The sequence below is a fragment of the Eriocheir sinensis genome, unplaced genomic scaffold (genome assembly GCF_024679095.1).
Source record: "Eriocheir sinensis breed Jianghai 21 unplaced genomic scaffold, ASM2467909v1 Scaffold953, whole genome shotgun sequence".
Classification (NCBI taxonomy): Eukaryota; Metazoa; Arthropoda; class Malacostraca; order Decapoda; family Varunidae; genus Eriocheir; species Eriocheir sinensis.
Genome location: NW_026112334.1, coordinates 63265 through 135353, shown reverse-complemented (window position 1 = coordinate 135353; position 72089 = coordinate 63265). Strand labels below are relative to the sequence as shown.

Sequence of the window (72089 nt, the reverse complement as noted above, 5' to 3'; positions counted from 1 at the left end):
TATAACATCATAAAGGGAACTAGGCGTAATGACCTATAACATCATAAAGGGAACTAGGCGTAATGACCTATAACATCATAAAGGGAACTAGGCGTAATGACCTATAACATCATAAAGGGAACTAGGCGTAATGACCCATAACATCATAAAGGGAACTAGGCGTAATGACCTATAACATCATAAAGGGAACTAGGCGTAATGACCTATAACATCATAAAGGGAACTAGGCGTAATGACCTATAACATCATAAAGGGAACTAGGCGTAATGACCTATAACATCATAAAGGGAACTAGGCGTAATGACCTATAACATCATAAAGGGAACTAGGCGTAATGACCTATAACATCATAAAGGGAACTAGGCGTAATGACCTATAACATCATAAAGGGAACTAGGCGTAATGACCTATAACATCATAAAGGGAACTAGGCGTAATGACCTATAACATCATAAAGTGAACTAGGCGTAATGACCCATAACATCATAAAGGGAACTAGGCGTAATGACCTATAACATCATAAAGGGAACTAGGCGTAATGACCTATAACATCATAAAGGGAACTAGGCGTAATGACCCATAACATCATAAAGGGAACTAGGCGTAATGACCCATAACATCATAAAGGGAACTAGGCGTAATGACCTATAACATCATAAAGGGAACTAGACGTAATGACCTATAACATCATAAAGGGAACTAGGCGTAATGACCCATAACATCATAAAGGGAACTAGGCGTAATGACCTATAACATCATAAAGGGAACTAGGCGTAATGACCTATAACATCATAAAGGGAAACGTACCGAGCTATTTGTTTTATTTGCCATATGTGAGTGACTGGAGCACTGTTCCTACCAGACACGTCCCCAAAGCACGCACCAGTACAGGGCAAGATCCATGCTTGTGGCTGCACCAACACTCTGGAACAGCCTCCCTCTCTCGATAAGGAATGCACAATCTTTACCATCTTTTAAGAAGCAATTGCACCAATATCTTTTTAGTGACCAGTTCAATATGTAGTCTTTTATTAATGTATTTTAATATATTCTATTTCTCTGTTAATTTTAATATTTTTATTGCACATCTATTTTAAAATTAGACTCCTTGCTGTAGATAGAGGCAGGACAGGATGTAGCTACTATGTACTTATATACTCATGTGCTTTATTGTACAAATGTCAAGAATAACCATAATGGAAAATATGGAATAAACTTATCAATTCTGAATCTCTCTCTCTCTCTCTCTCTCTCTCTCTCTCTCTCTCTCTCTCTCTCTCTCTCTCTCTCTCTCTCTCTCTCTTATAATATACTGATCTTTTTTTTCTCCTGTATTAATTCGCTGTCTTGAGGAGGAGGAGGAGGAAGAAGAAGAGGAGGAGGAGGAGGAGGAAGAAGAAGAGGAAGAGGAGGAGGAAGAAGAAGAGGAGGAGGAGGAGGATGAAGTAGAGAACCGAATGTGTATTTTAAATCTATTCCAGAGAGAGAGAGAGAGAGATTAGTTGCAGGTTCTTTTTTCCCCTTCAGTAAGATGTGCGTGTGTGTGTGTGTGTGTGTTTCAGAGAGAGAGAGAGAGAGAGAGATTCACCACTCATTCATATACTCATCTTTTTTCCTCTCTCTCTCTCTCTCTCTCTCTCTCTCTCTCTCTCTCTCTCTTCCTTCCTATTATTATCATCATCATCATTATTCTCACCCTTGCAGGTCTCCACTGTGAGGGCATCTACAGGCTGAGTGGCGTCAAGAGCAAAGTACATCAACTGCGTCGCCTCTACAACACTGGGGAGGGTGTGAGGCTGTGTGACCAGGAGCCGCACGTCATCGCATCCCTCCTCAAGCAGTACCTCAGGTGGGGGGGTGCTAGCCAGTGCAATATAAATGAGTGATTTTGTTTCTTCTATTTTTCTGTCTATCTTTTGCTGTTTCTGTGTGTGTGTGTGTGTGTGTGTGTGTGTGTGTGTGTGTGTAAGGTTAGATTAGGCTGGGCAAGGTTAGATTAGGTAAGGTCTGGTAAGGTTAGATTAGGTTAGGTAAGGGTAGATTAGGTTTGGTAAGGCTATGCAAGGTTATATTAGGTTAGGTAAGGTTGGATTAGGTTAGGTAAGGTTAGATTAGGTTAGATAAGGTTAGATTAGGCTGGGCAAGGTTAGATTAGGTAAGGTCTGGTAAGGTTAGATTAGGTTAGGTAAGGGTAGATTAGGTTTGGTAAGGCTATGCAAGGTTATATTAGGTTAGGTAAGGTTGGATTAGGTTTGGTAAGGTTAGATTAGGTTATGCAAGGTTAGATTAGGTTAGGTAAGGTTAGATTAGGTTAGGTAAGGTTAGATTAGGTTTGGTAAGGTTAGATTAGGTTTGGTAAGGTTAGATTAGGTTAGGTAAGGTTAGATTAGGTTTGGTAAGGTTAGATTAGGTTTGGTAAGGTTAGATTAGGTTTGGTAAGGTTAGATTAGGTTTGGTAAGGTTAGATTAGGTTAGGTAAGGTTAGATAAGGTTTGGTAATCCAAATGACCATTCTGCAGGGAGTTGCCGGAGCCAGTGATGCCGTCGGACATAACAATAATAATAATAATAATAATAATAATAATAATAATAATAATAATAATCCAAATGACCGTTCTGCAGGGAGTTGCCGGAGCCAGTGATGCCGTCGGACATAACAATAATAATAATAATAATAATAATAATAATAATAATAATAATAAAAATGACCGTTCTGCAGGGAGTTGCCGGAGCCAGTGTTGACGTCGGACATGATGCCACACTTTGAGGATGTAGCGATGATTCCTAACCCCGGGGAGCGCGCCGAGGCCATGCGCCAGCTGATCAACCGCCTGCCAACCGCCAACCGCCTGCTGCTCCAATACATGTTCAAGCATATGGGACACATCATTGCAAGGGTAACTAGGGATTTTCTTTATGGTACTTATTTATTTGCTTTTATATTTATTTATTTTTGTTTTTTTCTCTTTGTGTGTTTGTGTGTGTGTGTGTCTCTCTCTCTCTCTCTCTCCTCCGTTTTCCTTCAATTGTCCTCTTTTTTTTTTTTCCTTCATATTCCTTGTGTGTGTGTTTCTCTCTCTCTCTCTCTCTCTCTCTCTCTCTCTCTCTCTCTCTCTCTCTCTCTCTCTCTCTCTCTCTCTCTCTCTCTCTCTCTTTTCTCCATTTTCCTTCAATTGTCCTCTTTTTTTCCTTCATATTCCTTGTGTGTGTGTTTCTCTCTCTCTCTCTCTCTCTCTCTCTCTCTCTCTCTCTCTCTCTCTCTCTCTCTCTCTCTCTCTCTCTCTCTCTCTCTCTCTCTCTCTCTCTCTCTCTCTCTCTCTCTCTCTCTCTCTCTCTCTCTCTCTCTCTCTCTCTCTTTCCTCTTCTTTCCTCCATTTTCCTTCAATTTTCATCTTTCCCTCCATTTTCCTTCAATTTTCCTCTTTTTTCCTTCATATTCCTTGGGCACTGGAGTAGGGAGTGTTCTGGGGTGCCAGGCTGTGTGGGGCACCATGGGCAGTGTGTGCAGGTGTCATGAAGTGTTCTGGGGTGGCAGGCAGTGTGGGGCACCATGGGCAGGAAGTGTTCTGGGGTGTGGTGGTAGTTTGACAAGGCTTTGGTAGAGGTGGTTGTGTTAGTAATTCTATGGTGGGTACTAGTGTTTTGAGCCTGGTGACAACAAGGCTTTGGTAGAGGTGGTTGTGTTAGTGAGTGTGTGTGTTGAGCGTGTCTTCAGCGCACACTGCCTCTGTTGCTGACGAGTAAGGTGGCACTCTCTGCATTGTGATTTCAGGTGCCTGAGGACGCCTTCCCATGGACAGCAGCAGGCGACATCCTCCTGAGGGGCTGCTGTGTGGCGTCCATCCTCCTTTGTATAAAGACAAATACACTTACCTCAACACAACAACTTTTTTTATATTCATATGTTTTCTGGGAGGGAGAAGGGGGAGAGAGGCAGGATGGTGTGTGCCTGTGAGGTGAGTGTTGTATGAAATGACCACCCTCAAACTTCCCCTTCAGGCTCGCTTGCGACATGAGTTTTAGCGAGTGTGTGTTTCCTCGCTCTCTGGGTGTGTGAGTGGACTGTCCCGTGGCTTCAGACTTGCCAGAGTAATCATTTTTTTTACTACAGCAAAGGAGACGGCTCAAGGTAAAGTTGGGGGCATACACTATAACTGCGCATGGCCTCAGTGCTCATCTCCGTGACATTGAGCCTGTGGTGGGAGGGAGCTCATTACCCCGGCTAGTGTGACATCCGGGTTACGGCAGTTTACCTTCCCCAGGTTTCCCCAGGTACCCATTTATCAACCAGCACACGGAGTAGTGGCCAGCAGGTACGGTGACCACTGGACCACGGAGGCATATGAGACGGCCTTCAGTCAACCCTGGCTTATGGGGACAAAGGAGTCGTTAACCCCAGCAAGAGTCACACACAACGACACCCACTATAAATACAATTCGCTTGTGCCACTGACGGCCTGGGGTTGTCCATGGGGCCCCTCATGAGAGCCTGCCAGCGCTATAGCCAGCAAGGAAAAAAATATTAGAAGCATTGGCCAAGCAAGAGTCACATGGCAGTCACTATAAATAAAATTCGCTTGTGCCATTAACCGTCTAGGGTTGTCCAGGAGGCCCGCACCTCAAAAAAGCCTTTCAGCGCTGTAGCAGCACCAATATAAAGTTTAAAGAAATGGTAGCAATAGTAACATAGACCACTATAAATAAAATCCTCCTCCTCCTCCTTCCCACGGGTGACCCAAACTCCCTCAACGTCCCTGGGGCCAGAGTTCAGCCTCCCCCTGGGCCACACCTTCAGGACGGCACTCTGGAGCCTGGCGGTGGAGCTGGTGGAGGGGCCGGCACTTAGGCAGGCACTTGTGGCATCCGTGAACCTGCTGTCCCTGGTCACTGGCACTGCAAAGGAGGCTGTAGAAGTGGGTGCCAGGGGGGGGGGGGGTCGCACTGTTGTTGTAATAGTAGTAGTAGTAGTAGTAGTAGTAGTAGTAGTGGTGGTAGTAGTAGTAGCGGTAGTGGTAGTAGTAGTAGTAGTAATAGAAGTAGTGTTATTATTATTATTATTATTATTATTATTATTATTATTATTATTATTATTATTATTTTGTGTAGTAGTTTTTTTAATATTTTTTTTCTGTCGACTATTTATTTATTGCTTCTTCTTCTTCTTCTTCTTCTTCTTCTGCTTCTTCTGTTCCAGGGCAATTCTATTTTTCTTTTTTCTTTTTTTTTCTTTATTCTTCCCTTTCCTTCCCTTCCCTCTCCTTCCCTTCCCATCCCTTCCCTCTCCTTCCCTTCCCATCCTTTACCTTCCCTTCCTTCCTTCCTTCCTTCCTCTTCCTTTTCCTTCCCTCCTTCCTTCCTTCCTTCCCTTCCTTCCTTCCTTCCATCCTTCCCTTTCCATCCCTTCCCTTCCCTTCCCTTCCTTCCTTTCCTTCCCTTCCCATCCCATACCTTTCCTTCCCTTCCCTTCACTTCCCTTCCCTCACCTTCCCTTCCCTTTCCTTTCCTTCCCTTTCCATCCCTTCCCTTCCCATCCTTTCCCTTCCCTTTCCTTCCCTTCCCTTCCCTTCCCTTCCACAGGCGTTGAGTCACAGGCATGCCGATGTAGGGTGGGGCTGGTCCAGGTCACCTCGGGTCAAACTTCATCTTGAGGGAGCAGCCGTAAGTTAGTCTTGGGGGACTTAGTGCTGCCCCCCTGGACTACCCCTGGCCAATGCTGTCTTCCCCTGGTGCTGCCCCCCGCATGGTGCTGCCCTGGGGGGAACCTAAGGGATAAAAAGAGAGCAGAGGATAATGTAAATGATAATATAGAAAAAGAAGGAATTATATCAGAAAAAGCAGCAAATATGACACAGTGAATAATTGATAAATATAAGGAAGTGAAAGAAAGAATAGATAAATCAGAGTTAATAGAAGAAAAAGGAATTAATTAAGATTTTGAGAGGTCAGAAAAATATAGATGAGGAATGTAATTGGAAAATGTGATCATTGAAAAACAGTTAATAAAAAAAAGAAATAAAAGATATCTAATCAAAGAAAAGTGTGAATGTAAAAAAAAGAAAGATAATGAAGGGAAATGCAAGATGATACTGTGATGATCCAAAGAATACTGAAAGAAATCATTAAAAAAAAAATGAGGAAATAAAAATAAAAGAAAATATTAATTAATGTGTTCATGTATATTAGAAAAATGAAAAGGTGAAATTCCTTCCCTTCCCTTCCCTTCCCTTCCCTTCCCTTCCCTTTCTTTCCCATCCCTTCCTTTCCCATCCCCTCCTTTCCCCAAGAAATGAGGAAATAAAAATAAAGGAAAATATTAATTAATGTGTTCATGTATATTAGAAAAATGAATAGGTGAAATTCCTTTCCTTCCCTTCCCTTCCCTTCCCTTTCTTTCCCATCCCCTCCCTTCCCCAAGAAATGAGGAAATAAAAATAAAAGAAAATATTAATTAATGTGTTCATGTATATTAGAAAAATGAATAGGTGAAATTCCTTCCCTTCCCTTCCCTTCCCTTTCCTTCCCTTTCCTCTCCTTCCCTTCCCTTCCCTTTCCTTCCTATCCCTTTCCTTCCCATCCCTTTCCTTCCCTTCCCTTTCCTTCCCATCCCTTTCCTTCCCTTCCCTTTCCTTCCCTTCCCTTCCCTTCCATTTCCTTCGCTTCCCTTCCCTTTCCTTCGCTTCCCTTCCCTTTCCTTCCCTTCCCTTCCCTTTCCTTCCCTTCCCTTTCCTTCCCTTTCCTTCCCTTCCCTTTCCTTCCCTTTCCTTCCCTTTCCTTCCCTTCCCTTTCCTTCCCTTCCCTTCCATTTCCTTCGCTTCCCGTCCCTTTCCTTCCCTTTCCTTCCCTTCCCTTCCCTTCCCTTCCCTTTCTTTCCCATCCCCTCCCTTCCCCAAGAAATGAGGAAATAAAAATAAAAGAAAATATTAATTAATGTGTTCATGTATATTAGAAAAATGAAAAGATGAAATTCCTTCCCTTCCCTTCCCCTCCCTTCCCTTCCCTTCCCTTCCCTTTCCTTCCCTTCCCCTCCCTTCCCCAAGAAATGAGGAAATAAAAATAAAAGAAAATATTAATTAATGTGTTCATGTATATTAGAAAAATGAAAAGATGAAATTCCTTCCCTTCCCTTCCCTTCCCTTCCCTTCCCTTTCCTTCCCTTCCCCTCCCTTCCCCAAGAAATGAGGAAATAAAAATAAAGGAAAATATTAATTAATGTGTTCATGTATATTAGAAAAATGAAAAGATGAAATTCCTTCCCTTCCCTTCCCTTCCCCTCCCTTCCCTTTCCTTCCCTTTCTTTCCCTTTCCTTCCCATCCCTTCCCTTCCCTTCCCATCCCTTTCCTTCCCTTTCCTTCCCATCCCTTCCCATCCCTTTCCTTCCCTTCCCTTCCCTTCCCTTCCCTTTCCTTCCCTTTCCTCTCCTTCCCTTCCCTTCCCTTTCCTTCCCATCCCTTTCCTTCCCATCCCTTTCCTTCCCTTTCCTTCCCTTCCCTTTCCTTCCCTTCCCTTCCCTTCCCTTCCCTTTCCTTCCCTTTCCTCTCCTTCCCTTCCCTTCCCTTTCCTTCCCATCCCTTTCCTTCCCATCCCTTTCCTTCCCTTCCCTTTCCTTCCCTTCCCTTTCCTTCCCTTCCCTTTCCTTCCCTTCCCTTCCCTTCCATTTCCTTCGCTTCCCTTCCCTTTCCTTCACTTCCCTTCCCTTTCCTTCCCTTCCCTTCCCATCCCTTTCCTTCCCTTCCCTTCCCTTTCCTTCCCTTTCCTTCCCTTTCCTTCCCTTCCCTTCCATTTCCTTCGCTTCCCGTCCCTTTCCTTCCCTTCCCTTTCCTTCCCTTCCCTTTCTTTCCCATCCCCTCCCTTCCCCAAGAAATGAGGAAATAAAAATAAAAGAAAATATTAATTAATGTGTTCATGTATATTAGAAAAATGAAAAGATTAAATTCCTTCCCATCCCTTCCCTTCCCTTCTCTTCCCTTTCCTTCCCTTCCCTTCCCTTTCCTTCCCTTCCCTTTCTTTCCCTTTCCTTCCCATCCCTTCCCTTCCCATCCCTTTCCTTCCTTCCTTCCTTCCTTCCTTCCCTTTCCTTCCCATCCCATCCCATCCCTTTCCTTCCCTTCCTTTCCCTTCCCTTCCCTTTCCTTCCCTTTCCTCTCCTTCCCTTCCCTTTCCTTCCCTTCCCTTTCCTTCCCTTCCCTTTCCTTCCCTTCCCTTTCCTTCCCTTCCCTTTCCTTCCCTTTCCTTCCCTTCCCTTTCCTTCCATTTCCTTCGCTTCCCTTTCCTTCCCTTCCCTTCCCTTCCCTTCCATTTCTTTCCCATCCCCTCCCTTCCCCAAGAAATGAGGAAATAAAAATAAAAGAAAATATTAATTAATGTGTTCATGTATATTAGAAAAATGAAAAGATGAAATTCCTTCCCATCCCTTCCCTTCCCTTCCCTTCCCTTTCCTTCCCTTCCCTTTCCTTCCCTTCCCATCCCTTTCCTTCCCTTCCCTTTCCTTCCCTTCCCTTTCCTTCCCATCCCATCCCATCCCATCCCTTTCCTTCCCTTCCTTTCCCTTCCCTTCCCTTTCCTTTCCTCTTCCTTCCTTTCCTTCCTTCCTTTCCCTTTCCTTCCCTTCCCTTTCCTTCCCTTCCCTTTCCTTCCCTTCCCTTCCCTTTCCTTCCCTTTCCTCTCCTTCCCTTCCCTTCCCTTTCCTTCCCATCCCTTTCCTTCCCTTTCCTTCCCTTCCCTGTCCTTCCCTATCCATCCATTCCCTTTCCTTCCTTCCTTCCTTTCCTTCCTTCCCTTTCCTTCCTTCCCATCCTTTTCCTTCCTTCCTTTCCTTCCTTCCTTTCCTTCCTCTCCTTCCTTCCATTTCCTTCGCTTCCCTTTCCTTCCCTTCCCTTTCTTTTCCTTCCCTTCCCATCCTTTTCCTTCCCTTCCTTTCTCATCCCTTCCCTTCCCCAAGAAAAGAGGAAATAAAAATAAAGGAAAAAATTCATGTGTTCATGTACATTAGAAAATGAAAAGATGAAATAACGAAAAATAAAAGAAAAATATTTAATTAATAAAAAGGAAGAAAACAAAAGAAAATATAATTAACAGAAAATAAGAGAAAGAAGGAAAAAAAGGAATAAGAAAAGAAAGAAAGTGAGAGAGAGAGAGAGAGAGAGAGAGAGAGAGAGAGAGAGAGAGAGAGAGAGAATAACAAAAAAAAAAGATAAGAAAATAAAATGAAATATAAAGTGAACGGAATGGATCTACTACTACTACTACTACTACTACTACTACTACTACGGCTACTGCTGCTACCAATGTAAGTACTATAACATTAACCTAGAATCTTGTTGTTGTTGTTGTTGTTGTAGCCATTATAAAATATTGCAGAGAGAGAGAGAGAGAGAGAGAGAGAGAGAGAGAGAGAGAGAGAGAGAGAGAAACAAACAAACAAACAAACAAACAAACAAAAACGAGAGAAGAAGAAGAGGAAGAAAAAGAGAGAGAGAGAGAGAGAGAGAGAGAGAGAGAGAGTACAAACAAACAAACAAGCAAATGAAAGGAGAGAGAGAGAGAGAGAGAGAGAGAGAGCAACAAACAAACAAACAAACGAGAGGATAAGAAGAGAAAAAACCTTCATTATCTCCCAGTCATCCTGATAACACTTCACACAATATATAACACTCGTCGTTAATTCCGAGGTCAAAGGTCAAGGTCAGGCGCCGTGGCCAGACGTATAACAGCTATATGTGAAGGCGAGCGGCGACGTGACCTTTGCCCGCCTAAGGTCAGACGCGACTGAAAAAAAAAGGGCGGAATTGTCGTACGTAGCCTCATTATATACCGACTTCCGACCCAAAAAACTGTCTCCTGGACCCCAATAACGAGATGCACTTATAATTAATGTTAAAATGGTTGATTCCTGATGTTTCTTGGCAATAGTTAGGCGTCAGAAACCGGGATATACTGCCATGCGCCGAGTACGATAATCTGTCACCGGGGCGGATATGGTCAGCTGTTCTGGGGACACGAACGATTGATTGATTGATGTTATAATTATTTACCATTATTATTAAGTATTATATCACCCTTGGCTCACTAATTATTATTTTATATAGGCCTACTACTACTACTACTACTACTACTACTACTACTACTACTACTACTACTACTACTACTACTACTACTACTACTACTACTACTACTACTACTACTACTACTACTACTACTACTACTACTACTACTACTACTACTACTACTACTACTACTACTACTACTACTACTACTACTACTACTACTACTACTACTACTACTACTACTACTACTACTACTACTACTACTACTACTACTACTACTACTACTACTACTACTACTACTACTATTACTACTACTACTACTAATAATAATAATAATAATAATAATAATAATAATAATAATAATAATAATAATAATAATAATAATGAACTTCATCTCATGCTCTCAAAATATTTCTGATAATTTAGAACTGACTGACTGACTGACTGACTTGACGCGGTTATAACTGGTTGGCTGACTGACTGACTTGACGTGGTTGGCTAACTGACTGACCTGACTGGTTGACTGACTGACTGACTGACTTGACTGACTTGACGTGGTTAACTGGTTGACTGATTGACTGACTGACTGACTGACTTGACGTGGTTAACTGGCTGACTGGTTGACTGACTGACTGACTTGACGTGGTTAACTGGCTGACTGGTTGACTGACTGACTGACTTGACGTGGTTAACTGGCTGACTGGTTGACTGACTGACTGACTTGACGTGGTTAACTGGCTGACTGGTTGACTGACTGACTGACTTGACGTGGTTAACTGGCTGACTGGTTGACTGACTGACTGACTTGACGTGGTTAACTGGCTGACTGGTTGACTGACTGACTGACGACGTGGTTAACTGGCTGACTGGTTGACAGTGATAGATGGATAGGCAGAGAGATGGAGAGAGATAAACAAACAGATAAACGGATAGATAGATATAGACAGATAGATAGACACAGGTTAGTGCATGATAACAAATATTAATAGACCGATAGATACTGAGGTTATTGCACAGTGATAGATAGATAGATAGATATAGACAGATAGGCAGAGAGATAGAGACAGACAAACAGATAAACGGATAGATAGATAGATAGATAGACAGACAGACAGACGGGTAATTAAATACACTAGAAATAGACAAGAGAGAGAGAGAGAGAGAGAGAGAGAGAGAGAGAGAGAGAGAGAGAGATTTACATATTTACATAGATTTACATAGAAAATCAGACCACACAGACCCCATGGTCCAGACTTGGTGGTCTGTCCTTAAACCTAAGTGATTTTACATTAATCAGAAGACTCCAAAACGTTGCATTTCTACTCTAGTTGATATTAAGTTGAAGGAAGTGACGGTCGAGCTTATTTTTGAAGGAGTCAATCGTGTTACACTGGAACACTGATGATGGGAGCTTATTCCATTCTCGCACTACAACGTTGGTGAAGAAAAATTTGGTGCAGTCTGAATTTACTTGTCTACATCTGAGTTTTACGCCATTGTTCCTCGTGCGCAAAGTGTCATCGATCATAAACAATGTTGATCTGTCTACATTCGTGAAACCATTAAGTATTTTAAAACATTCGATCAGTTTTCCTCGGAGGCGACGTTTCTCAAGAGAGAACATGTTAAGGGTAGAAAGCCTTTCTTCGTAGGATTTGTTGCGCAAGGAAGGGATAATTTTCGTTGCCCGACGCTGAACACCTTCTAATTTAGCAATATCCTTTGCATGGTGAGGAGACCAAAACTGTACCGCATATTCCAAGTGGGGTCTGACTAAACTGTTGTAGAGCGGGAGTATTACATCTTTATTCTTAAAAAAAAGTTTCTTTTAATGAAGCCCAACCTTCTGTTCGCTTTATTTGCTGCATCGATGCATAGCTGTGAGAATTTGAGGATTGACGCGATTTTGACCCACAAGTACTTTACGCATAGAACTCTTTTGAGTTTAACTCCGAGCATTTCGTAATCAAACTTTTATTCCTCGTTCCAACTTGAAGGACCTGGCACTTGTCTACGTTAAAGGGCATCTCCCATCTATCCGACCAAGCTGAAATTTTGTGCAAATCCTCTTGGAGGCTTTGCCTGTCTTCGTCAGTGAGAACCGAGTTACCAATCTTTGTGTCGTCTGCAAATTTACTAATGCGGTTATTGAGTCCAACATCCACGTCGTTGATGTAAATAATGAAGAGCACTGGGCCAAGAACCGAGCCCTGAGGACGCCACTAGTGACAGGCGCCCACTCTGAGTTAAATCCGTCAATCACTACTCTTTGTTGTCTGTTGCTCAACCAATTCGCGATCCATTGGTTTACCTGACCGTCAATACCTATTTGTTTTAATTTGTAAAGTAATTTATGATGCGGGACTTTATCAAACGCTTTCTGGAAATCAAGATAGACTACGTCCAGTGATTTGGTTACGTCATAAACAGTGAAGAGGTCGTTATAAAAGGTTAATAGATTTGATAGGCAGGATCTTTTGTTTCGGAAGCCATGTTGTGAGTCCCCAATTAATGAGTGGCTTTCAAGGTAACTCACAATTTTGTCTCTAATTATGCCCTCAAGTAGCTTACCTACAACCGAAGTTAGACTAATGGGCCTGTAATTACCTGGTACTTTTGTCTCCTTTCTTCAAAATCGGTGTCACGTTAGCCTTTTTCCAATCTGAAGGGACAATGCCTTGTCGCAAGGACATATTGAATACGGTTGTGAGGAGGAGAGTATTTCGCTCTTTGTTTCTTTCAGCAGAGTTGGATATACTTTATCAGGTCCAGGACTTTTATTTGTTTTAAGTGATTTGAGGGCTTTAAGGACTTCATCGGGTTTTATTTCAAAGTTAGACAATGCATGCTCGGGATTTACATTAGTACTGGTGTTGGTGGTGGTGGTGGGAGGACTGTTATTATTAAACACCGAGGAAAAGTAATTATTTAATAGGTTTGCAACGTGTTGGCTGTCAGTCACTAGTGCACCGTCGCTGTTTATTAAAGGTCCAATTCCACTTCTGATCGCCTTTCTGTTGTTTATGTAACTGAAGAAGGATTTCGGATTATTTTACAGTTGGCTGCAATATTTTCTTCATATCTACGCTTTGCCTGATGCACTAATCTTTTTACTCGTCGCCTTGCATCATTGTAAAGTCTAATGTTTTCAGGCGTGCTTTGGTCTTTCTTTAACCTGTAGACAATTTTCTCCTTGACTGAGTGTTTAATTTCGCTATTAAACCAAGGTGGACTTTATTAGTGTTAATTCGCTTCGCACAAGGGGACAAATGTGTCCTGCTGAGTGAGTAAGTGATTTTTAAAGTTTAGCCAGGCGTCCTCTGCATTGCCGTCATCTGATAGTTGCATATCTATTAGTTTTCGTCGGATTTCTACGAAGTTGGCTCTTTTGAAATTGGGCACCTTAACTTTATTTTCAGTCACCGATGTTTGAGCTCTAATGTCAACGCGCACTAGTTTATGATCGCAGGAACCGAGGTGTTCTCCTACCGTGACATTACTGACTAGGTTATCTTGGGTCGCTATAACAAGGTCAAGTATGTTATTTTGTCGAGTTGGTTCAGAAACCATTTGGCTTAGATAATTTTCCTCTAGAAATTCGATCATTCTATGGGACTCACCTTCTGTACCCGACAGTGTCGCCCAGTCGATATGGGGGAGGTTAAAGTCTCCTAGTATCAGTGAGTCGCTGTTATTAAGTGACTGCCTTAAGACGCTGTACATTTCAAGATCGCCATCAAGTTATATACCCCGAGGCCTGTAAGTGACAGAAATATTTAAATTTACTTTTGCAAATTTTAATCGCACCCACAAATGTTCAACGTTACTGTTTCTTGGTGTTTTGTCAGTAGGTTGCAAGTAGCTTTTTTGACAAAAGGGCGACACCACCCCCTCTACGGTTTACACGATCATTGTTGAAGAATCTGTAGCCATCTATGTTATATTCGGAACTTAAATCAATATTAGTGGTGTCGATAAATGTTTCGGTTATAGCAATTACGTCAAAGTTTTCTGTCAGAGCAAGACATCGCAGTTCATCAAATTTGTTTCTTAGGCTACGCGCATTGAAACTAAGGACTCTTAGGTTATCTTGAAGCTTGGTAATAGAGTTACTGGAGGGTTCAATGTTACGAGTCTGTTGCGGTGTGAGGTGTCTATTTACACGGGCGGGATGGAAGGACGTGGCTGAGAGTCGTGTTTTGTTGTTGGGGGGGTTCGTACGGCGGTGTTGTGGTTCCTTCCAAATATGGCTGCCCCGCTGGGGGACCGGTGTATGCCGTCCCTTTGGAAAAGTCTACTCTGGCCGTAGAAATCGTTCCAGGCGTTAAAGAATTCGACGTCAAGCTCTCCGCAGAGAGTCTGCAGGCGGTTGTTGAGGCTGAAGGCCTTACTGTAGAAGTCGCCCTCATCCCATGTCCGTGGTAGAATTCCTGAAATCAAAATATTAGGGGATTTAGTCTTATACTGCTGGATGAGCCTACGGTACTTGTCCAGCAGTTCCTCAGACCGGGTCGTGGTGACGTCGTTTGTACCTGTGTGGAGAACAAAGAGTGAGTCATTAGAGGCCTCAGCGGAGACCTCGTCCAGGGCAGCTGTGATGTCGTCAACACCAGCTCCAGGATAACAGTAGTTACGCCTACGACGGGGGACTCTGCCACAGAATTCAACCACCTGATGGCGAATCATAGAGTCACCGACCAAGAAGGTGCTCTGTTCCTCGTCCTCCTCCTCCAGTATGGCAAATCTGTTGTAGCAATGAGTAGGATAAATGGCTCTAGGGGCGGGTCTGGCTCCTCCTCTCACGGGGTGAAGCATTCAGCGTCAGCTCTACCGGTTCCTGTGACGTGCCTTCTTCGGAAGGTGGCTGGGCATCGAGTGCAGGTGAGGAGGGTGATGAGGCGTCAATTGCAGGAGGGGCGACGATGTTGGCCTGGATAAACTCCTGCAAGGTATCAACAGTACTTGTTAGTTCGGTGATCTTCTTCTCGCCAGCCGTTAGCCTTTCGTCCTGTTGAAGGAGTCTCGTTTCCATCTGCTGAGTCAACAGGCAGATCTTGCAGACTGTCGATCGTCCTGAGAAGAAATGACCAGAGAAGTTTCCTGTGCAAGTCGAACATTTCTTTAGCGCCATCTTGGTAAGGAGGAGGTATCTATATATTTGCTTTGCTTTTTCTTTTTCGTAGGGCAGAGGGACGCGTGCGTGAATAAGCGAGAATAAGTGAGAGAGAGAGAGAGAGAGAGAGAGAGAGAGAGAGAGAGAGAGAGAGAGAGAGAGAGAGAGAGAGAGAGAGAGAGAGAGGGTGGGAACGAGATAGGGAGTGAGGAAGGAGAGACAGAGAGGGAGAGTGGGGGAGAGAGAGAGAGGGAGAGAGAGAGAGAGAGGAGAGAGAGAGAGAGAGAGAGAGAGATGGGAAGGCGTAGGAGGGAGATAGGGATGGAGGGAGGAAGAGGGCGAAGGAAGGGGGAGAGAGAGAGGTGGGAACGAGATAGGGAGTGAGGAAGGAGAGACAGAGAGGGGCAAGTGGGGGGTAGTAATGAGAGAGAGAGAGGGGGAGGGGCAATGGAGAGGGGAGGCGAGAGAAGAGGAGGAGCGAAACGCGAGAGGGAGGGAGGGAGGATTACTGGTCTCTGGGGAATAATCTGGTCAAGTCAGGTCAGGTAGGTCTGAACACCTGCGTAGGAAGTGGCGTCGGAGTGGAATCTGGAAATATATAAAGAATGTGGCGGAAAGAGTGTAACACTGTGTTTTGTGTATAGGTGTATATATGTTTTACAGGGCGCTACTGCGAGAGGGTAGATACAGGCGGAGAGAGGTAGTAAAAATAAGGGCAACACTTAATCCTGTCCAATGAAGCACGTGGTCGCACAGCAAACAGCACACCTCTGCGGGCAGCTAACTCGGTTGACAATAAGCAGTACGCAGCACGACGCGAAATAGCACACGGCACACAGCACAGCAAGATCTACAGTACAGTTCAGTACAGCACACGAGGGTGGATTCGCAAGCGAGAGGTCACGGAAGTGGGAGCGCGTGCGGTTTGACCTCTCGGGGTGAGGGCAAGGCGCTGACTGTCAAGACTCAAGAGAGAGAGAGAGAGAGAGAAGGAAGATAAAATTATTAATATTTTGACCTTCCCCGCTCTGTCTCGCTTCTCATATCCTTCTGCACACTTTTGTACACTTTTCCACACTTATCCAGGTCAGCCTGCACACTTAAACACGTTATTATGCCCCGAGTTCAAGTGTTCTGAAGACTTTACTGACGCAAACTTTCCCTTCGTGTATCGTTTTCTCCTTTCGTTAATACTTAATAGCATACCCTGATCTTACTTGTCTCCCCTTATCCGTTATTTTGAGCCTGTTTTTACCCGTGAACTTGCTCTATTTATCCGTCGTCAAGTTCTAAGGTTGTCGTGTATTAAAGTTCCAACACTATGATGACGTCACGGCCGCCATCTTCCCCGCGGTCTGTTGAGGGTGGCGACACAGCGATCTATTTTTCTTGTTTTTTCAGGTTATTATAAAGTGCCCGGAAGCGCCATGCTGTGGGAAGGTAGGTGGATCCCTTGCCCTTATTTTGGTGTGCAGGGACAGGAAATCAGGGCGTGGAAATAGGGGAAAATTGGAAAATCCGTTTCATGTGGCGGCGGTGATGGTGGTGGTGATGGCGGCGGTGATGGTGGTGACGGCGGTGGTGGCGACAGGTGTTGGTGGTGATGGTGTTGGTGGTGGTGACGGCGGTGGTGATGACGGCGGTGATGGTGGTGGTGGTGATGACGGCGGTGGTGATGACGGCGGTGGTGATGGTGGTGGTGATGGTGGTGATGACGGCGGTGGTGATAACGGCGGTGGTGATGGTGGTGGTGGTGATAACGGCGGTGGTGATGACGGCGGTGGTGATGGTGGTGGTGGTGATAACGGCGGTGGTGATGACGGCAGTGGTGACAGGTGTTGGTGGTGATGATGACGGCGGTGGTGATGGTGGTGGTGGTGATGACGGCGGTGGTGATGACGGCGGTGATGGTGGTGGTGGTGGTGATGGCGGCGGTGATGGTGGTGGTGGTGACGGCGGTGGTGGCGACAGGTGTTGGTGGTGATGGTGTTGGTGGTGGTGACGGCGGTGGTGATGACGGCGGTGATGGTGGTGGTGGTGATGACGGCGGTGGTGATGACGGCGGTGGTGATGGTGGTGGTGGTGATGACGGCGGTGGTGATAACGGCGGTGGTGATGGTGGTGGTGGTGATAACGGCGGTGGTGATGACGGCGGTGGTGATGGTGGTGGTGGTGATAACGGCGGTGGTGATGACGGCAGTGGTGACAGGTGTTGGTGGTGATGATGACGGCGGTGGTGATGGTGGTGGTGGTGATGACGGCGGTGGTGATGACGGCGGTGATGGTGGTGGTGGTGATGACGGCGGTGGTGATGACGGCGGTGGTGATGGTGGTGGTGGTGATGGTGGTGGTGGTGATGACGGCGGTGGTGATGGTGGTGGTGGTGATGACGGCGGTGGTGATGACGGCGGTGATGGTGGTGGTGGTGATGACGGCGGTGGTGATGACGGCGGTGATGGTGGTGGTGGTGATGACGGCGGTGGTGATGACGGCGGTGGTGATGGTGGTGGTGGTGATGGTGGTGGTGGTGATGACGGCGGTGGTGATGGTGGTGGTGGTGATGACGGCGGTGGTGATGACGGCAGTGGTGACAGGTGTTGGTGGTGATGACAGCGGTGGTGATGACGGTGGTGGTGATGACGGCGGTGGTGATGGTGGTGATGGCAGTGATGGTGGTGGTAGTGATGGTGATGGCAGTGTTGATGGTGGTGGTGGTGATGATGGTGTTAGACCCTCAGCAGTGATTGGGGTCAGCCGCCATGTCCACTCCACCAATTCCACCTCCATTGACATCGGCAGCGGCAGTGATAGGTTAGAGTATTTCTGTTATCATTAAGGGATTATTGAAGAAAGGGTAGCCTAATTATTTATACATTTATCCCTAACTATTTGGGTGTTATTCCAGAAATCAGATGTGGTTAGGTTAGATTAATTCATCTTTTTACTCATCTTTTCCGTTATTTTGAGCGCTTTTTACCATTTAACGTTCTATTTACTCAATGGTTAGGTTAGATTTGGTCAGGTTGCCTTGGTAAAAATGGGGCAGGCTTTGCACTGCTCCATTGTCACTGGTAGTTGGTGGGTGTATTTCTGGAGTTTTACCTGTGATATGAAGGTGATAACTCTCACTATATATAGATGTTAATTTCTTTCCATATATGTATCACTAGCTTTAATGGGGACTGGGTGGCCCCATACTTCTGCCTGCTAAATTTTCGGCTGGCCCCGGCCCGTGATTTTTATTTATTTATTTATTATAATATTGAATTGCATACGTACTTTTTTCAAACGAACTTTATCCCTTACAAACATTTGCTTACGAAAAATTGCATACGAATTTTATGCATGCGAACTATTTCCATACGTACTGTGGTCCTAGAATCATTATAAAGAGCGGAGCAATTCTTGTCTAAACCCTGTAATAGAATAAGTCTTTGTAGGTCACAGGAGGCCATAGATAAGGGAGGTTAGGTTCTCAGGTAATATTTCCTTTGTCTTGTTTCCCTGTTAGCTTTGAGGGTCAGGGTGGACCACTGGCCGCCACCTCCTCCTTGCCCTCATGCTAAACCTTTACTACTGTTCCTATAGGTAATGCACTCTCTCTCTCTCTCTCTCTCTCATAAAAATAAACATTAAAATTCATGAAGGAATTTATTATTCCCAAAAAGACTCCGTGTTTATACAGTTCTCATTCCCAACTTAATTTGCAGACATAAGAAGAAGAGGAGGAAGAACAAGAGGAGGAGGAGGAGGAGGATGAAGGGGACACAGGAATCAAATGGTGAGTGTTGTTAACTTTATAACTATTTTCCTTGTTCATATTCTTGCACCAATTTTCTTCCAGCAATTGTACCTTTAGTGCAAAATTCTCGGTCTTTTTTATTTCCATTTCCAGCTCTCAGTCTTCTCTCCTTCCTGTTAGTTCCTGCCACACAGCTGCCCTCGGTACAATGTCAGGTCACAGTGCGGGGCAGAGTTGTCATATGAAAAGGGACTCTGCCATCAAGCGTGACATGTTGTGGGAGCGGTTGTACAGAATAGTGAAGTCCCTGCCATATATAGGGTGGTCCTAATCATGACTGGGTTCAAAGAGAGTGGGGTTGGTTTGGAGTCAGTTGGTGGTCAGACCCTGGTGGCAAGGTGGCTCTTAGGGTCGTATTATGAGACATTTCGCCGCCCAAGAACACATATTTGACAAGGCTTTCGTAGGAGTTGTGGGCATTTCCTGGGGTAGTTTTATGACCCTGGTGGTAGTGTGACCCTTCCTCTGTACCATGAAGCTAAAGAAACACACATTTGTCAAGACTTTCATAGGAGTTTGGGGCATCTCCTTAGGTAGTTTTATGACCCTGGAGGTAGTGTGACCCTTCCTCTGTACCATGAACCTAAAGAAACACACATTTGTCAAGACTTCGAGCTTGTATGGGGTGGTACACAGGTGCCTTGAATGGACTCGCCCTAAAAACACTAGTAGGAAAAGCACCTCATGAAAGTGACACACAACTATATGGAAGTCTCAGGAGCATAACACACACACACACACACACACACACACACACTTTGAATATGTATGTATCTGGGTGGGTGAGTGAGTGTATATGTGTGTGTGTGTGTGTGGGAAGATCATACTCCATTTCTTCCCATCCCATCCCTTCCCATGCCTTCCTTTCCATCCCTTCCTTCCTATCCTTCTCTTCCCCTTCCATCCCTTCCCTTCCTAACCTTTCTCTTCCCTTAACTTCCCTTCCCTTCCTTCCCTCCTCCCTTCCCTAACCCTCTCTTCCTTCCCCTCCCATCCCTTCTCTTCCCTTCCCATCCCTTCTCTTCCCTTCCCATCCTTCTCATCCCTTCCCATCCCTTCCCTTCCCTTCCCATCCCTTACCTTCTCATCCCATCCCATCCAATCCTTTCCCTTCCTTTCCCTTCCTTTCCCAACCCTTCCCTTTCCATCCCAACCGTTTCCTTCACAGTCCTTCCCTACCCTTCCTTCCCATCCCTTCTCTTCCTTCCCATCCCTTCTCTTCCTTCCCATCCTTCTCTTCCTTCCCATCCCTTCCTTCCTTCCCTTCCCATCCCTTACCTTCTCATCCCATCCCATCCAATCCTTTCCTTCCCATCCCTTCCATTCCCATCCCTTCCCTTCCTTCCATTCCCATCCCTTCCTGTCCCTTCTCTTCCTTCCATTCCATTCAATTCCTATCTATTCCATCATATTCAATAAATCTTTAACAGCTGGAAAAGTTCCGTCGGATTGGAAACTTGCAAATGTCACACCAATTTTCAAAAAGGGGGACAAGTCTCATCCAGGAAACTATCGACCAATTAGCCTGACATCGATTGTTTGTAAGTTAATGGAGACTATCATTCGCGACAATATGGTGAAATTTTTCGAAGAAAATAATATGATAAATAATTCGCAACATGGCTTCCGTAGTAAACGTTCGTGTTTAACTAACTTACTTGATTTTTTTCATTATATTTTTGAGGTGTTCAATGAAAGCAGATCAGTAGATATCATATATCTGGATTTTCAAAAGGCATTTGATAAGGTCCCCCACCAACGATTGCTCAGCAAACTATTGGCGCACGGTATCTCGGGTAACATTCACAATTGGCTTGTGGACTGGCTCTCTGAGCGGAAACAGAGAGTAGTTCTAAATGGTGTTACATCTAACTGGCTCGACGTCAGAAGCGGCATACCTCAAGGATCAGTGCTTGGCCCCATGCTCTGCTTAATTTATGTTAATGATATCGATGATGGGCTCACTTGCAAAGTATCAAAATTTGCTGATGACACAAAAATTGCTAGTAAAGTAACTGCGACACTCGACGAAGAAGCATAACAATCAGATTGAGATCGACTTGCACGTTGGGCCAGTCAATGGCAAATGAAATTTAACGTTGAGAAATGTAAAGTGTTGCACATCGGAAAAAATAACAATCGCGTTCGGTACGTAATGAATGGCCAACAACTTTCTGCAGTAAGTAAAGAAAAGGATCTTGGAATCACTATATCAAGCGATTTAAAGCCCGGTCAGCATTGTTCAGAGGTAGCTAAAACTGCAAAGAAATTGGTTGGCTTCATCGGACGAGTCTTTAATAATAAATCGGAAAAAGTAATATTAAAACTATATAATTCGTTGGTTCGACCCCGTCTAGAGTACTGTGTACAGTTTTGGTCTCCCTACTACAGAAAAGACATAGTAAAGCTGGAACGGGTCCAACGAAGAGTAACAAAGATGATTCCTAGGTTGAGAAATTTGTCATATGAACAAAGGCTTAAAGAACTAAATTTATTCAGCCTATCAAAACGAAGAATGCGAGGCGATCTAATAGAAGTGTTTAAAATGTTTAAAGGATTCAGTGATGTTAATGCGGAAGATTACTTCACAATTGATCGATCAAATAGAACAAGAAGAAATCACAATTTGAAGATAAGTGGTAAAAGATTCTCGACGCACGAAGCTAAACACTTCTATTTCAGTCGAGTTGTTAATGTTTGGAACTCTCTTCCCTGTGATGCCGTTGATGGTACAACAACAGTTACGGCCTTCAAGAATAGATTAGACAAGTGTTTTGAATCCAACCACCAACTAAGATATTACTCATTGTCGTAATAACGTTAAGTTCTTTCAAATACTGGTGTCCTTGTCCGCTTTTATCGCCCGGCTAGTGGTAGCAGTAATGGTAGTTCTTTCCTCTTTCCTACATAATTTCCATGCAGTTTTTCCATGCTGCATGGTTCTCTTTCCTTTCCTGCCAGCTTTGGCTGGAGGGATGGGGGGTGGGGAGGAGCCTTCGCCTTTGCTGTCCTTCATCTTCCACCTTTGATTAGATAGTTAGTGTAGCTTGTCACAAACAGCCTCGTAAGGACCAGCAGGTCTGCTGTTGTTTGTTCTTCCTTTGTGTTCCTTTGAGTTTAGGGCATTTTCAGGGGTAGTTTTATGACCCAGGTGGTAGTGTGACCCTTCCTCCGTGCCGTGAAGCTAAAAACACACGTGACACATTTTTTGTAGGAATTTAGGGCATTTCCAGGGGTAGTCTTATGAGCCTGGTGGTGGTGTGACCCTTCCTCTGTTCCACAAAGGGACAGTGACCCCTGCAAACACCCAAAAAAGCTATCTATTTATATTTATCTGTCACCCTTTATCTATCTATCTATCTATCTTCCCTTCAGTAGCTGTCACCATTAATACTTGAGCTGTTATGCCTCCCCAAAAAAGGGAAGCATTACTCCTGTGTCTGACACGGGTTCCGGACAAAAGTTCGTATAGAAAAACTTCATCTGGCAATAATTCGAAGGATAAAGTTCGTTTGCCATAAGTACGTAGAGTATAAAGTTCGTCATGTCAAAAGTTCGTAATGGGAAAAAATCGTAAAGGAAAAAAATCGTAAGCTTAAATGTTCGTCGTGCAAATGTTCGGTAGAAAGACGTTCGTACACGTAAAAGTTTGTATGGAAAACGTTCGTATGCAAATGTTCGTACGCAACTGTTCGTACGCAAATATCCGTCAGAGATAAAGTTCGTATGGAATAGAAAAAAACTTTGTATGGCAATAATTCGTATGGTAAAGTTCGTTTGATTCTAGGACCAAAGTACGCATGGAAATAGTTTGTACAGAGAGAGAGAGAGAGAGAAATGTGTGTGTGTGTGTGCATTTTTTTAACATAACTGGGGGACCAAAAGGTCTCCCCGTGGTGAAAAACTGGTCCAGTAAGAAACTTTTTAAGGTACTGGGCGACAAGATCTTTAGTCTTGAAATAATTCCTGGAGGCAGTGGCTCATCTTGTCAGTGTGTATTATTTTGCGTTAATGAGGGCGGTGGCGGCAGAGTGCAAGGTTATGATGTTGGTTGTTGGTAGCGGAGGTGATGGTGGTTGTCAGCAGGGTCGGCTCTTAGCGACACCCCCATTTTTCATGGGTTTCGGACAAAAATTCGTATAGAAAAGCTTCGTGTCGCAAGTATCCATAGCAACTCAGGGCCGCTTTCACAGTCGTTTTGTTTGTTTTGATCGTTACCAATGATCGCCGCTTTAGAATTTCCACTCAAAACTGGCCGATGGGGAAGTGGCGGCTGCGGGGTTAGCCCAGCCCCGCACCTTACCACACACTCTCAACACCTTGCTTCCTCTGCAGCCGCCACTACCCCATAGGCCAGTTTCACATGGAAAACTATAGCGTCGATCGGCGCCGTAGGTAACGATCAAAACAAACAAAACGACTGTGAAAGCGGCCCTTATTGCCATACAAACATGCTCACAAACTTTTTCCGTCCGTACTACTTTACACACAAGAATTTTATCCCTGACGAACATTTGCGTACGGATAATTGCACATGATTTTTTTTTCTATACTAACTTTTGTCGTTACGAATATTTTACATACGTACTTTATACCATATGAATATCTGCATACGAACTTTAGCGAACGAACTATTACATAAGTATATTTGTCAGATGAACTTATTCCCTGTTGAAAATTTGCGTACATACTATTTGCTTACGAACACTTTCATACAAAACTTTTCCATACGAACTTTTGTCGTTACGAATAATTTATATACATACTTTATACCATACGAACTTCAGCGTACGTACTTTTTCAGACGAACTTTATCCCTTACAAACATTTGCTTACAAACAATTGTGTATGAACTTTATGCATGCGAACTATTGTTGTATTGAATTTAGACAGTGAAGAGAATTTATTATTTCCAAAAGCATGTTAATGTTTATACAGCCTATTAATCCTCACTTGATCTGCAGATACTGCCAGAAGAAGAAGAGGAGGAGGAAGAGGATACAGAGGAATCAGTTGGTGAGTGTCAATAATAATTCTTTCCTGTTTCTCCTCCTCCTTTATCGTTATACTACCTCCTCTTAATTACATCTGTTCTCTGCCTAATCCTCCCTTCATTCTCTGATCCCTTCCTCTTCCTCCTCTCCTTTCCACAGTTGTTTTTCTCTCCGTCTGTTGGTTCCTCACATGGAGTTATAATTGCTTATGGAGTAAACATCACCTGAATCTCATCTTAAATTAATTATGTGGAGCAATATATTAGCCACACTCTCAACCCCTCTCGCTTCCTCTGCAGCCGCCACCACCCCATAGGCCAGTTTCACATGGAAAACTATAGCATCGATCGGCGCCATTGGTAACGATCAAAACAAAGGATCCCTAAGTGCCGAAAGTCTGTCATAAGCAGCCTGAATTTACTAATTCACCCTAAAGTAACCTTACTCTGTCTTGAATGACCCTAAACTAATGTAATTCACTCCCATCTTACCTAAAACTACAGTTGAATTACCCTAAACTTGCCTTAAAATAATCCCCTAAACGTAATTCACTCCAAGGTAACCTGAATCTGACCTATCCTGACCTTACCTTAATATCCTAACCTTACCTTAACTTATCCTGACCTTACCCTTAAGTGAGGGTTTCAGGTAGGGTTTGTTTCCCGGGATCCCGGGATCCCGGACAATTTTCAAGGTTTAATAATCCCGGGATATTTTTGCAAATCCCGGGAAATCCCGAGATGAAAAATCATGAAATTAAGTATAAAAAAAAAAAAAGACAAATTTGACTGCAGGATAGTTGTGAACTTGTGCTTCTATTTATATGTATATACAGGGTGTCCCGTGAGGAGTGTTTTGTGTGTGTGTGTGAACACTGTGAAGGAAGGACTTACTGTTTAGGTATTCTCTTGAGTATTATAAAGCAGCCGTGGCACTCCCGTTACCCGTAACAGAGCCCGTATAATGAACACCATGTCTGCATATTCCACTTTGCTGTATGTATACGGCATTGAGATGAGCGTGACAGCTTAAAAAAAAAAAAAAAAAAAAAACCAGCACACTTTCCCTCCTCGCGTGAGTGACCGAACAGTGACGGTTACCAGTAAACTGTCTGTCTGTCTGTTATTTCATCAATTCATTTTGTTAAATTATGTCAATTATTATTTTCATGTATGGAAAATTTCAGTATACATTTTCTTTTCCTTATATATCTGACAATTTTTTTTTTGTCATTTACATTTAATCATTACTGTTTTTCAGAGATTGAAAACATATTGTGTGTTGAATTTGTGTTACTTAAGATTTTTCATGAAATCCCATAGATGCTATATGAATGCAGAATATAATTTTCCTTTTGATTAATTCATTTAATTTAATTTTATGTCATTAATTATTGTTTTTATTTTATGGAAAATTGTTCGTGTTATTTATGATCTTATTATCAAAATTCCATACATGCTCGATTGCTTATTAATCATTTTAGTTTACACAGGAATGCAGAACATGTATGTTTTATTTTTTATTCATTCATTTGATTAAACTTACTGTCATTTATTGCTTTCATTTTATGGAAATTTGCTTGTGTTAAATAAGATCTTATTCTATGAGATACTTCTTAATCATTTAGTTCATATTATAAATAAAGAATGTATACGTTTAATTTTTCTTCATTTATTTTTATTAAATTTTCTGTCATTAAGTACTCTTTTCATTTCACTGGGTATACATGGAAACAAATGTTTTTTTTTTTTTCTTTCTTTATCAGCGATAATGAACTATAATTCACATTGTCATTCACATTGAAATTCGGAAGCAGAAAAAAAAGAAGTAAACGCAGCATATACTAGCTCTTATTCTTATTCCTTTTACTTTGTTGAGAAACAAAGTGTATGCTGAAAATTTGGAATTAAATATTAAGTGGAATTAATAAGACAGTCAATCTACAGTAATATTTTTGCATATCTATTAATGTTAAGCACATCAAAAATCTGAACGTGAAACTAGGTATAATGTGCAATTTTAGACAATTGAAAATCCCGGGATCCCGGGATTAGGGCTAATTTTATCCCGGAATCCCGGGATAAAGAAAAAGGTCCAAAACGACAATCCCTAGTTTCAGGACGGTACAGAAATATATTTACAATAAATTCCCAAGTATTCAACAAGTGCCTCACTAAGCAAAGAGTAGTTGGCGTTTTTTTTTTTGCCGAATTTGCGTATCACTCTCTTGACTGAAATGGGGGGGATATCATAGTGGACATAGAGGAGGGCAAGTCCATTCAGGCGCTCTTGGCCAACGGTACTCCTCAAATAGGTTTTAAGCCTTTTCAATGCTGAGAAAGACCTCTCGTTGGAGACTGGAAGCGTCAACAGAGTTTTCAAGAGAATGGCGAGATTGGGGAACACGCTGGTGCTGGCGTGTGCCTGGGCTTCTTTGATAGTTTGGAAGACCAAAACAGATAATGCCCAGTGCCTTCACGAGTGTCAGGGATTCCATGTCGAGCTCGTAGAGCTTCTCCGCTTGAAGCACAGCTGCAACATCCGTTTCGAGGCCATTGAGGAGTTGCTTGAGCTGATCGAAGTGCGACAGGCGCTGTGTAGTCGCCGAACCGACTCTTCAACTCAGCCAAGACGTGGTCCACGAATGGAATGTACACCGCCCGGCGGTAGCACTCCTCAGCATTCTCGCACGGAACATTTGATCGCTGGGTCTGTCGTCCACAGAGTCGTGGCACAGGGATGGTGTCATGCGATGACCCCACCTCTACCAAAAGCTCTTCCGCTTTCATGAACACATCGTGGAAATGATTCTCCACATCTGCTCTGAACTTGCCAAAAATGGTCTCGATGCCACGAATCGGGCAGAGGCTGACACCAGGTCGCCATCTTTTCTCTGAAGAGTTCGGCTTGGCTTGAGAGTATGCGCCAATGTACCTCCACTACAACCAGTCCAACGAGAAAGCGGGAACATGTATGGCGATGAGAAGGAGCCCAGCGGTGGCGTCAAGTTCTTCCTTGAGAAAACATCAATGACAGGCAGAAATTCAACAAAACCAGCACTGCGTCATGCCTCTCAATCCACCTGGTGGGGCACAGGGAACAAGCTCTTCGCGCTTGGCCGAGGTAAGCTTGACAACCTCTGTGAAGCGGAGACAGTGCATATTTGAAGAATGAATGAAGTTGCACACCTCGGTCAGTGTTTGAAGAGCGATCTTCACTTCCTTGACGTCACACGGCTTCGTCAGTACTAGATTCTGCCGGTGGTCAGAGCAGTGGATTGGCTTGGCCAGGGTGTACTTCTTCATGAGTACTGCGGCACACCCTTTGAATTTTCTCATCATGGCACTTGCTCCATCGAAACCAAGTCCCCTGCACTTGGCCATGTCCAATCCGAGGTCTTCAACGGTGCGCAAAAGGAGCCAGGCTAAACCTTTACCGGTGAGGCCTGGCGTGCACAAAGGCAAGGAAGTCTTCCCTTATTTCCTGATGATAGTGGCCTGCACTAAAATTCACTTTCTGCTTGCATGTGAGGAATGAGGTCACCCCGTATCCGCCCCTGGGCTACGGGTATGTGGTACGTAACGTTGGGACCTGTTCGGGTAAGCCACGAGTGTGGATCTTTGCTTTCTATCTCCAGAGTAGTCCGCTGTAAGTCAGATTATACTGCTCACTGTACCAGGAATTACCTTCTGAATAAAGCCTTGAACGTAATGACGCCGCACTCTGCTCATTTGAAAAGCTGTTATGAATGTTTGGGACAGGTTACTATGGTGGCTAGGTCATTACATACTCAAATCAGGACTAGGTTTTGGGAGACAGGTCAGGTCATTTTGTTGTAGACTTGTGATACTGGGCTGGACTGCACTGGGTACACCATCGCACGCTGAAGTTGTTGCGCACAATTTATAATGATATTTTTTTGGAGTGACGGGCTTTTTTTCATTATTGGTTCCTCTTTTTTTCTTGAACTGTTTACTGTAAACAAAAAGTATGTTAATGTTTACACAGTTAATTGACACCAAACTTGATTTGCAGACACTACCAAATGAAGAAGAGGAGGAGGAGGAGGAAGAAGACGAGGAACACAGGAGGGACCCATTGGTGAGTGTTAATTTATTTTTTTCTAAAATGGTTAATGAGCAATCAAGGAATTTTTATAATAAGGAGGGAAAGTGTGATATTTTTTTTGTAGTTTTGTTAAGTTGTCGAGGGGGAGAAGGCCCCCATTAGATAGCTTACATTATAGCTGGTCTGTTTCATTAGGGGGGCCATGGGCGCACAGCCCCCTATTAGGGGGTTGAATGGGCAAAGACCCCCATGAGGTAGCTTACGGTATTGTTGGGCTGGTTTAGTTAGGGGGGTCCATGGCTGCAAAGGGGGGGGGGGGGGTTATATACATCCATTTAGACTTTGTGGATCATCTTTAGTGGAGGTAATTCTCTCTCTCTCTCTCTCTCCATTGTCTATCTTGGTCGCTTCCATTAAAATCTTTCTTATATTTTCTCCCTCTCTGTTCTGTCCTTCTTGGCTCAGGGGCCTCCAATAATAATAATAATGACAGGGCCAGTGTGATATTCCTGCTACCCACAGTTTATCTTCCCAAAGTTTTCCTAGATACCCATTAGTTGGTCAGCCCAAAAGGGTCCATGAACAGCTGGGTGAGCTGCGTGTCGACTAATCAAGCTGAGATTCATACACGGACACAGGGATTTGCTGCTGAACCTGCTAACCAATGCACCAGTGTTTCTTTAATCTTCTCCTGGGCATTTTTGACATGCAGCCCTCCCAGCTGATCATTCTCCTTTTCAGTGTGATAAAAAAAGGGGGAGTAGAGGATAAAACACCCCAAGGACGAATATTTACAAAATTTTTGGTAAATATTTTAGCTCTGCCACTTCAAAATATCATGTACTCTTCCAAACTGTGGGCAAAGGGCAAAAATAAATGCACTTGAACCATAATATGAAGGTGTACATTATTAGTAACTAACCTAAGCAGACGTAACATAACCAAACCAAAACCAAAAGTGTTTTAATTATGTTTTACCATGTAGATATCATTACAAAATAAAATTTCTACAGTGTAGATACTTTTCCTTGTAGATAACAAGCCAAAGTATGGTGTAGATATTTTTGTTCTTGTAGATAACGAGCCAAAGTAGCACCACCTAACCACTCCTTCCTAACTCCCTCCAATCTTCTCCTCCATCTTTCCTCCTTCCCTCCAATCTTTTCCTTCTTCCCTCCAATCTTTTCTCCTTTCCAATCTGTCCTTCCTAACTCCCTCCACCCCTCCAATCTTTCCTCCACCCCTCCAATCTTTCCTCCACCCCTCCAATCTTTCCTCCTTCCCTCCAATCTTTTCTCCTTCCCTCCAATCTTTCCTCCACCCCTCCAATCTTTTCTCCTTCCCTCCAATCTTTTCTCCTTTACTCCAATCTCTCCTTCCTAACTCCTCCACCCTCCAATCTTTCCTCCACCCTCCAATCTTTCCTCCACCCTCCAATCTTTTCTCCTTCCTCCAATCTTTTCTCCTTTACTCCAATCTCTCCTTCCTAACTCCCTCCACCCCACCAATCTTTCCTTCCTCCAATCTTTTCTCCTTTCCTCCAATCTCCTTCCTAACTCCCTCCAATCTTTCTTCCTTCCCTCCAATCTTTCCTCCACTCTCTGTTCCCAGGAGGAGTGTTATCATGGTGTCATAAAAGGTGCTAGATAATGGTACAATAGATAAATATAGGTAACAGTGTCTCCTAATTACTATATAATCTATATTTGGTAAAATTGTACACTGCTTTTTAATATGTATGTATATTTCAACTATGTGTAAATCTATGTGTTTATTTTTGTATATGTATCTTATCTATCTATCTATCTGTCATCCAATATACTTTGAAAGAGTCTAAATCGTCAAGGAGTAATAGTTGATGTGAGGGTCAGGTCATATTAATTGCCCTCCTGGAACACACATTTAACAAGGCGTTCGTTGGAGTTTGAGGTCGTTCCAGGGGTACTAGCTTCATGACCCAGGTGGTGCTTTAATAACCCTTCCTATGTACCATGAACCTAAAAGAAACACTCAATAGAACCTAATTATTCTCCTTTTTGGCCTTTGGAAGTAGGTGATGTGAGGGTCAGGTCATAGTCTTATTAATTGCCCTCCTGGAACACACATTTAACAAGGCGTTCGTTGGAGTTTGAGGTCATTCCAGGGGTACTAGCTTCATGACCCAGGTGGTGGTTTAATAACCCTTCCTATGTACCATGAACCTAAAAGAAACACTCAATAGTCTAATTAGTCTCCTTTTTGTCCTTTGTAAATGGTTGATGTGAAAGGTAGAAGTGTCTGATGGTCACATTCTTAAATATAGCCAAGACAAGGCGGCGGCTTTCCTAGGAGTCGCAGGCACTCCCAGGGGTTGGCCCAGGTGGTGGTTTAACCCTTCCTCTGTACCATGAACCTAAGAAAACACTCATTAGAAACCGACTGACCACCTTTTCGGCCTTTAAAATTGGTTAACTTGAGGGGCTTGAGGGGTGTGTGCCATGACTGTCCTAAATTGTACACTGCCATATTACATTATTATAAGTCCACAGTATACCCATCACAGCAACACTGTACCCAGCGTTGCCATGTACTCAAATCATTGCATATATTGTTTCAAGACCCTAAAACTATTGTACAAGCACCAATAACGCCCTAAAATTAAAGTTAATGTTATTAGTGTCAAGTATTGATGCTTTTGTGGCAATACTTGTGAGTAAAAAAACAGGAAATACGATATATGTTCACGGTGGTTCATGGTGAGCTGGCAACGTTGACTGTACCTCATATATCGCACTTGACTGGGGCCGCCAAACCCTTAGGAGAAGCTAAATTGCACTTGCCAAACAGTAGAATCAATGGGGTTTACTCTAATGGGGTCCAGGCCCTCCCCAAGGTACCCATTCCTCCCCCATTACACTCAGGCAATGGTGGGATACATACAGCGTGTTAGTTGAAGGGTTAACCCAGTGGTAGCAGCGGGGATCATGTTTCTTAATGGTCCCTATTCATTGCCAGTAAAAGTATACAGAATTATAATATCTGCCAAAATTAATACGTAAAGCACATACTGCACCATAGCTATACGATATATGAGGATGATAGGTATCTATTTAATAATGAGTCTGTGCACCCCTGCTGTGATTACACTGTTAAAAATCTGCTGCAAGGCTTTGAGGCCTGTCACTAGTGGAGCCTGTGACCACATGTTGTCTGCAGACCCATTCATATGTTAGAGACAGACACACCAGTCGGCTGTGCTATTTGACGATGACTGAGGCCTTCACCGTCAAGGATAATGATGACTTTGTGCCGGTCTTGTGGGGTCTGCATTGCCACCAACTTGGGCATGTCTTTGGCCAGTATAGTAAGACAGTTTTGCTTCTTACATCAGCTATTTCTAAGGGCCAAAGAGGGGATCAGTTGGGTTGCAATGAGTGTTTTTTGGGTTCATGCAACTGAAGAAGGGTTAGGCCAGCACCAGGGTTATAAAACTACCCCTGGAAATGCCCACAACTCCTTGGAAAGCCCTGCCAGATGTGTGTTTCTCCCACTCCACTTCCCTTCCCTTCCCCTCCCTTTCCTTCCCTTCCCATCCCAACCCCTCCCTTCCTCTGCCAACCCATCCTTTCCCATCCCATACCTTCCCAACCCTTCCCTTCCAACCCAATCCCTTCCTCTCAGGAATTTTGATGCTTGTAAATCCAAACACTCGTACAACTTGTATAATGTAACCCTCGTAAGAAGATGGCTCCACTATAAACACTTGCCTGCGCCATGATGGGCTGGGGCCGAATACCATCCAGGCCCCTCAAGCAAGCCTACCGGCACAATAGGAGATGTAAAAAAAACAAAAAAAGCAGAGGTATCACTGTGCCGTCAATTATCCCGAGTTAAAAATTCCTTGTTCTGCCGCATACAACTGTTTCCTTAATATACAGCATGTTAATTTTCTTGGGGGGGGGACTTAGGGCCGCTTTCACAGTCGTTTTGTTTTTTTTTATAGCTACCAAAGATCGCCGCCTTAGAATTTACACTTAAAAAATTCCGATGGGGTGGTAGTGGGGTTAGCCTAGCCTTGCCACACACTCTCAACCCCTCTCGCTTCCTCTGCAGCCGCCACCACCCCATAGGCCAGTTTCACGTGGAAAACTATAGCATCGATCGGCGCCATTGGTAACGATCAAAACAAAGCTTCCCTAAGTGCCGAAAGTCTGTCATAAGCAGCGTGAACTTCATCTAATTCACCCCAAAGTAACCTTACTCTGTCTTGAATGACCCTAAACTAATGTAATTCACTCATATTACCTAAAACTACAGTTGAATTACCCTAAACTTGCCTTAAAATATTCCCCTTAACGTAATTCACTCCAAGGTAACCTGAATCTGACCTATCCTGACCTTACCTTAATATCCTAACCTTACCTTAACTTATCCTGACCTCACCCTTAAGTGAGGGTTTCAGGACGGTACAGAATTCTGCTAATATTTTCTGCACCTGTACAAGTATGTTCATAAGCCCAGCATAATTTTTCATTAACACTATTATTATTATTATTATTATTATTATTATTATTATTATTATTATTATTATTATTATTATTATTATTATTATTATTATTATTATTATGCACTATATTCAAAGGTTAGGTTATATATTATGCATTCAAAGATTGTTTTACTAAAGTTATGATTAAATTTTTTTATTATTGTAGGGCTATTGTATGTGTGAATTGTTTTGATTCTCTCTCTCTCTCTCTCTCTCTCTCTCTTTCTATAATTTTAGCCTGAAAAGAATTTATAATGACCTCAAAAAATGAATTATCAACTGTTTACTTATCCTTACTTATCTTTAGAGACTAGAAGAAGAAGAAGAGGAAGAAGAGGAAGAGGAAGACTGACAGACAGACATTCCATTGGTGAGTGTTAAATAATTTTCCTTCCTTTCTTCCTTCCTTCCTGGCTCTTGGATAGGTTAGGTTAAAGGGGCCGATTATTAAACATTTCAACGCCCAAACTCACTTCTGTAAGGCTTTCATAGTAGGGCTTTTTGGGCATGTCCTGGGGTAGTTTTATGACCCTTGAGGTAGTGTGACCCTTCCCCTGCACCATGAACCTAAAGAAACACATTTGACGAGGCTTTGGGAGGAGTTTTTGGCATTCCCACGGATAGTTCTGGCACGTGAGGAAGGGCGTCAGATGGTACATGGCGGACACGTTCTTTTCCTGCACAGAAGGGCGCGCACACACACACACACACACACAGAAAAAGGGCTTCAAAGTACGGCCTTTCTTTCCGTACTTTCTTGCGCAAAAAATACATGAGAGGTCGTTAAAAATAACAGAAAGTTATAGTGTGACAAGCTTTCGTAGGAGTTGTGAGCATTTCCAGGGGTAGTCTGATGACCCTGGTGGTAATTTTAACTTTCTCTTTACCATGAATCTTAAAAAAAGACACGTGAGAACTTGATTGATCTTATTGACCTTTGGAAGAGGCTGACGTTAGGGGCGGAAGGGTCTGCCTCATAGATCTCAGGAAGGAAAGTTTGGGACGTACCTTGAATCGGCTCCTTGACGACAGTAGACTCCATGGCTGGGGTTCCTTCCTCCTTCTCTTCCTCAAATTCCAGACTTTCCTCTCATATCTTAATTTTTCCTCCTCTGTGATGTGTGTTTTTCTCTCTCTCTCTCTCTCATTTCTAATCCTTCCTCCTTTATTTACTTCTCTTTTATTTATAATTATCCTCATCGTCTCCTCTGTTTTACTTACCTTAATCTCTCTCCTCACTTCCCTCCTCTACGTATAGGTGTTGTTAGTACCTCAGTGTCTTTCTTAATGATTATTTCGTCTATATATCATTCCCTGTTATTTCCGTCATTCCTCAATAAATCATCTCTCTCTCTCCCACCTGTGAATTCATCAGACTTGTCGTAAATTCTGGTTTACTTTTCATAAGATTAGTAAAAATAATTCATGACTTTCCCCTTTATAATAGTGCCCCCCAGCTGGTATATATTTATATATATATATATATATATATAGATATATATATATATATATATATATATATATATATATTATTTAGGGCATATTTATTGCCAACTATATATATATATATATATATATATATATATATATATATATATATATATATATATATATATATATATATATATATATATATATATATATATATATATATATATATATATATATATATATATATATATATATATATATATATATATATATATATATATATATATATATATATATATATATATATATATATATATATATATATATATATATATATATATATATATATATATATATATTATTATACTTATATATAGTAGTATTGAACATATAAAAAAAAGTGCTATATGATTTTTCTAAAATAAATACAAAATTATTTTTTTGTCAATCATTTATTAAATAAATAGAGCACATTTCCTTCACTAAGAGGCTGATTCTGCAGGAACTTGACATCTTGGTGTTCTTTCTTCTTCCAGAGTGTGCGGTGTCCCGCAGGCAGGCAGACCGAGACGCCAGCCATTCAATTCTGCCGAAGGAAAGAAGTCGTGTTAGTCAACTCTGATGACTTGTACTTTTCTCTGCAAGGGACTGTTCTGTAAGCCAGTCACAGAAGATGTGAACTGTATCTGTACTATGAAGTCTTATAAATAAAGTGACTTTATCTTGCCCCAAACCCATTTAGCTAATATCCCTGGACACTTTTTTTAGGTATAATTGACTTAGGTACATTTTTAAGGCTACTTTTCAAGATGTTTTTGAGCTGTACGCTGATATATCTAGTTGCTTTGATCTTTTTTAAAAGCTAATTCTATATATATTAAAGGGAGGAACTAATTTTCATACAGAAAAAAAAAACTTATAATATAAAAAGAATTATATATGAATTGGAAACAGTGCAATAAACATGAGATATAAGAGACGACAACAAAGGGAACTAACAAGAGGAGAGATTGTATGCATAAAGAGCTCAAAAGTCATTGAAAAAGCAATGGAGGTTAAGAGACAATAATAAACATATGAAATAAAAGACGTGGAAACAAGTAGTCTGAAAAATGAGAACTCAAAGACGGAGGAAGACGAGACCTTAGATATACAACCAAGAAGAAAATAAGACAGACATGAGATTATTACTATGACATAAATACCTTAGACAAAGAGAAAGCAGATAACATATCACAGACTAAAATATTTGAGGCGTACGGCAGAGAAGTGAGGTGACATTAGGAATGGCGACCCTTGTGTAAATTGTACGCAATTAGTATCATAACATAGCAATTTAACTCTAATTTGCACTGGGAAAGACAGACTACCCCTCCAAGGATGAACAAGGGACGAATCAAAATGGAAGCTCAACTTTTATGGGGCAGACGGAGGGTCACTTTCCCTTGTAACGTACATCATGACGAGCAATATAACAATAATTATGTTCTAGTTAGCAAGGGGGGAAAGGAAGAACAAGATATAGTTACTTGCAAGGGAAAATAAACCTTGCATAGGATGAGCGGAGGGCTGGAAGTCTCGTAATCTGTTCTCAGTGTGTGAACGTACTCTAGTATACGTAAGAATAGGTCACCGTGCCTTAGGATTTCTCTGCCGTAAGCCTCGTTTATACGTTAAGAGATGAGGAGGAAGGGAAACAAGCAAATAATGGAACTCTATATATACGATACAGTGAAAAGGATTTACCGAGAAGGATGTACGTATGAGAGGAGGAAAGTGGGGAGGAGGAGGAGAAGAGAGAGATTACGGTAAGTAAAACGGACGATGAGGATATATATATATATAAATAAAACAAAATAAAGAAGGAATGATTAGAACTGAGAGAGAGAGAGAAAGGTACATCACAGAGGAGGAAAGTCTGGAATTTGAGGAAGACAAGGAGGAAGGAACGCCAGCCGTGGAGTCTACTGTCGTCAAGGAGCTGATTCAAGGTACGTCTCAAACTTTCCTTCCTAAGATCTATGAAGCAGACCCTTCCGCCCCTCACGTCAGCTACTTGCAAAGGTCAATAAGGAGATCAATCAAGGTCTCACGAGTCTTGTTTTAAGATTCATGGTAAGGAGAAAGTTAAAACTACCACCTGGGTCATCAAACTGCCCCTGGAAATTCTCACAACTCCTACAAAAGCCTGTCAAATGTGTGCGCTTGGAACAATATTTTTAAGAATGTGACTGTCAGATGCCAAAAAGGAGATCAATCGGGTTCTAATTGAGTGGTTTTGAAGGTTCATGGTACATAGGAAGGGTTAATCTATCACCAGGGTCATAAAACTACCCCTGGAAATGCCCAAAACTCCTACGGAAGCCTTAAATACAAGTCTCGGGATGGCTTTTTCAAGAATGTGAGCCTCGGACATTTCCGCTCCTCACATCAGCTACTTCCAAAGGCCGTAAAGGAGATTAATTGGGTTCTTTTGACTTGTTTTATAGATTCATGGTAAAGAGGAAAGGTCTTGCTACAACCAGGGTCATAAAACTACTACCCCTGGAAATGCCCGCAACTCCTATGAAAGCCTTGTCAATTTACCACACTCGGGGGACGAAATGTTTAAGAATACAACACTAATATAACTAATACAATGTTTGAATGAGTGTTTTTTAGGTTCTTGATACAGTAGAAGGGTTAAACTACAACCAGGGTCATAAAACTACCCCTGGAAATGCCCACAACTCCTATGAAAGCCCTGTCAGTTTACCGCACTCGGGGAACGAAATGTTTAAGAATAAAACACTAATACAACAAATATAATGAGTGTTTTTTAGGTTCTTGGTACAGTAGAAGGGTTAAGTTGTAAAGTTTTGTTCAGTCGGCGCAACATCTGTGGTCATATGCCGGAGAGGGACAGATGGGGAAGGAATTATAGAAGGGAACAGATCCCAGGAGACGGGACACAACCCCCAATTAATACCTGGTACCCATTCACTGCTGGATGGACAGGGGCGTAGGGTATCGGAAAAGCCGCCCAAATTTTTCCACTCCGCCCGGGAATCGAACCCGGGCTCTCTCGGTTGTGAGCCGAGTGTGCTAACCACTGCACCACAAAGTCCCCTGTAGAAGGGTTAAACTACCACCAGGGTCATCAAACTACCCCTGGAAATGCCCACAACTCCTGTGAAGGCCCTGTCAAAGGTGTGCGCTTGGGCAGGTGACATTTTTCAGTCCTCGCGGTTTCCTACGTAATATTGTGGTTTGCAAAAAATGATCAAATTTGACAAAAAATTACCAAATTGAGTGGATGGAGAGGGAGAGGAGACATTAGCCACACCAAGCTAAGCACAACCTATGCAGCCCTCAGAACGAAGACCTACTGACAGCCTAACGTCACTGCATTTGGTAACGTCATAACACACACACCACATGACGTAGAGAGATCAAGTTTGCGGCAGATTGAAGAGGAAGGATGGATAAACAAATGCTGGTATATTCAAAGTTGCCAGGTCAGGGAGAGCCGTGATACTGATAATGTTAAGTGAGCAATTTTCAGGAAGACGTCACATTTCCGTACAGGGACAACCGATTGCATGGTACGTTCCCGCCTTTTAGGGATTAAGCTGGTAGTGTTTTTAAACATGACCGCCTCAGTTCACCGCCTTGAAAATTCTCTCATGGTAGGAGTTAGAGGGCTTTCAATGGACTGTTTTGTGACCGTGGTGATAGTTTAACATGGTCTCGCATCTTCAACTGGAAAATTACCCATGAAAACCTGGTTAATCTTCTCTACAGCCCTGCAAAACTCATAATAGGGAACAGCTGGAAAGCCTGTCGTCATAGATCCTACAATGGTTTCATGGACTGACTGTTTTGTGACCGTGGTGATAGTTTTACATTCCCTCTGTACTATGAATGGGAAAATCACCAATAAATACATCATTTATTGAAGGTCAATCTCTCGCTGATATAGCCGCACTAGGCGACGCACTCAGAATCTCAGTCCCGCAGCTTACGGGTTAATAATTTCATCTGTCGCTATGCTATCCTAGAAACACGATTTGCCAAAGAAAAGCTCCCTAATCGGGACAAAACGATCAAAAGAAGATTATGGCAAGGTCTTCCTCAAGAAGCCAGGGTCAGACTAGAAGGATTCCTGGATGAGGATTATCCACTAAATAAATTTGTCGACAGGGTAGAACATGAAAGACAGTGGCTCGAGGCTACTCATACACCTGCCCTAGGTAGAGTTAAACCAGACCAAAAACACTATCCACTCAAACAGGACCCCCAACCCGAAGCTCACACCGTAAGTCCTAAGGATCTGTCACAATCAAATGCTACATCCAGAGAATCCTCAGAAGTCGATGAAATAAAGAAACAGATCAAGGATTTAACAGAGCAACTTGGGAAATTACAAGCTTCCTCACGCCAACCCCAAAATGAGCGCTACTGCTCACACTGCCGTTCTCATACCCATAATCTGAGAGAGTGTTGGAGGAAACCTGCTAGAGGCTCCTGCTTTGATTGTAGACAATATGGTTGTTGGCGAGGAAACAAATCTTGCCCAGGAAAACCCAAGACAACAGGACTAGCTCAAGCTCATACCTCACCAACTATCAGCCTAGCTGTTAATAACCAAATCATGAGAGCAGTAGTTGATACTGGTAGTTGTTACACCCTCATCAAGGAAACAAAAGTCAATAAACTGGGGAGTGAAATAAATAAAAGACATGCCCTTCCTAACTTACAAGGAGTCACTGGCTCACCATTGAGAATTCTTGGCATGGTTTGTTTAGAAATTGGAGTTGGAAAAGATCATACACATAAACAATGGTCTCCCGTAGTTCCAAACAATTACCTGGATGCAGATCTATTATTAGCTACTGATGTTCTATCCACAGCATCGTTGACGTGGAACAGAAACAGAAACACCATGGTGTGGGGAAATGCTCCCTATGTTATCAATCACATCAAAAGACAAAGAGGGAAAGTAGAAAGAGTTAGAACAGCCCCACTCACCCTAGATCAAAATGACCAATTAAAGGACATCCGACTTACCAAACCTATAAGGATAGAACCTTACCAAACACAGTTCTTACCTATCCCAGTACCAAAGAAGCCAGGAGAGACTTTGCTAGTTCATTCTCAGCCCAAAATAAATCCTGACAGCTTGCCATTCCTCACTAAAGTAGATGAAAACAGTAATATTTATTTGCCTTTTATGAACGACACAAAAGGGTCAAGGAAGTTAACCAAGGAACTTTACTAGGAACATTCGAAAGCCTTAATTTTGAAACTGTTAATGCCATCCAAACACCATCTGAAAGTCCTCTACTTGAAATTCACAATGACTTACTACCCAACAATGATCAAGTAGTAGTAGGACAGATCGTCTCACTGAATTAATAAGACAACAACAATGGAATCACTTGACTCGAGAGCAAAAAGCAGAAATGAAATCAGCCATCCTAGACAATCAGGAATTATTCATCCTAGACAAAAGTGAATTAGGCTTAACCCGTAAGCTGCGGGACTGAGATTCTGAGTGCGTCGCCTAGTGCGGCTATATCAGCGAGAGATTGACCTTCAATAAATGATGTCTAAGTTACATAAACGTGTCATAAATATTACAATACACATATCTGTAGCTCGAAATGTGTTGTATCCTGCATATTTCTTAGATTTTTCTATCACAAAAATGTTTTTCTGGCAGTATCTGAAGCCGCAGCGGAAACTTTTTGGCGCCTGTTTGAAAAGCCCGCTTCCAGAAGGCTTACAGCAGCTTACCGCTCAGCCGCCCAGAAGGCGTACAGCAGTTTGCGGGTTAATGAAAGGACCTCCAGCAAAAATTAACGTAGCCGATCCCCAACCTAGCCGCGGTCCTAGATATCGTTACCCTGAGGAGGCAAAAAGCTTAATAGTGGAGATGCTGCAAGACATGGAAGACAGACAAATCATAGGAGATGCTGCAAGACATGGAAGACAGACAAATCATAGAAGAGTCAACATCCGGACGGCAGTAAAAGAATGTGTTTGGATTACCGTCACGTGAATAAACATCTCGCCACAGATATTCATCCTTTACCGAGGTTAGAGGAGCTAGTAGACCAAGCAGCTGGTCATGATTTCTATGCAACCCTGGACATGCGCGAAGCCTACTTTCAAATCCTCCTGGATGGGGATAGCAGAGGCCTTACAGCCTTTAGTGATGGGGTAACCTTATATAGATTCAGGAGACTTCCTTTTGGACTCAGTTGCTCCCCAGCCATCTTCACACGTCATATGGCTGTTCTTCTATCACCATTGTTAAAGGAGGGTTGGATTAAGAATTACTTGGACGACCTCATAATTTGGGCCCCCGATTTTTCTTCACTTACTCAAAGGCTGAGAAAGACCTTCACGGTACTTAAGGAAAATGGTATTAAACTACATCTGAGCAAATGTGAAATAGCTAAAAATAAAGTTACTTTCCTTGGTTATAGGATATCTAAAGAGGGCAGTCAGCCAGACCCAAAGAATGTAGAAGCAGTTCTTGAAATGAAACCACCTACTAAAGTAAAGGAAGTTAGGAGATTCTTGGGTATGACAGGGTTTTACAGAAAACATATCCCTAACTATGCAAAGATTGCCACGCCCCTAACTAATCTCACCAGAAAAACCCAACCTTTTAAATGGACTCAACAGTGTCAAACTGCTCTTGAAACACTAAAGGAATACCTCGCTAAGGCCCCTGTTCTTGTGAGAGCCCAACCTCACCAACCATTCTTTGTTACCACAGATGCTAGCAATACCCACGTAGGAGGGGTCCTAAGTCAAGCTCAAAGTGATGGCGAGGCTAAGGTTGGTATTGTCAAATGCTCCCGCCCCTCACACCAACTATTTCCAAAGGTCAAAAAGGAGGTTAATCGAGTTCTAATGAGTGTTCTTTTAGGTTCACGGTACAGAAGAAGGCTCAGACTACCACCAGGGTCATAAAAGTACCCCTGGAAATGCCCTAAACTCCCACGAAAGACTAGTAAATTACGTGTTCTTGGGCGCAGAAATGTTTAAAAATATGGCCCTAAACCCCTTGGTTATTTCTCTAAGAAATTAAACTCAACTGAAAACAGGTATTCCGCAACTGATAAAGAAGCACTAGCAGTAGTATTAGCTTGTTGCCACTTCCATCATTATTTATGGGGTACTAGATTTACCATCCTAACTGACCACCAACCCCTCACTAGTATATTCAAGAGGAAAACAAAATCAGCTAGAATGAATCGCTGGATAATGTGTGTGTGTGTGTGTGTGTGTGCCCTTCTGTGCAGGAAAAAAACGTGTCCGCCATGTACCATCTGACGCCCTTCCTCACGTGCCAGAACTATCCGTGGGAATGCCAAAAACTCCTCCCAAAGCCTCGTCAAATGTGTTTCTTTAGGTTCATGGTACAGGGGAAGGGTCACACTACCTCAAGGGTCATAAAACTACCCCAGGACATGCCCAAAAAGCCCTACTATGAAAGCCTTACAGAAGTGAGTTTGGGCGTTGAAATGTTTAATAATCAGCCCCTTTAACCTAACCTATCCAAGAGCCAGGAAGGAAGGAAGAAAGGAAGGAAAATTATTTAACACTCACCAATGGAATGTCTGTCTGTCAGTCTTCCTCTTCCTCTTCTTCTTCTTCTAGTCTCTAAAGATAAGTAAGGATAAGTAAACAGTTGATAATTCATTTTTTGAGGTCATTATAAATTCTTTTCAGGCTAAAATTATAGAAAGAGAGAGAGAGAGAGAGAGAGAGAGAGAGAGAGAGAGAGAGAGAGAGAGAGAGAGAGAGAGAGAGAGAGAGAGAGAGAGAGAGAGAGAGAGAGAATCCAAACAATTCACACATACAATAGCCCTACAATAATAAAAAAATTTAATCATAACTTTAGTAAAACAATCTTTGAATGCATAATATATAACCTAACCTTTGAATATAGTGCATAATAATAATAATAATAATAATAATAATAATAATAATAATAATAGTGTTAATGAAAAATTATGCTGGGCTTATGAACATACATGTACAGGGGCAGAAAATATTAGCAAAATTCTGTACTGTCCTGAAACCCTCACTTAAGGGTAAGGTCAGGATAAGTTAAGGTAAGGTTAGGATATTAAGGTAAGGTCAGGATAGGTCAGATTCAGGTTACCTTGGAGTGAATTACGTTAAGGGGATCATTTTAAGGCAAGTTTAGGGTAATTCAACTGTAGTTTTAGGTAATATGAGTGAATTACATTAGTTTAGGGTCATTCAAGACAGAGTAAGGTTACTTTGGGGTGAATTAGATGAAGTTCACGCTGCTTATGACAGACTTTCGGCACTTAGGGAAGCTTTGTTTTGATCGTTACCAATGGCGCCGATCGATGCTATAGTTTTCCACGTGAAACTGGCCTATGGGGTGGTGGCGGCTGCAGAGGAAGCGAGAGGTGTTGAGAGTGTGTGGCCAGGCTAGGCTAACCCCACTACCACCCCATCGGACAGTTTTAAGTAGAAATTCTACGGCGGCGATCATTGGTAGCGATCAAAACAAACAAAACGACTGTGAAAGCGGCCCTAAGTCCCCCCCCCAAGAAAATTAACATGCTGTATATTAAGGAAACAGTTGTATGCGGCAGAACAAGGAATTTTTAACTCGGGATAATTGACGGCACAGTGATACCTCTGCTTTTTTTGTTTTTTTTACATCTCCTCCTATTGTGCCGGTAGGCTTGCTTGAGGGGCCTGGATGGTATTCGGCCCCAGCCCATCATGGCGCAGGCAAGTGTTTATAGTGGAGCCATCTTCTTACGAGGGTTACATTATACAAGTTGTACGAGTGTTTGGATTTACAAGCATCAAAATTCCCTGAGAGGGAAGGGATAGGATTGGAAGGGAAGGGAAGGGATGGGAAGGGAAGGGATGGGAAGGGATGGGATGGGAAAGGATGGGATGGGAGAGGAAGGGATGGGATGGGCTGGGAAGGAAGGGAAGTGGAGTGAGAACCACACATCTGGCAGGGCTTTCCAAGGAGTTGTGGGCATTTCCAGGGGTAGTTTTATAACCCTGGTGCTGGCCTAACCCTTCTTCAGTTGCATGAACCCAAAAAACACTCATTGCAACCCAACTGATCCCCTCTTTGGCCCTTAGAAATAGCTGATGTAAGAAGCAAAACTGTCTTACTATACTGGCCAAAGACATGCCCAAGTTGGTGGCACTGCAGACCCCACAAGACCGGCACAAAGTCATCATTATCCTTGACGGTGAAGGCCTCAGTCATCGTCAAATAGCACAGCCGACTGGTGTGTCTGTCTCTAACGTATGAATGGGTCTGCAGACAACATGTGGTCACAGGCTCCACTAGTGACAGGCCTCAAAGCCTTGCAGCAGATTTTTAACAGTGTAATCACAGCATGGGTGCATTATTAAATAAATACCTATCATCGTCCTATATCGTATAGCTATGGTGCAGTATGTGCTTTACGTATTAATTTTGGCAGATATTATAATTCTGTATACTTTTACTGGCAATGAATAGGGACCATTAAGAAACATGATCCCCGCTGCTACCACTGGGTTAACCCTTCAACTAACACGCTGTATGTATCCCACCATTGCCTGAGTGTAATGGGGGAGGAATGGGTACCTTGGGGAGGGCCTGGACCCCATTAGAGTAAACCCCATTGATTCTACTGTTTGGCAAGTGCAATTTAGCTTCTCCTAAGGGTTTGGCGGCCCCAGTCAAGTGCGATATATGAGGTACAGTCAACGTTGCCAGCTCACCATGAACCACCGTGAACATATATCGTATTTCACGTTTTTTTACCCACAAGTATTGCCACAAAAGCACCAATACTTGACACTAATAACATTAACTTTAATTTTAGGGCGTTATTGGTGCATGTACAATAGTTTTAGGGCCTTGAAACAATATAGGCAATGATATGAGTACATGGCAACGCTGGGTACAGTGTTGCTGTGATGGGAACACTGTGGACTTATAATAATGTAATATGGCAGTGTACAATTTAGGACAGTCATGGCACACACCATTGTAACAGGGGCGGCATTCTAACCCATTTACCAAATCGGCATTCATCAACCACTTCACCGGAGCCGTGAGTAAGGCCAAAAGTTACTGCGGGCTCCGAGTTTCCGTAACTGAGTTACCACAGGCGTTTCTTGGGCTCATGTTCGGGAGGCGGGTTTTGAGCCAATATTTTTACCTTCGTAACGTGCCCTACACCATCAGAAGCAGTATGCAGATTTAGATCTGGGCTTATAGAAGCGATGTGAGCGAAACCAGCTGAGTACGAAGGAGTTGAAGAGACATAAATGCAAGAAAATGTAAACTCTATTCAGTTGATTTTATGTGTGATGAATTTTTCTCAAAGGCCGAAGATGATGGTTTTTCTCACAAATGTATGTTGGGGTCAGGAAACGGGTGGGGAGTGAGGTGTGTGAAGTCGCCAGCCCAGATGAACCTGGGCACACCTGTCTGGAGTGCACAGCCTCAGGCTGGCTTCACTTCAGGCCGCACTCTATAGTATGTAAGTCTGTGGAACTGTCCACCCACATGACTTTTCCCTGCTTTTAAAACACTGCAGAGGAATAATGTGTCTGCCTAATTCCATGTCTCAGAGTCTCCAATATTCTTTAGGCTTAATGTCGCATAAATTTTGCTCTCCACCCTCCACCTACCTCACGAAGCTGACTTGATCACGCCATTCACCCTCCAGCAACCACAACTTCCCAACGCCCACACCCATTGCTTGGCTGCACCAGTGAGAGCATGATGACAATGGCCCCTAGTCAGTTTTGGTTAGAGGGGTGGTATGGGCAAACATTAGAATAATACCCAATCTTGTGATAGCGATGGAAAACTATGTAGGTAACATACAAAAATGTTCAGAATATTTAGGCTCTATAAGCAAGTATATTTTTAGGTTCAAGAATAAATATACAAGTGGCATTCATTCGTAAAGCGCCACATCTAATTGAGGGATCACCACGCTAATTATTTGTTTTAAGGCAGTATTTACACCTCAACAATACATGTCTTGATTTTGAAGTCTGTGTATTAGTAAACAAACGACACGTGAAAGCTAAATACAGCATCAAAGGTCACGTGATTGGCTATCCAGCCCAACCAATTGTTGCTAGGCGTTACCATACTGTTGATGAATGCTGTGTTTGAAAGATGCCGCAGCTCTGGTAGCGCTCCGGTAAATGTGAGAGATACCAAAGGCGTGGTTGGTAAGATTGATGAATCCGGGCCTAGGGCGGCATTCTGAGCCCCTCAAGTTAACCAATTTTAAAGGCCGAAAAGGTGGTCAGTCGGTTTCTAATGAGTGTTTCTTATGGTTCATGGTTCAGAGGAAGGGTTAAAGCACCACCTGGGCCAACCCTGGGAATGCCTCAAACTCCTAGGAAAGCCGTCTTGTCTTGGCTATATATAAGAATGTGACCATCAGACACTTCTGACTTTCACATCAACTACTTCCAAAGGCCAAAAGGAGAATAATTAGACTATTGAGTGTTTCTTTCAGGTTCATGGTACATAGGAAGGGTTATTAAACCACCACCTGGGTCATGAAGCTAGTACCCCTGGAACGACCTCAAACTCCAACGAACGCCTTGTTAAATGTGTGTTCCAGGAGGGCAATTAATATGACCTGACCCTCACATCAACTATTACTCCTTGACGATTTAGACTCTTTCAAAGTATATTGGATGACAGATAGATAGATAATAGATAAGATACATATACAAAAATAAACACATAGATTTACACATAGTTGAAATATACATACATATTAAAAAGCAGTGTACAATTTTACCAAATATAGATTATATAGTAATTAGGAGACACTGTTACCTATATTTATCTATTGTACCATTATCTAGCACCTTTTATGACACCATGATAACACTCCTCCTGGGAACAGAGAGTGGAGGAAAGATTGGAGGGAAGGAAGAAAGATTGGAGGGAGTTAGGAAGGAGAGATTGGAGGAAAGGAGAAAGATTGAGGAAGGAAAGATTGGAGGGGTGGAGGGAGTTAGGAAGGAGAGATTGGAGTAAAGGAGAAAAGATTGGAGGGAAGGAGAAAAGATTGGAGGGGTGGAGGAAAGATTGGAGGGAAGGAAGAAAGATTGGAGGGAGTTAGGAAGGAGAGATTGGAGGAAAGGAGAAAAGATTGGAGGAAGGAGAAAGATTGGAGGTGGAGGGAGTTAGAAAGGAGAGATTGGAGTAAAGGAGAAAAGATTGGAGGGAAGGAGGAAAGATTGGAGGGGTGGAGGAAAGATTGGAGGGGTGGAGGAAAGATTGGAGGGGTGGAGGGAGTTAGGAAGGAAAGATTGGAGGAAAGGAGAAAAGATTGGAGGGAAGAAGGAAAGATTGGAGGGAAGGAGGAAAGATTGGAGGGAAGGAGGAAAGATTGGAGGGAGTTAGGAAGGAGTGGTTAGGTGGTGCTACTTTGGCTCGTTATCTACAAGAACAAAAATATCTACACCATACTTTGGCTTGTTATCTACAAGGAAAAGTATCTACACTGTAGAAATTTTATTTTGTAATGATATCTACATGGTAAAACATAATTAAAACACTTTTGGTTTTGGTTTGGTTATGTTACGTCTGCTTAGGTTAGTTACTTATAATGTACACCTTCATATTATGGTTCAAGTGCATTTATTTTTGCCCTTTGCCCACAGTTTGGAAGAGTACATGATATTTTGAAGTGGCAGAGCTAAACCATTTACCAAAGACTGTAAATATTCGTCCTTGGGGTGTTTAATCCTCTACTCCCCCTTTTTTATCACACTGAAAAGGAGAGTGATCAGCTGGGAGGCTGCATGTCAAAAATGCCCCGGAGAAGATTAAAGAAACACTGGTGCATTGGTTAGCAGGTTCAGCAGCAAATCCCTGTGTCCGTGTATGAATCTCAGCTTGATCAGTCGACACGCAGCTCACCCAGCTGTTCATGCACCCTTTTGGGCTGACCAACTAATGGGTATCTAGGAAAACTTTGGGAAGATAAACTGCGAGTATCAGAGATGTCACACTGGCCCTGTCATTATTATTATTACCCACCACAGACTCAAGGACAAGTAAGGCGGACAAACACAGAGGCCGCACGCAGCTTTGAGGTATGCCCACAACTCTACCTAGAGACGAGGTAATGCTGAAAACATGATTTATCTCGAGAAAAACGACTTTGGTCGCCGTACAGTTCATGGTACGCGCCGAGAAATCACGTGACTTTGTTTGCGTTTTCACGCTCAAGCTCGCCAACCTCGCCCGACCAGTTATACCAACACTGCCGACGATTTAGGTTCGGTGCGGGTCTCGTTGGGGAGCGTAAATCTTTGAGTGTAAGACGGGCGCCTGGCTCTCGTACGCCAGCCAACAAACCTGGTGCGCGTTTTCGTTTTGCCGCTCCCGAAAGGACTGTAAGACCGGCCCTAGGAGTCTTTGACATTTCCAGGAGTATAGTTTTATGACCAGGTGGTAGTGTGACCCTTCCTCTGTACCCTGAACCTAAAGAAACACATATTTGGCAAGGCTTTCCTAGGAGTCTTTGACATTTCCAGGAGTATAGTTTTATGACCAGGTGGTAGTGTGACCCTTCCTCTGTACCCTGAACCTAAAGAAACACATATTTGGCAAGGCTTTCCTAGGAGTCTTTGACATTTCCAGGAGTATAGTTTTATGACCAGGTGGTAGTCTGACCCTTCCTCTGTACCCTGAACCTAAAGAAACACATATTTGGCAAGGCTTTCCTAGGAGTCTTTGACATTTCCAGGAGTATAGTTTTATGACCAGGTGGTAGTTTGACCCTTCCTCTGTACCCTGAACCTAAAGAAACACATATTTGGCAAGGCTTTCCTAGGAGTCTTTGACATTTCCAGGAGTATAGTTTTATGACCAGGTGGTAGTTTGACCCTTCCTCTGTACCTTGAACATGAAGAAACACTCATTAGAACCCGATTGCCCCCTCTTTGACCTTCAGAAATACAGAACATAGTTGACATGAGAAGCAAAAGTGTCTTATAATACCAATCCCAGGATATAGTTAATATTGAGTCATCAAAACCCAGATTGAATTCAAACCTCTCCTGCGTCCATCCCACTCTGATTGGGCTCATGTTAACGCCTCCCTGCACTGTGACGCCTTGTTTAAGAGGCCCCCGAGCCAAGAAGGACGGAACAGAGAGGGAGAAAGCTGTTGCTGAGAGGGAGAAAATATAAGAAAGATTTTAATGGAAGCAACCAAGATAGATAATGGAGAGAGAGAGAGAGAATTACCTCCACTAAAAATGATCCATAAAGTCTAAATGGATGTATATAATCCCCCCTTTGCGCCCATGGACCCCCCTAACGAAACAGACCAGCTATAGTGTAAGCTATCTAATGGGGGCCTTCTCCCCCTCGACAACTTATCAAAACTACAAAAAAACATCACACTTTCCCTCCTTATTATAAAAATTCCTTGATTGCTCGTTAACCATTTTAGAAAAAAATAAATTAACACTCACCAATGGGTTCCTCCTGTGTTCCTCGTCTTCTTCTTCCTCCTCCTCCTCCTCCTCTTCTTCGTTTGGTGGTGTCTGCAAATCAAGTTTGGTGTCAATTAACTGTGTAAACATCAAGCAGGTGAAGTCACTCATATTTATCTATTTGTATATATTTCATGGTGGCAAAATTTAAATTATCAGTTTCATTTTCACCAGTGACACGAATTTGTGGCTGTTTTCCACAATAGAATTTCACTCTAATAAGTGAATCAGACCCCACAGAGATATTACCAGAGTGTGTAGGAATGAATACAAAGATAACCACATACTTTGATTTAACTCTAGGATGTCTCGTGGATCATCAATAAATAAAAAACAAAATATCTGGACAGGCCACTCTTGAGCCCGTTACCTTCAATGACGCCCCAAAACAGTCCCTGCGCCAAGTGTGTACCCCATATTTTGGTTGTGTTAGGTGTGCCTATTAGCAACTACTACTATTTTTACTGAACGAGGGACACATGATCCATATAAACCATTAATACTACCTAATAATATTAAACAAATTATATACGTGCTACCAGGGAATCATGAGGATTAATGTTATTGTAATTCTCACGTTTACTCAACCCTACTAAACCTATCCACCCCGCGCCCACCTAGCCTCCAGCAGGTGCCCACCCTGGCTCGCATAACCATAGCAGGGCACGATAACAGAAAACCTTATTCCCGATAACCGATAACTGATAATGGAAAACCTTATCGGTGATAACCGATATTCGTTAACTGGAAACACAAATATAGGCGATAACCGATACCCGATATTAATCCACAATTCCGATACTAGCTAGCGATAAGTCCGATAGGCGAAAACGATACTATATTGACATTTCAAATAAAAAACATAGATGAATTCATATTTTCATTATCTGTATTTTTAAAAACTTACAAAATCTGAAAACCACACGTTGACACGTACATATGGACGGTAATACTAGAAACGCCTGAACCGGTGTTGTGTTATTTGGCGTCCCCACCGACAAACAGTGGTCTCTCGTGAACTGCACAATGCGTACTCAGACCAGCAAGCGTAGACCTGAACAGTCTCACAAAGCTTTTTAACCGTAATTTAGAGTTGCTGGAAGGCTGAATCAGACCTACAGTACCACTACCACCATCCCTGATGTTTCTAGATCGACACTCTGTACGAGGTGTATTTATATGTACAGAGTGTCGTTCTAGAAACAGCGAATGGTGGTACTGTATGTCTGATTCAGCCTTCCAGCAACTGGTCTTAATGTAAAAGCTTTGTGATACTGTACAGGTCTATGCTTACTGGTCTGAACACGCAGTTCACGAGACCAGTGTTTGTTAACACAAGCGCCAGCTTTTGACGATGGGACACCAAATAACACAACACCGGGTGCCTTCAATACCATGGCATGCTCACAAACGAATATGGAATATCAAATTTGAGGCAGTGAATAATCATTTTGGGGCAAAGCTAAATGATTTTTCTCTTTGATGTATTCATTTTTGAGTCTAACATAAAAAAACAACCTAGTATTTTAATGTTGATGATCTAAGTACGAAATCTCTTCGCCAAAGATAATTCATACCCCCAAGTTTTTTCATAAAATACCGGGCACCCGGGCCACACATGCGAGTAGGGAGGAGACGTGTTTTTTTTTCTGAGGCGGAAAAAAAGTAGCGATTATCACTAGTTTGGTTACAAAAATAACGAAGATACCGATATATATTTAAATAAGCAGCGGATGGCCGACAACCCGATTTTGTTATCAGCGATAAAGTATCGCGATAACGCCCAGCTATGCGCATAACTCACCACCCACCTTCCTGCAATTACAATGTAGTACTGCGAACACTTAATATAACACGTCACGTCGTAGGGTATTCGTATCTTACAATTTTACTGAACACCAGTCGACCTGTCCTCCCCCGCTCACCTCTGTTGCGCCTCCTCATTCCCAGTCCTACTAAAATGGATTGGCTGAGGAGAAGCACCTTCCACAGGGAGAGCGTGTCAGTTTTCCCTGTTCCTCACTGGCTGACAGCCACTGATGAGGCTGCTGGCCAATACCAAATTTAAAGTGCATATTTCACCTTTTCTTTCTCCTTATTTTCTCCATGCAAACAGTTTAATACTTACTAAAAAATGGTCATTATCGTAAATAAATCTGTCTCAGGAAAACAAATAACCAGTGAGGCTGGCAAGGAGAGGAAGAGAGCTCACCATGCTGTGCCCAGTGACCATATTGACGTGTGTGTGTGTGTGTGTGTGTGTGTGTGTGTGTGATATACCCAATACCATCTACATATATAAATATATATATATATATATATATATATATATATATATATATATATATATATATATATATATATATATATATATATATATACTCTCAGTGATTTTACTATACTAGGCTACTACTACCTACTCACCTAGACTTACATGATGATTATGTTGAGTTTATGGATGAAAGCTTGTTATATTCAATAGCGACATTTGAAATTTAGCGGCGGCAATCTCGGACACAGCAGAGGCGCTGTTTTGGCCCGCCGTAGTGAGTTTCTTTATGTGCACCATGTAATTCTGCATGTTTTCATATATAATACATGATGATTATGTTGAGTTTATGGCTGAAAGCTTGTTATATTCAATAGCGACATTTGAAATTTGTCACACGCGATCTCGGATACGGTGCGAGTGTTCTTTGGCCTGGCCGTAGTGAGTTTCTTTATGTGCACCATTTAATTCTGCATGTTTTCATATATAAAAATGATGATTATGCTGAGTTTATGGCTGAAAGCTTGTTATATTCAATAGCGACATTTGAAATTTGGCACACGCGGCGATCTCGGATACGGTGCGAGGGCACTGTTTTGGCTCGGCCGTAGTGAATTACTTTATGTGCACCATGTAATTCTGCATGTTTTCATATATAATACATGATGATTATGTTGAGTTTATGGCTGAAACCTTGTTATATTCAATAGCGACATTTGAAATTTAGCGCGAATGGCGATCTCGGATACGGTGCGGGGTGTTGTTTTGGCCCGGCCGTAGTGAGTTTCTTTATGTGTACCATTTAATTCTGCATGTTTTCATATATAATACATGATGATTATGCTGAGTTTATGGCTGAAAGCTTGTTATATTCAATAGCAACATTTGAAATTTGTCCCGCGTGGCGATCTCGGATACGGCGCAGGGCGCTGTTTTGGCCCGGCCGTAGTGAGTTTCTTTATGTGCACCATTTAATTCTGCATGTTTTCATATATAATACATGATGATTATGTTGAGTTTATGGCTGAAAGCTTGTTATATTCAATAGCGACATTTGAAATTTAGGCTGCGGCGATCTCGGACACAACAGAGGGCGCTGTTTTGGCCCAACCGTAGTGAGTTTCTTTATGGTGCACCATTTAATTCTGCATGTTTCATATATAATACATGATGATTATGTTGAGTTTATGGCTGAAAGCTTGTTATATTCAATAGCGACATTTGAAATTTAGCGCTGGCGATCTCGGACACAGCAGGGCGCTGTTTTGGCCCGCCGTAGTGAGTTTCTTTATGTGCACCATGTAATTCTGCATGTTTTCATATATAATACATGATGATTATGTTGAGTTTATGGCTGAAAGCTTGTTATATTCGATAGCGACATTTGAAATTTGGCTGAATGGCGATCTCGGATACGGTGCGAGGTGTTGTTTGGCCTGGCCGTAGTGAGTTTCTTTATGTGCACCATTTAATTCTGCATGTTTTCATATATAAATGATGATTATGCTGAGTTTATGGCTGAAAGCTTGTTATATTCAATAGCGACATTTGAAATTTAAGCGCTTAGCGTCTCGGACACAGCAGAGGGCGCTGTTTTGGCCCGGCCGTAGTGAGTTTCTTTATGTGCACCATGTAATTCTGCATGTTTCATATATAATACATGATGATTATGTTGAGTTTATGGCTGAAAGCTTGTTATATTCGATAGCGACATTTGAAATTTGGCACGCGTGGCGATCTCGGATGCAAAAGCGAGGTGTTGTTTGGCCTGGCCGTAGTGAGTTTCTTTATGTGCACCATTTAATTCTGCATGTTTTCATATATAAAAATGATGATTATGCTGAGTTTATGGCTGAAAGCTTGTTATATTCAATAGCGACATTTGAAATTTGTCGCCCGTGGCGATCTCGGATACGGCGCTGGGCACTGTTTTGGCCCGGCCGTAGTGAATTTCTTTATGTGCACCATGTAATTCTGCATGTTTTCATATATAATACATGATGATTATGTTGAGTTTATGGCTGAAACCTTGTTATATTCAATAGCGACATTTGAAATTTAAGCGAATGGCGATCTCGGATACAGTGCGGGTGTTGTTTTGGCCCGGCCGTAGTGAGTTTCTTTATGTGTACCATTTAATTCTGCATGTTTTCATATATAATACATGATGATTATGCTGAGTTTATGGCTTAAAGCTTGTTATATTCAATAGCAACATTTGAAATTTGGCCCAGCGTGGCGATCTCGGATACGGCGCAGGGCGCTGTTTTGGCCCGGCCGTAGTGAGTTTCTTTATGTGCACCATTTAATTCTGCAAGTTTTCATATATAATACATGATGATTATGTTGAGTTTATGGCTGAAAGCTAGTTATATTAAATAGAGAAATTTTAAATTAAGCGCGGCGATCTCGGACACAGCAGAGGGCGCTGTTTTGGCCAGCCGTAGTGAGTTTCTTTATGTGCACCATGTAATTCTGCATGTTTTCATATATAATACATGATGATTATGTTGAGTTTATGGCTGAAACCTTGTTATATTCAATAGCGACATTTGAAATTTGGCATGGCGATCTCGGATACGGCGCAGGGCGCTGTTTTGGCCTGGCCGTAGTGAGTTTCTTTATGTGCACCATTTAATTCTGCATGTTTTCATATATAAAAATGATAATTATGCTGAGTTTATGGCTGAAAGCTTGTTATATTCAATAGCGACATTTGAAATTTGGCGAGGGCGATCTCGGATACGGCGCAGGGCACTGGTTTGGCCCGGCCGTAGTGATTTTCTTTATGTGCACCATGTAATTCTGCATGTTTTCATATATAATACATGATGATTATGTTGAGTTTATGGCTGAAACCTTGTTATATTCAATAGCGACATTTGAAATTTATAGCTAATGGAGATCTCTGATACGGTGAGGGTCGTTGTATTGGCCCGGCCGCAGTGAGTTTCTTTATGTGTACCATTTAATTCTGCATGTTTTCATATATAATACATGATGATTATGCTGAGTTTATGGCTGAAAGCTTGTTATATTCAATAGCGACATTTGAAATTTGGCGTGGCGATCTCGGATACGGCGCAGGGCGCTGTTTTGGCCCGGCCGTAGTGAGTTTCTTTATGTGCACCATTTAATTCTGCATGTTTTCATATATAATACATGATGATTATGTTGAGTTTATGGCTGAAAGCTTGTTATATTCAATAGCGACATTTGAAATTTAGCGTGGCGATCTCGGACACAGCAGAGGGCGCTGTTTGGCCCGGCCGGAGTGAGTTTCTTTATGTGCACCATGTAATTCTGCATGTTTTCATATATAATACATGATGATTATGTTGAGTTTATGGCTGAAACCTTGTTATATTCAATAGCGACATTTGAAATTTAAGCGAATGGCGATCTCGGATACGGCGTTGTTTGGCCCGGCCGCAGTGAGTTTCTTTATGTACCATTTAATTCTGCATGTTTTCATATATAATACATGATGATTATGCTGAGTTTATGGCTGAAAGCTTGTTATATTCAATAGCGACATTTGAAATTTGGCGCGTGGCGATCTCGGATACGGCGCAGGGCGCTGTTTTGGCCTGGCCGTAGTGAGTTTCTTTATGTGCACCATTTAATTCTGCATGTTTTCATATATAATACATGATGATTATGTTGAGTTTATGGCTGAAAGCTTGTTATATTCAATAGCGACATTTGAAATTTAGCGGGCGTATCTCGGACACAGCAGAGGGCGCTGTTTGGCCCGGCCGTAGTGAGTTTCTTTATGTGCACCATGTAATTCTGCATGTTTTCATATATAATACATGATGATTATGTTGAGTTTATGGCTGAAAGCTTGTTATATTCAATAGCGACATATCAAATTTGGCAATCTCGGATACGGTGCGAGGTGTTGTTTTGGCCTGGCCGTAGTGAGTTTCTTTATGTACCATTTAATTCCTCATGTTTTGATATTTTATAAATGATGATTATGCTGAGTTTATGGCTGAAAGCTTGTTATATTCAATAGCGACATTTGAAATTTGGCGGCGTGGCGATCTCGGATACGGCGCAGGGCACTGTTTTGGCCCGCCGTAGTGAATTTCTTTATGTGCACCATGTAATTCTGCATGTTTTCATATATAATACATGATGATTATGTTGAGTTTATGGCTGAAACTTGTTATATTCAATAGCGACATTTGAAATTTAGCGCGAATGGCGATCTCGGATACGGTGCGGGGCGTTGTTTTGGCCCGGCCGCAGTGAGTTTCTTTATGTGTACCATTTAATTCTGCATGTTTTCATATATAATACATGATGATTATGCTGAGTTTATGGCTGAAAGCTTGTTATATTCAATAGCGACATTTGAAATTTGGCGGCGGCGATCCCGGATACGGCATGGGGCGCTGTTTTGGCCCGGCCGTAGTGAGTTTCTTTATGTGCACCATTTAATTCTGCATGTTTTCATATATAATACATGATGATTATGTTGAGTTTATGGCTGAAAGCTTGTTATATTCAATAGCGACATTTGAAATTTATGGCGATCTCGGACACAGCAGAGGGCGCTGTTTTGGCCCGGCCGTAGTGAGTTTCTTTATGTGCACCATGTAATTCTGCATGTTTTCATATAATACATGATGATTATGTTGAGTTTATGGCTGAAAGCTTGTTATATTCAATAGCGACATTTGAAATTTAAGCGGCGATCTCGGATACGGTGCGGGGTGTTGTTTTGGCCCGGCCGTAGTGAGTTTCTTTATGTGCACCATTTAATTCTGCATGTTTTCACATATAAAAATGATGATTATGTTGAGTTTATGGCTGAAAGCTTGTTATATTCAATAGCGACATTTGAAATTTGGCGTGGCGATCTCGGATACGGCGCAGGGCGCTGTTTTGGCCCGGCCGTAGTGAGTTTCTTTATGTGCACCATTTAATTCTGCATGTTTTCATATATAATACATGATGATTATGATGAGTGTATGGCTGAAAGCTTGTTATATTCAATAGCGACATTTGAAATTTAGCGCGAATGGCGATCTCGGAGGGCGCTGTTTTGGCCCGGCCGTAGTGAGTTTCTTTATGTGCACCATGTAATTCTGCATGTTTTCATATATAATACATGATGATTATGTTGAGTTTATGGCTGAAACCTTGTTATATTCAATAGCGACATTTGAAATTTGGCGCGTGGCGATCTCGGATACGGTGCGAGGTGTTGTTTGGCCTGGCCGTAGTGAGTTTCTTTATGTGCACCATTTAATTCTGCATGTTTTCATATATAACATGATGATTATGTTGAGTTTATGGCTGAAAGCTTGTTATATTCAATAGCGACATTTGAAATTTGCGATCTCGGATACAGCAGAGGCACTGTTTTGGCCCGGCCGTAGTGAATTTCTTTATGTGCACCATGTAATTCTGCATGTTTTCATATATAATACATGATGATTATGTTGAGTTTATGGCTGAAACCTTGTTATATTCAATAGCGACATTTGAAATTTAGCCCCATCGGCGATCTCGGATACGGTGCGGGGTGTTGTTTTGGCCCGGCCGTAGTGAGTTTCTTTATGTGTACCATTTAATTCTGCATGTTTTCATATATAATACATGATGATTATGCTGAGTTTATGGCTGAAAGCTTGTTATATTCAATAGCGACATTTGAAATTTAGCGCGCGCGGCGATCTCGGACACTTCGGAGGGCGCGGTTTTGGCAACCGTAGTGATTTTCTTTATGTGCACCATTTAATTCTGCATGTTTTCATATATAATACATGATGATTATGTTGAGTTTATGGCTGAAAGCTTGTTATATTCAATAGCGACATTTGAAATTTAGCGCGAATGGCGATCTCGGACACAGCAGAGGGCGCTGTTTTGGCCCGGCCGTAGTGAGTTTCTTTATGTGCACCATTTAATTCTGCATGTTTTCATATATAATACATGATGATTATGTTGAGTTTATGGCTGAAAGCTTGTTATATTCAATAGCGACATTTGAAATTTAGCGGCGATCTCGGACACAGCAGAGGGCGCTGTTTTGGCCCGGCCGTAGTGAGTTTCTTTATGTGCACCATGTAATTCTGCATGTTTTCATATATAATACATGATGATTATGTTGAGTTTATGGCTGAAAGCTTGTTATATTCGATAGCGACATTTGAAATTTGGCACACGCGGCGATCTCGGATACGGTGCGAGGTGTTGTTTGGCCTGGCCGTAGTGAGTTTCTTTATGTGCACCATTTAATTCTGCATGTTTTCATATATAAAACATGATGATTATGTTGAGTTTATGGCTGAAAGCTTGTTATATTCAATAGCGACATTTTAAATTTAAGCAGCGGCGATCTCGGACACAGCAGAGGCGCTGTTTTGGCCCGGCCGTAGTGAGTTTCTTTATGTGCACCATGTAATTCTGCATGTTTTCATATATAATACATGATGATTATGTTGAGTTTATGGCTGAAAGCTTGTTATATTCAATAGCGACATTTGAAATTTTGCTAACGCGGCGATCTCTGATACGGTGCGAGGTGTTGTTTTGGCCTGGCCGTAGTGAGTTTCTTTATGTGCACCATTTAATTCTGCATGTTTTCATATATAAAAATGATGATTATGCTGAGTTTATGGCTGAAAGCTTGTTATATTCAATAGCGACATTTGAAATTTAGCGCGCGCGGCGATCTCGGATACGGCGCAGGGCACTGTTTTGGCCCGGCCGTAGTGAATTTCTTTATGTGCACCATGTAATTCTGCATGTTTTCATATATAATACATGATGATTATGTTGAGTTTATGGCTGAAACCTTGTTATATTCAATAGCGACATTTGAAATTTAGCGAATGGCGATCTCGGATACGGCAGGGCGTTGTTTTGGCCCGGCCGTAGTGAGTTTCTTTATGTGTACCATTTAATTCTGCATGTTTTCATATATAATACATGATGATTATGCTGAGTTTATGGCTGAAAGCTTGTTATATTCAATAGCAACATTTGAAATTTGCGGCTTGTGGCGATCTCGGACACAGCAGAGGCGCTGTTTTGGCCCGGCCGTAGTGACTTTCTTTATGTGCACCATTTAATTCTGCATGTTTTCATATATACATGATGATTATGCTGAGTTTATGGCTGAAAGCTTGTTATATTCAATAGCGACATTTGAAATTTAAGCGTATGCATCTCGGACACAGCAGAGGGCGCTGTTTTGGCCCGGCGTAGTGAGTTTCTTTATGTGCACCATGTAATTCTGCATGTTTTCATATAATACATGATGATTATGTTGAGTTTATGGCTGAAACCTTGTTATATTCAATAGCTACATTTGAAATTTAGCGAATGGCGATCTCGGATACGGTGCGAGGCGTTGTTTTGGCCTGGCGCAGTGAGTTTCTTTATGTGTACCATTTAATTCTGCATGTTTTCATATATAATACATGATGATTATGCTGAGTTTATGGCTGAAAGCTTGTTATATTCAATAGCGACATTTGAAATTTGGCACGCGTGGCGATCTCGGATACGGCGCAGGGCGCTGTTTTGGCCCGGCCGTAGTGAGTTTCTTTATGTGCACCATTTAATTCTGCATGTTTTCATATATAATACATGATGATTATGTTGAGTTTATGGCTGAAAGCTTGTTATATTCAATAGCGACATTTGAAATTTTGCTCGCGCGGCGATCTCGGACACAGCAGAGGGCGCTGTTTTGGCCCGGCCGTAGTGAGTTTCTTTATGTGCACCATTTAATTCTGCATGTTTTCATATATAATACATGATGATTATGTTGAGTTTATGGCTGAAAGCTTGTTATATTCAATAGCGACATTTGAAATTTGGAGAGCGTGGCGATCTCGAGTTTCTTTATGTGCACCATTTAATTCTGCATGTTTTCATATATAATACATGATGATTATGTTGAGTTTATGGCTGAAAGCTTGTTATATTCAATAGCGACATTTGAGTGAGTTTCTTTATGTGCACCATTTAATTCTGCATGTTTTCATATAATGATGATTATGTTGAGTTTATGGCTGAAAGCTTGTTATATTCAATAGCGACATTTGAAATTTGTGGCGATCTCGGACACAGCAGAGGCGGTGTTTTGGCCCGGCCGGAGTGAGTTTCTTTATGTGCACCATGTAATTCTGCATGTTTTCATATATAATACATGATGATTATGTTGAGTTTATGCTGAAAGCTTGTTATATTCAATAGCGACATTTGAATGCATGTTTTCATATATAATATGATGATTATGTTGAGTTTATGGCTGAAAGCTTGTTATATTCAATAGCGACATTTGAAATTTGGATCTCGGACACAGCGCAGGGCGTTGTTTTGGCCCGGCCGTAGTGAGTTTCTTTATGTGCACCATGTAATTCTGCATGTTTTCATATATAATACATGATGATTATGTTGAGTTTATGGCTGAAACCTTGTTATATTCAATAGCGACATTTGAAATTTAATAATGGCGATCTCGGATACAGCAGGGGTTTTGGCCTTTCTTTATGTACCATTTAATTCTGCATGTTTTCATATAATACATGATGATTATGTTATATTCAATAGCGACATTTGAAATTTAATCTCGGACACAGCAGAGGGCGCTGTTTGGCCCGGCCGTAGTGAGTTTCTTTATGTGCACCATGTAATTCTGCATGTTTTCATATAATACATGATGATTATGTTGAGTTTATGGCTGAAAGCTTGTTATATTCAATAGCGACATTTGAAATTTATGCGGCGATCTCGGACACAGCAGAGGGCGCTGTTTGGCCCGGCCGTAGTGAGTTTCTTTATGTGCACCATGTAATTCTGCATGTTTTCATATAATACATGATGATTATGTTGAGTTTATGGCTGAAACCTTGTTATATTCAATAGCGACATTTGAAATTTGGCACCAACGCGATCTCGGATACGGTGCGAGGTGTTGTTTTGGCCTGGCCGTAGTGAGTTTCTTTATGTGCACCATTTAATTCTGCATGTTTTCATATATAAAAATGATAATTATGCTGAGTTTATGGCTGAAAGCTTGTTATATTCAATAGCGACATTTGAAATTTTGCGCGCGGGGCGATCTCGGATACGGCGCAGGGCACTGTTTTGGCCCGGCCGTAGTGAATTACTTTATGTGCACCATGTAATTCTGCATGTTTTCATATATAATACATGATGATTATGTTGAGTTTATGGCTGAAACCTTGTTATATTCAATAGCGACATTTGAAATTTAGCGAATGGCGATCTCGGATACGGTGCGGGCGTTGTTTGGCCCGGCCGCAGTGAGTTTCTTTATGTGTACCATTTAATTCTGCATGTTTTCATATATAATACATGATGATTATGCTGAGTTTATGGCTGAAAGCTTGTTATATTCAATAGCGACATTTGAAATTTGGCGAGCGTGGCGATCTCGGATACGGCGCAGGGCGCTGTTTTGGCCCGGCCGTAGTGAGTTTCTTTATGTGCACCATTTAATTCTGCATGTTTTCATATATAATACATGATGATTATGTTGAGTTTATGGCTGAAAGCTTGTTATATTCAATAGCGACATTTGAAATTTAAGCTGGCGATCTCGGACACAGCAGAGGGCGCTGTTTTGGCCCGGCCGTAGTGAGTTTCTTTATGTGCACCATGTAATTCTGCATGTTTTCATATATAATACATGATGATTATGTTGAGTTTATGGCTGAAAGCTTGTTATATTCAATAGCGACATTTGAAATTTGGCACACGCGGCGATCTCGGATACGGTGCGAGGTGTTCTTTTGGCCTGGCCGTAGTGAGTTTCTTTATGTGCACCATTTAATTCTGCATGTTTTCATATATAAAAATGATGATTATGCTGAGTTTATGGCTGAAAGCTTGTTATATTCAATAGCGACATTTGAAATTTGGCAGCGTGGCGATCTCGGATACGGCGCAGGGCACTGTTTTGGCCCGGCCGTAGTGAATTTCTTTATGTGCACCATGTAATTCTGCATGTTTTCATATATAATACATGATGATTATGTTGAGTTTATGGCTGAAACCTTGTTATATTCAATAGCGACATTTGAAATTTTGCTCTCTTGGCGATCTCGGATACGGTGCGGGGTGTTGTTTTGGCCCGGCCATAGTGAGTTTCTTTATGTGTACCATTTAATTCTGCATGTTTTCATATAAAATACATGATGATTATGCTGAGTTTATGGCTGAAAGCTTGTTATATTCAATAATGACATTTGAAATTTGGCGTGGCGATCTCGGATACGGCGCAGGCGCTGTTTTGCCCGGCCGTAGTGAGTTTCTTTATGTGTACCATTTAATTCTGCATGTTTTCATATATAATACATGATGATTATGTTGAGTTTATGGCTGAAACCTTGTTATATTCAATAGCGACATTTGAAATTTAGCGCGGCGATCTCGGACACAGCAGAGGCGCTGTTTTGGCCCGGCCGTAGTGAGTTTCTTTATGTGCACCATGTAATTCTGCATGTTTTCATATGTAATACATGATGATTATGTTGAGTTTATGGCTGAAAGCTTGTCATATTCAATAGCGACATTTGAAATTTAGCGGCTGGCGATCTCGGATACAGTGCGGGTAGTTGTTTTGGCCTGGCCGTAGTGAGTTTCTTTATGTGTACCATTTAATTCTGCATGTTTTCATATATAATACATGATGATTATGTTGAGTTTATGGCTGAAAGCTTGTCATATTCAATAGCGACATTTGAAATTTAGCGTGGCGATCTCGGATACGGCGAGGGTGTTGTTAAGGTTTTTCATTATCAGTTATCGGGAATAAGGTTTTCTGTTATCGTGCCCTGCTATGGCGGAGACGCTGTCTTTCTCCTCAGTCTGAAGCTAGCCAGCACTGTGAGTGGAACGTTTCTCTGGAATACACACACTGCATTTTGACCCCTACTATGGCACCCAAGCATCCTTCCACCTCGTCCAGTGACATAAGAACATAGGAGTCTGCACGAAGCAGCTCCTCTGAACCTTGGCTCCCGTGTATCTAACCCTACCTAATATCGCTGTCCATGACGCATCAACAAAGTGATGGTGGTGAGTGTTTTTGTTGTGTCAGTGACTTACAAATGTAATGTAGCAATTCTTTCGTTAGAAAACTTTAACTTAACCCGGTGGTGGCAGGGATCATGTTTCTTAATGGTCCCTCCAAGCAAGAAAAATGAGAAAAAATCACCCTCACACAAACCATTTCATATTATATATCAAAGCATTTGTGATCAGTTTGTGTGTGTTACTTTCCTCTCTGTCAAAGGCTGTAAAATAAGGCAAAAAGTAAGTAGAAAAATATATATCTACCCTTGCAGGTGAAAATATAGCCTGTTAGCTTTTGAGACCAAACCATGTAGTGAGCCTCCTCCTCCCTCCCTGCTGGCTAGGCTTCCTTTTAATATGTATTTCCACACATGATGCGGCCAATATTAGGAGTCTTTTTCACACCAATATTTACTGTATAATGATGACTTGACTCCTGCATTAGCACCGGTGAGTGAGTTAGGGGCTTAAGGAACTTTGATGCCAGGATTGGAGGTGACTTATTCCTGGGTTTAAACTTATACAAAATCAGGTTAGCAACATGTCTGGTAAGTCCCTTTGTACAATAAGAAATATTACTTTCCTCTCTGTCAAGGGCTGAATAAATAAATCAAATTAATCTAACTATATTATAAAGCAAAACCAATCTTGCATGCATAATATGTATCCAGTGCATAGTAAGCACTTTGGCAAACATATATCATTTTTTTTTTTTTTTTTTTACATTGCAGCCTATTGCGCCGGTAGGCTTCTTTCCGGTAGGTCCTGATGGTCGGCCCAGCCCGTTTTGGCGCAGGCCAGTGTTTATAGTGGCGCCATCTTGCATTGGCTCATGCTGCCCTCCCAGAGCTCATCTTTGATCCTTGAATCTAGAGTCCGCTGACAGGTGGTCTTCTGGACAGCATGTGGGTAGTTTTAAGCCACTCGCGGCGGCTGAAAAATCAGCTTGGTGGCACGGACGGATTGAACTCGCGTCCTCCTGAACACGAGGCCGTTACTTTGACGACTCAGCCACCGCCTCCCAGTAAATGCACCCTATGCTTAACACGGTAGCTGGGATCATGTTTCTTACCCGGTAGCAGAAACGGGCCAAATTTGGGGCTTTACCGTGTAGCAGCGACGGGACAAATTTGTGGCTTTACCGTGTAGCAGAAACGGGCCAAATTTGTGGCTTTACCGTGTAGCAGAAACGGGCCAAATTTGGGGCTTTACCGTGTAGCAGCGACGGGCCAAATTTGTGGCTTTACCGTGTAGCAACGGACAAATTTGTGCCATGATTTAAACCCCAAAATAGATGATGTAAACTGATCACAAATGCTTTGATATGTATTATGAAATGGTTTGTGTGAGGGATGATTTTTCTCATTTTTCTCGCTTGGGGGGACCACTGAAACATGATTCCTGCTGCTACCACCACCACTGGGTTAAAAGGCCTTTCCCTCTAAGCAAGGGGAGGTAGTGAACATTTTACAACACATTTGGTTACTAAGTGAGCTGCTGAACATATTACAGCTCAATATAACGGGTTCGCCCTTTGGGGGCTTCTGGCGGGGGTAATGAAGGCAGGGCAGGAAGTGAGTGGAGAAAGCTTACCTATTTCTCCAAGCTGCTGAAAAGCTTGTTGGTGAAGAATTACTTGTCGGTGAAGAGACTGTTGTTGAGGTGAGGAGTGCCCTGTGTTATGGAACCTCCCGGCACTGCTACACCAACCTGCAAATATGTGTCCACTCTCAAAGTCTTGTACCGGGAAAGACAGCATGGGATAATATATTATAAAATCTCTCTCTCTATCAAGGGCTGTATAATATAAGATAATTAATTGATACTCTCTCTCTCATATTTGTTTTTTTACATCCTTTTCTTCCTCTACCCTCCCTCTCTCTTTCTCCCCTCATAACTCTATACATACAGCCAGGCCTATACTTTGAGGCAGTGCCAACATTGCTAGACTGTTGACTGTTGACTTCCAACACAAAATCTGTCTTCTGGTCCCCAATAACGAGATTCATTTATATTTATCATTAACCTGGTGGTGGTAGCAGGTGGAAAGTGGAAAGTTTTGTTTAGTGGACAGCGCAACATCTGTGGTCATATGCCGGAGAGAGACAGAAGGGGAAGGAATTATAGGAGAAGGGAACAGATTCCAGGAGACGGGACACAACCCCCGATTAATACCTGGTACACTGCTGGGTGGACAGGGGCGTAGGGTATTGGAAAAGCCGCCCAAATTTTTCCACTCCGCCCGGGAATCGAACCCGGGCTCTCTCAGTTGTGAGCCGAGTGTGCTAACCACTGAACCACGAAGCCCCATAGGGCTGCATGCGGGTGACCACACTAAACTCAGCGATGTGTTTGAAAGCTGAAGCAGTCCGCTGGAGACCTTGCTCCTAGTGTGAAGGGGGAAGGGAGGGGGGGTCAGTTTAGTTAGTTATCAGGTAGTTTAGTTAGCTATAGTCCATGGACTCTTAACTTGAGCCCTGTGGCCTGGCCCGGGGAACCCCCCCATTGTTTACAGACCTAGCGATGACCTGCGATCTGTTATGTTAGCTATTTATGGAGTACATATACAGTCAAACCTCGATTTACGAGTTTAATTCATTCAAGAATAATGCTCGCACACCAAAACACTCGAAAACCAAAACAAATTTCCCCATTGAAATTAATGTAAATCCATTAATGCGTCTCATATCTCAAAAAAACTATTTACGTAAGAACCATCTTACATGTTATTTTTTACAGAATTGACGTTATCTTACTAACAAGTAGAGATGATAAAGATATGAAACACAAGTCAAAGTGTTACGGTTGTTTCGGAGACTCCCGCAACCGCTGGCCATGCTTGAGGTGCAGGCTTTGCCCCAGGGTTTAGCAGGTGGTTCCCCTATTCTCGGGGCACCGGAACTACACCCGACCACCAACGTGAAGCTAACTCGACATATCGTACGAGATGGAGGGTGAACGAGTCAGTCACGTCCAGGAGGGCATACAAGATACCTCTCCATTAACATGAGTTGCAATAGCAATGATATTAATGACAATAATAATAATTACAAGATTATTTAATACTAAGCTATTCTAACCTAAAACTTATTCAAACCTAGCCATACTTTTTTTTTTTTTCCTTACCTCCCTCGGCTGGGCCTGGTGGTGGGCCCAAGCCGGCAAGTGTTTATAGCGGCCCCATCTTGCTTTCCCTTGGACAGTCCCATACAGTCCAGGATGATGGTGGTGGTCTTCAGGACAAGTAGTCTGTGGCAGCGACAGATTCAAACCCTCATCATCCATGACGTGGCGAACGCAGGACCGGCACGCTAACCACTCAGCCACCGTCTCCTTCCCCAGCCTGTGTTCCGACGCCAAATATGCAAAAAGTAAAAACATATGCTTCAATGTGTCATCCCAGACTATATATATAAAGAGAATTAAATCTAAGCCATCCTAACCTAACCAAACTTTAATTAAACTAATCTAGTCTTAGCAAGCCACTATCAAAACACAATATAAACAGAAATGTATCTCCAGGTGTGTCCCCCCCAAGACCATATATTTAGAGAATTAAATCTAAGCTATCCTAACCTGCCCAAACTTGCTGAGCTATCCTAACAAGACCTAACTTAACCCGGTAGTAACAAGGGCCCAAATTTGTGGCTTTACAGTGTACCAGCGACGGGCCAAATTCTTGCCATGATATGTAACTTGATATATTAAGAAGGATATAAACCCCACCACTGACCATCAGGATCCACCGGGAAGAAGCCTACCGGCGCAATAGGCCAAGACGTAAAAATAAATAATAAATAAATAAATAAATAAATAGATGATCCATAAACTGATCACAAATGCATTGATATATATTATGAAGTGGTTTGTGTGAGTGATGATTTTTTTCTCATTTTTCTCGCTTTGAGGGAAAGGCCTTTAACCCAGTGGTAGCAGCAGGGATCATGTTTCTTAATGGTCCCTCCAAGCGAGAAAAATGGAGAAAAATCACCCCTCACACAAACCATTTCATGTTATATATAAAGCATTTGTGATCAGATTATGTATCATCTATTTTGGGGGGTTTATATCATGGCACAAATTTGGCCCGTCGCTGCTACACGGTAAAGCCACAAATTTGGCCCATCGCTGCTACACGGTAAAGACACAAATTTGACCCATCGCTGCTACCAAGTTAAGAAACATGATCCCCACAGCTACTGGGTTAGCCATATACCTGCCGTGCGCTCTACTACCACAATGAAATAAAACAAATATATACAGCGTTGCACCCCAAGACAATATTTTAAGAGGCGGTGAGTATGGAGATGACCGTAGCCACCTCTCCCGCCAGTGACATCAACGGCAGTGTGGTGAGAGGCCTATCCTGCCTATCTATCCTAAACAAGTGGGTGTTATTCCAGAAAAAACACCCAAGTCTCATCACTTCACACTTATTTATATATTCAAGGGCTGAAAAATATCGGAAACATTAACAAAAAAAATGCTCGGTCAGCACTAAGTTATCCTAACCTTGGATAACTTAGATTTTAACGTAACCTCCTGTGAGAGCAAGATAAAAATTGACAGACAAAATAGGTCAATTCCGGACCTCACGGTATCATGAGCAGACCTCCAGAATAACACCCGATGGTCTAGGATAAAAAAGTTGGAAAATTTCATTTAGTCGGCGCAACATCTGTGGTCATATGCCGGAGAGAGACAGAAGGGGAAGGAATTATAGAAGGGAACAGATCCCAGGAGACGGGACACAACCCCCAATTATACCTGGTACACTGCTGGGTTTACAGGGGCATAGGGTATTGGAAAAGCCTCCCAAATTTTCCCACTCTGCCCGGGAATCGAACCCAGGCTCTCTCGGTTGTGAGCCGAGTGTGCTAACTGCTAACCACTGCACCACGAAGCCCCCAGGTCTAGGATAAGATACTGGTCATCGCTAAGTTATCCTAACCTTGGATTAAACTTAGATTTTAACCTTAACCTCCTGTGAGAACAAAGTAAATATTGACAGGCATAGGTTCATGCCAGCCTTCGCAGTACCAGGAGCATGTATAACTCTAGAATGACACCCGGTGGTCTAGGGTAAGCACATGTGGTCAAGGCAACAACGCTAACCTACATATTCCCCCTTAGAGTTAATAGGTTCACCACCCCGGGTCATCACCACCACATGCATCACCTAAAACCACCACAATCACCATCAATACCACCTCAGACACACATGAAATCACAACCATGACGATGAAAACGCAAAAAAATCAAGAGAAATAACACTGAAATAAATAAATCTGAAAAATTCGTAAAATTCACCCCGCCCGCTAGACGAGTCACCCTTAAAACACTTCTAGCTCACGTTAACCTCCAATATTTCCTGAGTAACACAACCCACACCTCATATCTGCAATAATACAACACAAATACACCCTAATCCTTAATACAGGAGTACCCAGGCATCTTACACTGGTCAAAACTCACGGATATAAGGTCACGTATGGTTCGCTCCCATCCCCCGGTTACGCCCTTATGACCTCACCGCTAAACGCCCATAATTCAATATCTAAGACCCTCACACCTCATTTGACCCCATACATTAGGTCATTCAGCTTAGTTCTCCCTCTCATAGTGTTCAAAGTTCTTAGGTGTTACTGATAACTGAGATAATACGTCACATCCGCCGGTTACGCCCTTATGACCTCACCGCTAAACGCCCATAATTCAATATTTAAGACCCTCACACCTCATTTGACCCCATACATTAGGTCATTCATCTCAGTTATACCTATCATAGTGACCGGAGGTTTTAGAGGTCATTAATTATAATGTCATATATGGAGCCGTACTCCCCAAGCCAGTTATATACGTGACCTTTCTGACCTTACCGGCTTATATCCCGCTCTCCAACTTCACACACAGGAATGCAATGCACGTGTCGCCCTGCCCCTCAAACCCCGTGCCGCCACGTACTCTACTTTACCGGAAATCAGTAAAAAACGATGAGCTTCTGAACGACCACGGCGGCCATTTAAATAAGGTCACACGGTCGCCTTTGTGAGCTCACCCCTAAACCTAATTCATTGTTTACGACATTCACGCCTCATCTGACCTCATATATCAGGTCAATCCCCCTTCATTCTTCACTCGGTAGAGGTCAAAGGGCTTACTGAGTATCGATGATAAAAGTTCACACGTTAAGCTGATGGCCGCCTCTTATCTTGTATATATCACACATTTTCCGCCTTTTCCCCACATCACCGCTTGACCTCAAGAAGCATAGTGACCTTATATGTCATGACCTCAAGCCCCGTCTCGGTATACCCAGTAGTTTAAGAGAAAAAAAAAATATATATATACAAATATTTCCCTCACCAAACCGCGCCGCCATCTTACACCGAGGCCCCGCGGTCAGCCCACATTTAAATCCCCTTTTGATCACGTTCATCACACACTTCTCGCCGTTATCACCCATGTCAGAACAAGCACAAGGCATTCCTCACCTCTTTGATCTCCATGGCGTGTCTTTACAGCGGCGGCTAAGTCCCACGGAATCACATAAAACAGACATGACTCGTAATGGCGTCAGACGGAGCAAATCCACAGGGAGGAAGAAAAGCTAGTCACGTGATCATAAGGGAATAACTTCGCCGCCAACTTCCACGAAATAGCTCTCACATGTTTACCTTCCCATTTTTTCCATATTTCAGTGTCATTTCTATCGTTTTGTGACCCTATTTCGTCTCCAATACACGGCACAAACATCAGAGAAACATTTGTTATCACTGGAAGGCTAAATAACAAAGGAATAGGGTTGATTATTGACAGAATTATAGCAGACGTTATTTTCCCTCATTTCTTGCGTCTATGGTCCGTGTGTCTGGTGTATTATTACCTCACAGGCAATATTAACCCTTATAAAGATCACGGGTGGACAAATAACATCAAAATAAGGCAAATCAATCAGTCTTTCTGGTGTGTGATGAGGTATCTCTCAACGAGTTATTTCGCACGGAAAAACGACACCACTGCTGCTCTTGCTCTTGCTGTACTTTGGGTCTGGGTCTTGACACTTTGCGAACGAAACTGCAGAAAGTGTACCATTCTATCACCCTTCAGGACGGGCTTACAATAGGATATAATGAGCTTATATGTGGGAATAATGGCTTCAGGGAGTTCTTATTAATACACTTAGTAGTCTCACATAAGTGAAGCATGGAGAGAGGGAGAGAGAGATAGAGGAGGAGGAGGAGGAAGGGAATGAATCACGTATTAATTAGATCTTAAAGCCATTGGTTACAACGTTTCTTCCTGTATAAACTGGTAATTATATCGCTTTTTCTCTTTAATTAAACCTAAAACCGTGTAAATAATGGCTTTGAAATATTTAATAAGGGAAGGTGGACGTTGGAACAGGAAAACTCGATCATTGTTGTACCTCAAAACTAATAATTGTTCCAACCTTTACATAGATTTACATAGAAAATCAGACCACACAGACCCCATGGTCCAGACTTGGTGGTCTGTCCTTAAACCTAAGTGATTTTACATTAATCAGAAGACTCCAAAACGTTGCATTTCTACTCTAGTTGATATTAAGTTGAAGGATATGTATGCTGAAATGCTATATCTTATGCTATATCAAGCTGATTTAAACTTACGGTCACACATGCTGACTTCATGATGCATGCTGACTTGAAATAAAGGTCACAATATATGCAGTAAGTTGAGTTCAATGACGGCATTGTTCACTTGTATAATTCCTATGCTGAGCCTCTAAAAAGTCAGCATTGAAAGAGATATAGCCATGCTGACTCGATCGTATGCAAGCTGATTTAAACTTATGGCCATGCTGACTCATATGCTAATCTTAACTTAAATCCATGTTGAACTCCGAACTCAGCATATCAAGAAAACGATCATGCTGTCATATATAGACCACCATGCTGAGCTCAGAGGCTATACAGACTGAAATCAGTAACTCTTTAATGCATGCTGAGTTCAAAATAGGATCAGCATTGAGAATCAGCTTGGCGCCATTCTGAGTTAGCATTGCTGACTTGTTCATAATTAAACCCTAGTAGCTAGTAGTAGTAGTAGTAGTAGTAGTAGTAGTAGTAGTAGTAGTAGTAGTAGTAGTAGTAGTAGTAGTAGTAGTAGTAGTAGTAGTAATAGTAGTAGTAGTAGTAGTAGTAATAGTAGTAGTAGTAGTAATAGTAGTAGTAGTAGTAGTAGTAGTAGTAGTAGTAGTAGTAGTAATAGTAGTAGTAGTAGTAGTAGTAGTAGTAGTAGTAGTAGTAGTAGTAGTAGTAGTAGTAGTAGTAGTAGTAGTAGTAGTAGTAGTAGTAGTAATAGTAGTAGTATTTGTACCAGTAGTAGTAGTAGTATTAGCAGTAATATTAGTAGTAGTAGTAGTAGTATGTTGAGCTCAGAAAAGGTCATAGGCTGAGTTGAATTAAGCCTATCGCTACAAAAAAGCTTCCTGTACCGACATAATATTATGCCGACAAGTGGAATCAGTGAGTCCGTCCACTTGTCGTTAAAGCTCAGTAACGTTGCCGCGTCGCCGTTCGTGAAATCTCATATTTATCGTTTATTTGAGACTTAGCGATGGTCTGGATACATCGGGAAGTAATGATTTTAACTCTAATAATAAATGAGTGACGTTGTATGTGTCCCGGAGGTCAGGAAATGGTAAACACGGGAGGGTAAATATATGGCGACATGGCACCTTTACAAATGTGGTCATCAAGGTATCGTACTCGACGCCTTGAAATGTATCAACATTGCTCTAAATGCCAATTCCGGCCCCTCCAAGGACGGAATTTATCTTTTTGATTACCCTTACGATCCTAAAATAATAATTACTCATAGCTTCATGGCGCCTGGGAAGCATAAATCATATTTTGTTAAAGAAAGTGTCGTACGCTGGACATTTCTTCGTGTTTGGGAATTAGAACTTATGGTTTTATGCTATTTTAAACCATTTTCTCATGTTTTGGTGTCCTATATTGGGCAAAAAGGGACGAGAACTCCATTTCTGGCCTCAAAATGGCGCTAGGGCTAACAGTTTGTGAGATATATGGATGTTCCTGAGCCATCACCTTCCTTAACTTTCAGATCATGCCATTCCTTAATCCCTTACTAATTCCTACGTCCCTGGCGCTCGACAACACCAGAATTTTTCGGGGAATGCACACTCGTATCCTCTCAGAAATGCCCTACGGGGAGTATTGATGGTGATACGATTTATTTTCCGTCGCTAACTCTTAAGACGCTGCCATTCAGTATTTCCTAATCGATTCTTACCCTCTTGGCACTGGAAAGAAAGGTAATTTTACGAGCAATCTTTTGATATCCTTAAGAAGGCTCTACGTGCATCACAGACGGAGATCTAAGCAGGTAAAGATTTCACCCCACCCCCCTCCTCGGCAACTCTACGGGGCTAAACTACCACATTTCCCCCGCGAGGCCTTCACACGAAAAAGTTTAAAAATTGAAAAATCGTTATTCCTTCTTCCAGTTCGATGAAAGGGGTTGATATATGTGAAGAAAAAAATACTAAAATTCCTGGTGCTATCAGAATTGCAATAGGCCTAAGACTGACGGAGTTAAGAACGGTTTTGTGAGAGCCTTCGACAACTTTGTAGGCCTATAACTCCTGAATCAATGCGTGTTTGTAAATGCCCGATTAGTCGATGGTAGAGAAAATTCCGAGGAACACGCTGGTGCTTTCAGAATTGCGCTACTACTAATGGGTAGAGAGATATATCGATTGGAAATTTCGCACTTTTTCGACAATGGTGGTAACGTCACTCGCTTAATATCAATCCTTTCTTCTTCGTCGAAATATAATAAAAGTCTTATATTTTGACGAGGAACGTTGAAGGAGAATTATTATTAGGATTTCCAGAAAAACAATTAGCCTAATCATCCCTTAAGAGCACAATATATGCTCATTACATTATCTCTTCTTCTTCTTCTTCTTCTTATTATTATTATTAATATTATTATTATTATTATTATTAATGAAGTCCACCTAAGAACGCTGAAGGATATATGATGAGCCTAATCATCCCTTAAGAGCACAATATATGCTCATTACATTATCTCTTCTTCTTCTTCTTCTTCTTATTATTATTATTATTAATATTATTATTATTATTAATGAAGTCCACCTAAGAACGTTGAAGGATATATGATGAGCCTAATCATCCCTTAAGAGCACAATATAT

At 42.2% G+C, this 72089-nt stretch overlaps 2 long non-coding RNA genes across 5 annotated transcripts in view; both read right to left on the bottom strand.

The window, feature by feature from the left end:
- LOC126995009 (uncharacterized) overlaps positions 1-1103 on the bottom strand; it is a 1806-nt gene extending 703 nt beyond the window's left edge. For 2 of the 4 annotated variants that reach the window (XR_007749796.1, XR_007749797.1), the window contains exons 1-3: positions 680-1102; positions 510-645; positions 1-441 (exon numbers count right to left, since the gene is read on the bottom strand). The exon at positions 1-441 is cut by the window's left edge. This is a non-coding gene — a long non-coding RNA (uncharacterized LOC126995009). Of the gene's footprint in view, positions 442-509; positions 646-679 lie in introns of all 4 variants that reach the window. The other 2 variants (XR_007749799.1, XR_007749798.1) reach the window with 2 other exon arrangements.
- A 33313-nt stretch (positions 1104-34416) lies between these two features.
- Positions 34417-68487, bottom strand: LOC126995013 (uncharacterized). The gene is made up of 5 exons (XR_007749800.1): positions 68358-68487; positions 64990-65206; positions 63457-63573; positions 48504-48575; positions 34417-34563 (listed from the first exon to the last, which is right to left on the bottom strand). It is a non-coding gene; the product is annotated as an uncharacterized LOC126995013 (long non-coding RNA).
- Between the last annotated feature and the right edge of the window lie 3602 nt (positions 68488-72089).